Source organism: Rutidosis leptorrhynchoides, chromosome 5 (genome assembly GCF_046630445.1).
Source record: "Rutidosis leptorrhynchoides isolate AG116_Rl617_1_P2 chromosome 5, CSIRO_AGI_Rlap_v1, whole genome shotgun sequence".
Classification (NCBI taxonomy): Eukaryota; Viridiplantae; Streptophyta; class Magnoliopsida; order Asterales; family Asteraceae; genus Rutidosis; species Rutidosis leptorrhynchoides.
In genome coordinates this window covers 382,936,935-383,009,023 of record NC_092337.1, presented here as the reverse complement: position 1 = coordinate 383,009,023, position 72,089 = coordinate 382,936,935, and the positions used below count along the sequence as shown (strand labels likewise).

Below are 72,089 nucleotides of genomic sequence, written 5' to 3'. Positions count from 1 at the left end.
TTTTTCAATCCTTTGTCCTAAAACGGCTCCCATTGCAAAATCACTTGCATCGCACATAAGTTCAAACGGTAGATTCCAATTTGGAGTTATCATGATCGACGCATTAGTGAGTTTTTCTTTAAGAATATTAAAAGATTTGATGCATTCATCCGAAAAGATGAATGGAGCATCCTTTTCTAGGAGTTTATTCATAGGAGTGGCAATTTTAGAAAAATCTTTTATGAAACGTCGGTAAAAATCGGCATACCCTAGAAAACTCCTAACTCCTCTAGCATTGGTGGGATGTGGAAATTTAGCAATTACATCTACTTTAGCTCTATCCACTTCAATTCTTTCCTTTGAAATTTTGTGACCAAGAACGATGCCTTCTTTAACCATGAAATGGCATTTCTCCCAATTAAGTACAAGATTTGATTGTTCGCATCTAATAAGTATTCGTTCAAGATTAACTAGACATGATTCAAATGTATCACCGAAGACTGAAAAGTCATCCATGAAAACTTCCATGCATTCTTCTATCATGTCGTGAAAAATCGCCATCACGCACCTTTGAAAGGTTGCAATGGCGTTGCAAAGTCCAAATGGCATGCGTTTGTACGCAAAAGTACCATAAGGGCACATGAACGTGGTTTTTTCTTGGTCCTCAGGTGCGATTGGAATTTGAAAATATCCGAAGAAACCGTCAAGAAAACAATAGTAACTATTCTCGACTAATCTTTCCAACATTTGATCAATAAAAGGTAAGGGAAAGTGATCTTTTCTGGTGGCATCATTTAATTTTCTATAATCAATACAAACATGCCATCCTGTTACAGTCCTTGTAGGAATAAGCTCATTTTTTTCATTTGTGATGACAGTCATGCCACCCTTCTTAGGTACACATTGAACTGGGCTTACCCATGGACTATCAGAGATTGGATAAATTAAACCTGCATCTAGTAGTTTAATCATTTCTTTCTTAACAACATCTTGCATATTAGGATTTAGTTTTTGTTGGCGTTGCACATATGTTTTATGACCTTCTTCCATAAGGATTTTATGTGTGCAATACGAAGGACTTATGCCTTTAATGTCATGAATCTTCCATGCAATAGCTGGTTTATAAGCTTTTAACACAGAAATGAGTTGAGATTTTTCATTTTTCGTAAGAGAAGACGATATTATTACAGGTAATTCAGATTCACCATGTAAATAAGCATATTCCAAATGGTTTGGAAGTGGTTTTAACTCTAATGTCGGTGGTTCTTCTATCGATGATTTGTATCGATATATGTCTTCCTCTTTTAACATTTGAAGTTCTTCTGTTGTTTGTTTGTATTCATTAGCCATGAGTGTAGCTAACATTTCAGGTTCATCAATTGGTTCAGTTCCTTCTCCTAAAGAACATTCTCCTGTTCCTTGTAATTCTGGAAATTCTTCTAACAATTCTGCATGTGAATCTATAGTTTGAATGTAATAACATGTATCATCTGCATATTGCGGTTGTTGCATGGCTCTATCAACAGAAAAGGTAACACTCTCGTCCTCTATACTTAGGGTCATTTTCTTACCAAACACGTCTATTATTGCTTTAGCCGTATTTAAGAATGGTCTTCCTAATATGAGAGGAACTCGAGAATCTTCTTCCATGTCCAGAATAACAAAATCTACTGGAAATACTAAAGTACCAACTTTAACTAGCATGTTCTCCATTATCCCTCTAGGATATTTTACTGGTCGATCGGCTAGTTGTATGCTTATTCGTGTTGGTTTCAATTCTCCAAGGTCTAGTTTAGTGTATAATGAATACGACATTAAATTTATACTAGCACCTAAGTCTGCCAATGCTTCTATTGAACTAAGACTACCCAGAAAACATGGAATTGTGAAACTTCCTGGATCTGAAAGTTTTTCTGGTAGTTTATTCAACAGCACTGCAGAACAATTTGCATTCATAGTAACAACCGAGAGTTCTTCCATTTTCTTTCTATTTGTGATTAGATCTTTCAAGGAAGATTAACATTTATTTGTTTAAACATATCCAAGAATTTGGATTGCTTGGCTTCAAGTCTTTCTTTTCTCATTTTACTTGGGTAAAGAAGTGGTGGTTGGTATGGTTTAACATAAGGTTTTGCTTTAACTGTGTTATCTTCATTAACCTTTTCAACTACCGGTTCTGATTCTTTATCTTGCTCAGGTTTTGGTGCTTGTGTAGTAGGAATAGAGTCATCAGAAATTACAGGTATTTCAGATGGTTTAAGTGTAATACCACTTCTCGTGGTAATGGCTTTAGCTGTTTCATTCCGGGGGTTAGCATTTGTATCGCTAGGTAGACTTCCCGGTTTTCTTTCACCTATCAACCTTGCTAGGTTGCTCACATCTTGTTCCACATTTTGAATTAAAGCTTGTTGATTTCTAAATGCTTGAGCATTTTGTTCATTGGTTTGTTTATGAGATGTGAAAAATTGAGTTTGAGATTCAACTAGCTTCGACATCATGTCTTCTAAATTTGTCTTTTTATCATCGGTTTGTGGTGGTTTATTTTGAAAAATAGGTCTTTGTTGATTGCAAGTATTGTTGGATACTTGTTGATTGCTAGGACCTTGTTGATTGTTGTATGGAACATTTCGGTTATAATTCTGATTTTGATTGTAGATTGGTCTTGGCGGTTGATAATTACTTTGATAATTATTTCTAGGCCTTTGGTTCATATATGAAACATTCTCTCTTTGTTCCATTGTTTATTCAATACTGAGACAATCGTTTGTCAAATGTGGTCCTCCACACTGCTCACAACTAATTCGAATAGCATGAATATCTTTAGTCATCTTTTTCATTCGTCTCTCGAAAGCATCTATCTTTGCGGACATGGAATCAAAGTCATGGCTAGAACCGACTCTAGCCGCTTTAGATGACCTAACGATATCTTTTTCTTGATACCGCTCATGTGAGTGGGAAGCAGTTTTATCAATACTTTTGTAAGCTTCAGTTGCGGTTTTCTTCATAATGGAACCACCAGTTGCTATATCTATGTCTTTTCGTGTAGTGATGTCGCATCCTTGATAGAATATTTGTACTATTTGATAAGTGTCTAAACCATGTTGAGGACATCCTCTCAATAACTTTCCAAATCTTGTCCATGCTTCATATAAGGTTTCATTTGGCTTTTGTGTGACCTGAACTATATCTCCTTGAAGCCTCACGGCTTTAGATCCCGGAAAGAATTGTTTAAGAAAATTTTCAACTAAGACATCCCATGTATCAATCGCCCCTTCAGGTAACGATTCTAACCAATCTTTGGCTTCTCCCTTTAATGTCCAGGGAAATAACATGAGATAGATCTGTTCATCCTCAACTTCTCTTATTTTAAATAGAGTACAAATCCTATTAAAGGTGCGAAGATGTTCGTTTGGATCTTCCTTCGGCGCACCACTAAATTGGCATTGATTAGTTACCATGTGTAGGATTTGTCCTTTGATTTCATAATCTGGAGCATTAATGTCTGGTTGAGTAATGGCATGACCTTGGCCAGTGCATTTAGCTCTCATTCGGTCCTCCATACTTAGAGGTTCCAAATTTTCCATGATTGAAATTGTTAAATCTGAATCACTAGAGGATTCTGACTTAATGGTTTCTTCCTCGACAATCTCTGGATGAGTAATTTGTGGTTCAGGAGGAATGATTAGTGGTTCAGGATCTCTGAATTGTTCTTGAATATCTTCCGGATTCTCAATTGTGAGGTCGGGTTCAAAAATGGATTATCGGAAATTTGAATTGGAGTACTTGGTCGACTAGATGACGATTCTAAAGAAAAATCAACGGCGACAATATTGGCTAAATGTCTTGATCTGGTTACAGGTGGTGAACGTATGAAAGGTGGTGAACGTTTTGCTCGGTGCATTCACTGAATATCCTATTAGTTATAAAAGATAAAAATTATATAATTTATCAAAATTAATAGACTTTTCTGATTTTGCCCACGTTTCGAATAGCCAATAGATGCAGCAGGTAGCCAGGACCCTTTAAATCAGAAGCCCACAACTCGCCACTAACAAATCCAACTATTACTACGAACCAGAAAATTTTGGATGTCTATCAATTTAACCGCTTAAAATAATTTTTCGTTTTGAAATTTTAGAGAAGAAATAGAAAATTCTATGTCCTAAAAACTAGAGCATTGAGAAATAAGAAAGAAAAAGAGTGGGTCGAAAAACGTCAAAAAATAAAAGGTCGAAAATTAAAAGGTTGAAAAATAAAAAGAAATTAGCATGTCGAAACTTAAAAGGTACTAAATACTAAATATTAAAAATTGCGTCTAAAGGTATTAAAGCTTAAAGGAATTCTATATCCAAAACAGCAATAACTTAAAAAAGTATTAAAATCTTAAAACGGCGTCGCAAAATTCTAAAGCACCAAAATCTTAGTCTAAAGAAAAACCACTTAAGGGATTTTACAGCAAAGCCTATAAATCTAGAGCTACTATGGCAAAATACTAAGTTTAAAACTAGTTACGAACGATAAAAATACAAATATTACGAATAAACGATTAAAAATATACAAAATATAAAAATAGGCTTAAAGTTATAAAAATACAATTTTACAAAAATATTATTTTTATATTATTATTTTATAAAAGTTTTAATTTATATAATTAATAATAATAAAAACACTTAATATTAAAATAAAATTAAAACTAAACTAAATATATTAATTACTAAAACCCTAATTAGGTTAAATATTAATAATAATAAAATTATTAACCCTAATCTGTAATTAATGCGTACTAGGTTTGCTGCCAAAGCAGGCTCCACGAGTGCGGATGTCTGATGCCCAATAATTCCGCGAGTGCAGAGTATGTAGATTCAAACGAGTATCAGGCTCAAATTCGTGCAGCTTTAACGTTTAATATATTTTTTTTTACTTTTTTACTTTTAATTTTTTTATGTTTTTAGTTTTTATAAAATATAACTTAAATAAAACTTATATTTTAACAATTATTTATTAGATTTTTATAATTCTAAAAAAAATAAAAAATAAACTTTTTAATTAAAACACCTTAATAGATATATATATTTTTTTTGTTTTTATATTTTTGTTTTTAATATTTAAAACTTACATTTTTACAAAAATAGATTAAAACTTAATAAAAATCTTTTTTTTATAGCGTTTCGCTTCGGTGTTGAATTGTCCCCGGCAGCGGCGCCAAAAATACTTGATGTGTGCAACAGCGTATACGAAATAGTTATATTTTTATTGCGAAATACTATTAAATACGATAAAATTTTACACAAGTTATTTATTTATTTATAGAGTGGATATACCTAAACCTTGCTACAACACTATAGGCAGTGTACCTAATCGTACAGTAGTGTAGTTTTTAGTAAGTCCGGTTCGTCCACAGGGAACTAGCCAAGTTTAATGCTATATTTTAGAACTATATTTGAATATATATATATATATATATATATATATATATATATATATATATATATATATATATATATATATATATATATATATAAGTAATATTTTTATTATTATAAAAAGGGGGTTTTACCGTTTAATGACCGATTTGTCGATTTTAAAACTTTAGTCACAATTAAAACCTAATGTAAAATATTAAATATACAAATAACTTAATTTAAAGCGTAAAGTAAATAACGATAATAAAAGTGCGATAATTTAAAGTGCGATAAATAAAATGACGATAAATAAAAATGCGATAAGATATAAAATAAAGGAATTATCCTTATTTGAACTTCCGTAATCATGATGTTTGACGTGTTGATTTTAGTTTATTGCCATGGGTTAATTATCCTTTGTCCTGGATTATTCGATATGTCCATACGGTTTTGTCCATAATAGTCCATCAGTCATAATTATAAAGTGCGTGAGTCTTCGTCAAATTATCCTTATACCCGAAGTCAAATATTCCAACTAATTGGGGATTCGAACTGTAACAAGGTCTTAATACTTTGTTTAATGAATACACCAGGTTATCGACTGCGTGTAGTCCAAGGTTTCAATACTTTGTTAACAATTACACCAATTACCCTTGAATGTAATCTACCCCTGTTTCAACGAGTCCATTGACTATTAATCCATTCCCGTGTCCGGTAAAATGAATAATTATTGGTATTTATAGATATCCCGCCCACCATACCCGATTAAGCGTATGTGGTTATTTATAGATACGTCGAATTGTAAACTTTAATATTAAATTAACGAGGTATCGTTTAGTTAATATAAAACCCATTAATAGCCCATAGTCTAATTTCCACAAGTGTCATTCTTTTGTCCAAACCCCAATTATGGTACAAAGCCCAATAACCCCGTCTTTAATATTTAGCCCAACATCACGATTACTTTGGCTTAAATAATCATAATAATAACTTAGCTACGAGACATTAATTTAAAAAGGTTGAACATAACTTACAATGATTATTAATAGCGTAGCGTTACACGGACAGAGTTTCGACTTACAAACTTAAAACATTCGCCACTATAACCTTATTATTATTAAATTTAAATTAAAATTAAAATTATAAAATATAAATATATAGTAGATAGATAGATAGAAAAAGGTGTTGAAATCGATCAGAATGCACGGCCTTTTATAGGCCCACGTTTCACGGAACAGCTCCGCGAGTGCGGAGTTTTTGTGCTTCACAGCTCCGCGAGTGCGGAGGTTCCATTTCCAGCTCACATACTTTGGATCCTAGCTTGCCGACGGTTTTTAATATATAAATATAATATATATATAATTTTATAGAATTAATTATATATTATATTATATTTATGTGCATAGTTAATTTGTAATTTTAGGTCCGTTGCGTCATGCGTTGATAGTTGACTCAGGTCCCGGTTCCGGATTTCGAACGCATTTTCGTATAATTTAATATCTTGTACTTTGCATTTTGCGGCTTGTACTCTTGCCATTTTTAGACGTTTCTTATCAATAATTTGAACCACTTGGATTGTACTTTGTACTTTTTAGCTTTTTGGTCATTTGCGTCTTTAATTCGTCGAATCTGTCTTTTGTCTTCACCTTTTATTATTTAAACGAATATAACTTGTAAATAGAACAATTGCAACCAAAATCTTGTCTTTCTTGAAGGATAATGCTATGAAATATATGTTCGTTTAAGCATTATCAGTGAGTGACCTCAACATTCCCTTCAATAGCTTCTTAACCTTGGATTGTTTCTTTGTGCTCTTGATTTAATTTTTGTAAATATGATCAAGTTTTCCATAAACATCCAGGTTGCTTATAGGATCAGCTGTTGCTTCCTAATCACTGTCCGAGATTTTGATTGCCCGTCTGCTCGACTCACTCGGACATACTTCATCATCATTTTTCCTCTTTTTCGAAGATTGAGTTTTTGAGAGTCCTCCCCTTTTAATGGGATCATAAGTGGGTCGATGAGAATTAGGCTGAGTGATTTCAAGGTGCTCGAACATTCTGTTGAGGTGCATTCCATAGAGAAGTCCTCGAGTGGTTTCAGTGAATAGATTGCTCATTCTTGAGGCCATGAGAAATGCCATGTTGACAGGTTTCTTCTTTTCTAGACACCATCGTAAGGCAAGCTGAGTGGCATGAATGTTGGCATGATTTCCACCTATACAGTACATGTTGAAACTGATCACACTGCTCCACAGATCATACTTGGGCTTTAGATGTCTTCCCAATACACCTTTTTATGGCAATCTCTTCTCGTGGAGCATCTTCTTTACACAATAGATCAAGAACTTCCTCTTTATTTGAAAGAAAGTATGGAAGATTACTTAGGTCGTGATAACAGCTGTAGAATTCTTCACCCACTGATGGAACTCTCATTATTTCACCGAAGTCCTTGAGGGACTATGTGTAACTTTTGTTGAGAAGATAGAAGGAGATTACCCCATTCTCGAAGGTAAAATTGGCGTAAAATTTTCGGACGAGAGTTGGATAGATTGGTCTATCAATAGTAAGAAAAGATTCCCACATGAGTGCGGAGAAAGTAGTCATAAGCTCAGGTAGTTGACCATAGGCAACTTTTCTTCCTTCAGCAATCTTCCTATCGCTAAGGAATTGTATGTTGTATTTGAGTTTGGCATTTAACGTTTTTGGAGGATCGTAAGCTTTCTTTCCTCTTTAGTTCTTGCCATTTTCTGTACAAAAACACTTCAATTTAAATCAAAGTGAACGTACAAATGACTCAAGTGTGTAATCAAAGTTTTGCAAACTTAGCTAACATAAGCACAAGTATGTTTTAGTGTTAACTTTCTTCACATTCTTTCTCTCTTTTGGTAAGAATGTGTTTGCAAATATGATAATGCTAAAAACGAATATATATTTCATAGCATTATTCCTCAAGAAAGACAAGCTTTTATTTGCAATTGTTCTATTTACAAGTGATATTCGTTTAAATAATAAAAGGTGAAGACAAAAGACAGATTCGACGAATTGAAGACGCAAACGACCAAAAAGCTAAAAAGTACAAAAGACAATCAAAAAGGTTCCAATTATTGATAAGAAACGTCTCGAAATTACAAAAGTACAAGATTCAAAACGCAAAGTACAAGATATTAAATTGTACGCGAGGACGTTCGAAAATCCGGAACCGGGACCAGAGTCAACTCTTAACGCTCGACGCAACGGACTAAAAATTACAAGTTAACTATGTATATAAATATAATATAATATATAATTAATTATATTAATTATATATATATTATATTTATAAATAAAAAACCGTCGGCAGAGAAAAACTCCAAGGACTGAGCTGTAAAAGTAACCTCCGCGACTCGCGGAGTTTGAAGGCCAAAATCACCGCGAGTCGCGGAGCCCCAAATTTCGACTCTGGCTATAAAGCAAACCGAATTCTGATCAAAATTCATCATCTTTTTCTCCCTCATTCATACGTAAAATTTATGTTTATATTTATAATTTATATTTTAATTTTAATTATAATTCTAATAATAAGGGTATGTTAGCGAATATTGTAAGGGTGTAAGTCGAAATTCTGTCCGTGTAACGCTACGCTATTTTTAATCATTGTAAGTTATGTTCAACCTTTTTACATTAATGTCTCGTAGCTAAGTTATTATTATGCTTATTTAAAACGAAGTAATCATGATGTTGGGCTAATTACTAAAATTGGGTAATTGGGCTTTGTACCATAATTGGGGTTTGGACAAAAGAACGACACTTGTGGAAATTAGACTATGGGCTATTAATGGGCTTTATATTTGTTTAACTAAATGATAGTTTGTTAACGTTAATATAAAGATTTACAATTGGGCGTCCCTATAAATTACCATATACACTCGATCGGACACGATGGGCGGGGTATTTATATGTACGAATAATCGTTCATTTAACCGGACACGGGAATGGATTAATAGCCACTAGAATAATTAAAACAGGGGTGAAATTACATTCAAGGGTAATTGGTGTAATTGTTAACAAAGTAGTAAAACCTTGGTTTACACGCAGTCGATAACCTGGTGTATTCATTAAACAAAGTATTAAAACCTTGTTACAATTCGAATCCCCAATTAGTTGGAATATTTAACTTCGGGTATAAGAATAATTTGATGAGGACACTCGCACTTTATATTTATGACTGATGGACTGTTATGGACAAAAACCAGACGGACATATTAAATAATCCAGGACAAAGGACAATTAACCCATGGGCATAAAACTAAAATCAACACGTCAAACATCATGATTACGGAAGTTTAAATAAGCATAATTCTTTTATTTCATATTTAATTTCCTTTATTTTATATTTAATTGCACTTCTAATTATCGCACTTTTATTTATTGTTATTTAATCGCACTTTTAATTATCGTACTTTTTAATTATCGTAAGTTTATTTTATCGCACTTTTATTATTCGCAATTTCATTATCGTTATTTACTTTACGCTTTAATTTAAGTCTTGTATTTATTTTATATTTTACATTAGGTTTTAACTGCGACTAAAGTCTTAAAATCGACAAACCGGTCATTAAACGGTAAAAACCCCCCTTTATAATAATAATATTACTTATATATATATTTGTATTTTTAATAAAAGTAAACTAATATAGCGTTGAGCTTTGTTTAAAGATTTCCCTGTGGAACGAACCGGACTTACTAAAAACTACACTACTGTACGATTAGGTACACTGCCTATAAGTGTTGTAGCAAGGTTTAAGTATATCCATTCTATAAATAAATAAATATCTTGTGTAAAATTGTATCGTATTTAATAGTATTTCCTGCTAAAATTAATAACTATTTTATATACACCTCGCATAACATCAAGTATTTTTGGCGCCGCTGCCGGGGAACACTCTTAAACGCCGAAAGCGGAACGCTAATATAAAAAAAGAAAAAAAAAAGATTTTTTTAGCTTACTTCTATTAAAAATTCGTTTTTGTAAAAATACGTTTTAAAAATTCGAAAATATAAAAAGAAAAACAAAAATATAAGTATTTTTTTTAAGATTTTGTTAAATATTTAAGTTTTATAAGTTTCTTTATTTTTATTTTAGTTTATAAAAATATAAGTTTTATTTTAATATTTTTTATTTATTTAAAAACAGAAAACAGAAAATAAAAAAAAATAAAGAAAAAAAACGCGTCGATTTAAAACTGTGCCAGAGTTGAAATTTGGATCCCCGCGACTCGCGGGGTTTGATGCAATAATTGCCGCGACTCGCGGAGCTTCTCTGACACACGGACAGAAGCCCTAATTCAGCATTAATTACGGGTTTTAATTAATTATTATTATTATTATTTAAACCTAATTATTATTATTATTATTAGTTTTATTTTAAGATTTACTTTTTATTTAATTTGTTTTATTTAGTATTAATTAGTTTACTTAAATTGTAAAATTAGTAGTTTTATTAAATAAAATAATATAAAAATAATATTTTTATAAAAATTGTACTTTTTACAACTTTTTATTTATTTTTATATTTTGTCCCTTTTTAATCATTGTAGCGTAATATTTATATTTTTAGCTCATATTTAATTTTAAACTTAGTTTTTGCTATAGTTATTTTTACTCCTAGATTTTTAGGCTTTGCCGTAGAATTCCTTAAGTGCTTTTTCTTTAGACTAAGATCTAGGTACTTTAGAATTTTGCGACGCCTTTTTAAGTTTTAGTTTCTTTTTAAGTTATTTCCATTTGGGATTTAGTTTTTCCTGTAAGCTTTAATATTTTTAGACACCTTTTACTATGTATCAATTATCATTTCAATTAGTAATTTCAATTTGCGATTATAATTTTAAGTTAGTTGTAGTAATAAGGTTAGGTTAGTCAAGTATTTTTAAGTTTTTATAAGTTTCTTTTATTTTTCCGTCACCTTTTATTTTTCAACCATTTTTTCTTTTTCGACCTTTTTCGACGAACTCTTTTTCTCTCTTATTTCTCGCTATTCTAGTTTTTAGGACTTAGAATTTTTTCTACTTCTTATCTAAATTTCTTAAAATTACGAAAATTTATTTTGAGTGGTTAAATTGATAGACATCAAAATTTTCTGGTTCGTAGTAATAGTTGGATTTGTACGTGGACCGGGTTATTGGAGCCAAACAGTACTCAATTATATTGAGACCAAACGAATCCTGCCCCTCTGCTGCATCTTTTGGCTATTCGAAACGTGGGCAAAATCAGAAAAGTCTATTGATTGGATAACTTATTATAATTTTTCTTTCCTTTTAAAAACTAATAGGATATTCAGTGAATGCACCGAGCAAGACGTTCACCACCTTTTGTACGTTCACCACCTGTAACTAGATCAAGACATTTAGCAAATATTGTCGCCGTTGATTTTTCTTTAGAATCGTCATCTAGTCGAACAAGAACTCCAACTCAAATTTCCGATAATCCATCTTTTGAACCCGACTTCACAATTAAGAACCCGGAGCATATTCAAGGACAATTCCAAGATCTTGAACCACTAATTATTCCTCCTGAGCCACAAACCATTAAATCAGAATCCTCTAGTGATTCGTATTCAACAAATTCAATTATGGAAGTAACGGAACCTCTAAGTATGGAAGATCGAATGAGAGCCACACGCACGGGCCAAGGTCACGCCATTATTAAGCCAGAAGTTAATGCGCCAGATTATGAAATCAAAGGACAAATTCTACACATGGTAACTAACCAATGCCAATTCAGTGGTGCACCGAATGAAGATCCTAACGAACACCTTCGTACATTTAAAAGAATTTGTACACTATTCAAAATCCGAGAAGTGGAAGATGAGCAGATCTATCTCATGTTGTTTCCTTGGACTTTAAAAGGAGAAGCCAAAGATTGGTTAGAATCGTTACCTGAAGGGGCGATTGACACATGGGATGTCTTAGTTGAAAATTTTCTTCAAAGATTCTTTCCGGCATCTAAAGCCGTGAGACTTCAAGGAGAAATTGTTACGTTCACACAAAAGCCAAATGAAACATTATATGAGGCGTGGACAAGATTCGGAAGGATGTTGAGAGGATGTCCTCAACACGGTTTAGACACTTATCAAATAGTACAAATATTCTACCAAGGTGTCAACGTTGCTACACGAAAAGACATCGACATAACAGCTGGTGGTTCCATTATGAAGAAAACCGCAACTGAAGCTTACAAAATTATTGATAACACAGCCTCCCACTCGCATGAGTGGCACCAAGAAAAAGATATTTTTCGTTCATCTAAAGTGGCTAGAGCCGATTCTATCCATGACTTTGATTCCGTTTCAGCAAAAATAGATGCTTTCGAAAGACGAATGGAAAAGATGAATAAAGATATTCACGCAATACGAATCAGTTGTGAGCTATGCGGTGGACCACACTTATTGAAAGATTGTCACATTGAACCAACATTGGAACAACGAGAGAATGTTTCCTATATGAACCAAAGGCCTGGAAATAATTATCAAAATAATTATCAACCGCCAAAGCTAAACTTCAATCGAAATCAAAACATTCTTTACAATCCAAAAGGACCCGAAAATAACTGGTATAACCAACAAGGTCCGAATAACCAACCAACTCAAAACAACACTTTCAATCAACAAAGACCTGGCTTATATAAACCACAACAACAAACCGAAGATAAAAAGTCAAATATGGAAGACGTGGTATTCAAGCTAGTTGAATCTCAAACACAATTTATTGAAACTCAAACCCAAACGAACGAGAGATTTGATCAGTCATTAAGAACTCAACAAGCTTCCATTTTGAATCTAGAAAAACACGTAGGTACTCTTGCTAGCATGATGAGTGAGAGGGAACAAGGAAAGCTACCGAGTAATACTGAAGTAAATCCTCGGAATGAGAATGTTAATATGGTTTCAACGAATTCTGAAAAACCAGCACCAGAAGATGGGAAGGTTTTAGATGAGAGTAACAATGAAGAAGTTACACCACCACCACCCGAGTATGTAAAGCCAGTGGTGGCACCATACAAACCACCCATCCCGTTTCTAAGAAAAGGAGTTGAGTATGAGCAAGTAATAAGTAATAAAGATTGTGATACTTCTGGAAAAAAGAAGAAGAAAAAGAATAAGAAAGTACAAGAAACAAAAGCCGTAGAAGTAAACCCGGTGAAGACAGTTCCACCAAAACCTCCACCTAGGGTAGGTGATCCGGGTGAATTTATTGTTCCCTGTCTACTTAGTGATTGTGTCATGTATGATGCACTAGCAGATTTAGGTGCAAGTGTAAGTGTTATGCCTCTTTCATTATATAAGAGATTAGGAGTAGGTAAGTTAAGTCCAACGGATATGAGTGTTCGACTCTTTGATCAAACCATTAAGCACCCAGTTGGAATTGCTGACAACCTACCCGTTCAAGTAGGCAATTTAACCTTTCTAGTCGAATTTATTGTCATTGACATAGAAGAGGACCCAAACATTCCTCTAATTTTAGGTCGGCCATTCTTAGCGTCCACCAAGGCGTTATTTGATGTAGGAAATGGAAGAATGACACTTAAAAGTGGTGACAAATCGATCACCTTTATGATTCGAAAGTCTAAATCTCCACCAGCCAAAACCGTTGAACCAGTAAAAACAATTGGTAAGAACCATGTGTTTTTACCAACTCCAACGGTAATACTTAGCAATAATGAAACGCCTAAGTGTGGGGAAAATGAAGTAACACCTAATGATGACATGATAACAAAGAACCCCGTTGTTGATACGAAATTAAATGATCCCGTTATTAATAGTTCAATGAAGAAACTTATTAAACGGATTCGCGATGCTAGAACCAAGGGGAACTTTAAGTTATGTAACCGGTTAGTATCCAATCTATCACCTAAAGAAAAGGAGAAACTAGTTGAAATTGTGGAAATTACACAGGAATCCGACCAATGGCTTAAAGAAAAAGTCACGGATATGCAAGTTGATTATGGACCAAGAGAAATTAACGATGAAGTTAATCACAATTTTGACACCACGGCTACCTAAGTGTGGGGAGATTCAAATGTTCTAAAAAGAAAATGCTATCTAGAGTTAGTTGTTCTGTTCTCGTGTAGTTCCGAGAATGGAACCCGATTGGTCTTTCCCTAGCAGACCCTAAAGAACTAGTCTTCTCCCCCCATTCTGAATTTTTATTTTTTTTAGGTTTTTACAAAATGAAGACTGCCTGTGAACTAAACCATGGTCTAATGCTACACGCTTTGATCACTAAAAGAAATAATGACATACTACCGAGTGAAATAGTATCAGTAATCAGAGAAAGAATGGACGGAGTTAGAAAAGAATCCAGATGCGAAGATAATAAGTTACAATTTGGTAAAGGAAAATCAAAATCCGCAGCGAAAAGAAGAGCACGACACCTAGAAAGATGTCACAAATGCGGAAAATGGTCACATGGAGGTAAATGTTCAAATAATCAAACCTATTCAAATACCGAATTTGTTACTTTATGCAGAGACGGACCGTTCATATGTTTAGAAGAAAAGATACTGAATGCTTGAGGTTACGCCTATGTTGCCATGGAAAACCAATTAAACCGACTATCTTATGAATGGGATAGATCATATAACTAAGAAATCTATTTCACAGGTATGTCTGTACAGTTTTTATTTTTATTTTTATTTTTAACCTTTTGATAATAAACGCTAATTTGTTCGCTAAAAAGTATTAAATTGGTATTGAATAAAATTAGGTTTGGTGACCGAAATTATTGATATCATTCAAAAATTTATTACATCACTGCGAAATTTAACGTTTATTCTTAAGGTATAAATATCTTTAAACAATCAACCCAAAATATTTCAAAAATTCGTCATGAGTTAAATTAGGTCTTGGAACCGAAATTACTTTACCGAAAAGAGGGGCGCATATTTTTGATAATATTTGATTGATTAAAGTGGGATAAAAAGACAAAAAGATTTTTAATTTTATTTTTACCATGTTTTTAAAATTAATATTTAAATCTTAAATTAATATTGTAAACTTTGTAAAAACAATATTTTTAAAATTATAAATATTTGAAAAATTAATATAAGTTTGGTATGAATTTATAAATTTTTAAATTAAGTTTGGTGTGAATTTTTAATTTTTAAAATATAAATTTTTAATTTTATGCATTTTAAATTTTAAGTTTGGTGTGAATTTTTAATATTAATTTTGAATTTTATATTTAAGTTGTGTGAATTTAAAAACAAAAACTTACTTTATCTCATTAAGTTAAGAATATGATTTTTAAAATTCGTCGTAAGTTGAAGACTAGGTCTTTGAACCGAAATTGCTTTACCCAAGGGAGGGACGAGAACTTTTATTATCATTATTTTTAATCTTTTTGATTTAAAGTATGCCAAAAACATTAAAAAAACCCAAAAATCTTAGCTTTTAAAACAATCGCTACAAAAAGACAAATTTTAAAATTTTGTCGAGAGACGGACTAGGACATCGATCCGAAACGACCTCGTCCTAAATAACAAGGGAAACAAAATTTTAAAATTAATTTCTTAATTGTTTTCAAAAGTTAATGATTATAAAAAAAAAAAAAAAAAAAAAAAAAAAAAAAAAAAAAACTAAAATGTTAAAATTCATTTAAAATGGAATAGAGGACGATAAAAAGGAAAATAAAAGCCAAGTGTGGGAAAATTTACCAAGTTATTTTAAACATATGTCACATATATCTGTAACAAATAACTGAAAATACTTTTGCTTTGAACTAAACTAAACTGTTTTACCCAATGAAAGAAAAGAAGAGATGGATCTACACGATGAATCAATTCCATCATTAAAAGGAAGTAAAGTCTTCCGAAAAAGAAACGCGCTTCTTGATTTAGGTCATGAAGTTGTCGTCCAGACCAGCTGTAGGTTGACGAAAAATCTAGAAAAGTCATCACTAAAATCAGCAGGAAATCCACGGACCTCAGCATTAAACAGGGTCGCCAAGTGGTCAGATTTATCCTAACCATGAGAAGGATTTATCTCGTACGATGGGGGGGCACCATGCAAATTAGCTGGATAAGACTAATGAATCAGATCCCCAGAAAGGATAATCTCCTTAAAGATTAAAAATCAGCTTTTAAGACTGATATTACTCAATCCTAGAGATTGACCTTAAAGATTGAGAATTCAAACTCATGGAATTCAATGATATCTAAACTCGAGCTTGAACGAGAAAATATTTTGATCAAAATTATAAACCGATTTGTTTTCTGAAAACCCTATTTTCAATGCGTTCATTACCATTGAACGTAAAATCCTAGGAATTCACCTGGAATTCATTAGGTCACCTGAACTAAATCGGGTGTCAACCGTAAGAACGGTGGTTGCATAGCATGGTCAAAGACAGGACCTTGTGCCAGGCCAAAAAATTATAAGGGTGAGCTTTACTATTGCTCCTACCAAGGATAGTAATTGCGTCCGACACGTTATAGACCATAATCAAAAGCATGTCACGGGACATTGCCTTAACAGTTGCTTGTTCAACACTTTCCTTTACAACCGGACGGTAGTTTGCCGAAAGGTAATATACGGAACAAGTAAACTGGATGTGTTGCTTTCCTAATACAAGGTTAGCAAGTGGGTGACACAAAACCATAAGTTTTGATCTAAAATTTTCAAATCTGAAACCTACCAAACCCACAAAAATATTTTGCAAACACCGGTAAAGGGTTATCCCGAAAAACTTATCTAGGGTAAAAACTAGATTTAATTTTCAAAAGATCAAATGTTTTCATAAAGATCCAATTTCCTTAATGGATCTAAATTTTTATAGTCATGTGGGACTGTAAACCATATCGTTACTACCATTGTTTATACCGCCGTATAGAAATCACTGATGTACAAAGTGTGAAGAATAATGAAGTGATTCTAATATTTCAAGACGATATTGCTTGAGGACAAGCAACGCTCAAGTGTGGGAATATTTGATAATGCTAAAAACGAATATATATTTCATAGCATTATTCCTCAAGAAAGACAAGCTTTTATTTGCAATTGTTCTATTTACAAGTGATATTCGTTTAAATAATAAAAGGTGAAGACAAAAGACAGATTCGACGAATTGAAGACGCAAACGACCAAAAAGCTAAAAAGTACAAAAGACAATCAAAAAGGTTCCAATTATTGATAAGAAACGTCTCGAAATTACAAAAGTACAAGATTCAAAACGCAAAGTACAAGATATTAAATTGTACGCGAGGACGTTCGAAAATCCGGAACCGGGACCAGAGTCAACTCTTAACGCTCGACGCAACGGACTAAAAATTACAAGTTAACTATGTATATAAATATAATATAATATATAATTAATTATATTAATTATATATATATTATATTTATAAATAAAAAACCGTCGGCAGAGAAAAACTCCAAGGACTGAGCTGTAAAAGTAACCTCCGCGACTCGCGGAGTTTGAAGGCCAAAATCACCGCGAGTCGCGGAGCCCCAAATTTCGACTCTGGCTATAAAGCAAACCGAATTCTGATCAAAATTCATCATCTTTTTCTCCCTCATTCATACGTAAAATTTATATTTATATTTATAATTTATATTTTAATTTTAATTATAATTCTAATAATAAGGGTATGTTAGCGAATATTGTAAGGGTGTAAGTCGAAATTCTGTCCGTGTAACGCTACGCTATTTTTAATCATTGTAAGTTATGTTCAACCTTTTTACATTAATGTCTCGTAGCTAAGTTATTATTATGCTTATTTAAAATGAAGTAATCATGATGTTGGGCTAATTACTAAAATTGGGTAATTGGGCTTTGTACCATAATTGGGGTTTGGACAAAAGAACGACACTTGTGGAAATTAGACTATGGGCTATTAATGGGCTTTATATTTGTTTAACTAAATGATAGTTTGTTAACGTTAATATAAAGATTTACAATTGGGCGTCCCTATAAATTACCATATACACTCGATCGGACACGATGGGCGGGGTATTTATATGTACGAATAATCGTTCATTTAACCGGACACGGGAATGGATTAATAGCCACTAGAATAATTAAAACAGGGGTGAAATTACATTCAAGGGTAATTGGTGTAATTGTTAACAAAGTAGTAAAACCTTGGTTTACACGCAGTCGATAACCTGGTGTATTCATTAAACAAAGTATTAAAACCTTGTTACAATTCGAATCCCCAATTAGTTGGAATATTTAACTTCGGGTATAAGAATAATTTGATGAGGACACTCGCACTTTATATTTATGACTGATGGACTGTTATGGACAAAAACCAGACGGACATATTAAATAATCCAGGACAAAGGACAATTAACCCATGGGCATAAAACTAAAATCAACACGTCAAACATCATGATTACGGAAGTTTAAATAAGCATAATTCTTTTATTTCATATTTAATTTCCTTTATTTTATATTTAATTGCACTTCTAATTATCGCACTTTTATTTATTGTTATTTAATCGCACTTTTAATTATCGTACTTTTTAATTATCGTAAGTTTATTTTATCGCACTTTTATTATTCGCAATTTCATTATCGTTATTTACTTTACGCTTTAATTTAAGTCTTGTATTTATTTTATATTTTACATTAGGTTTTAACTGCGACTAAAGTCTTAAAATCGACAAACCGGTCATTAAACGGTAAAAACCCCCCTTTATAATAATAATATTACTTATATATATATATTTGTATTTTTAATAAAAGTAAACTAATATAGCGTTGAGCTTTGTTTAAAGATTTTCCTGTGGAACGAACCGGACTTACTAAAAACTACACTACTGTACGATTAGGTACACTGCCTATAAGTGTTGTAGCAAGGTTTAAGTATATCCATTCTATAAATAAATAAATATCTTGTGTAAAATTGTATCGTATTTAATAGTATTTCCTGCTAAAATTAATAACTATTTTATATACACCTCGCATAACATCAAAATATATGAACATATGTTCTCACAATATTCATATACCAATGATTTGTAAACTTAGATATCATCAATACCTAGTGTTTTGATGCTAACATTCTTCACATTCTCACCCTCTTTTGGTGACAATGCGTTTGCACTTTAGATTATTAGTGGTTTTCATAATGTTTACATGGATTCATGTTTTGCAAATTTTAGTTTCATCAATACACCATTGTAAACTTGATTTACATCAACATAAATGTTTTGATGTTACCAATTTCTACATTATTACCCTTCATTAGTGACAATGTGTTTGAATCGTTTGAACAATGAACTTATGAAAACCTAATCTAGTTGTATGATAAACCTTAGAATTCAAAGTCTTAAATTGATGCAATGTTAATCGTGATTTCAAAGATTTTAGAGGTTTTCATGAACACAATTGATTATTAGCATCAATTTGAGTAGGATTTTCGAATTATGGTTTCTTCAAGCAATGTTTGAAGATTTAATCATACCAATACAATTGAATGAAAGCGATTCAAAGATTAATCTTACCAAGATTGAAGATTAAGGATGAGAAGGAGCAGATTCGTTGGAGTGCGGTTGGAGATCTTGAACCGTGGAAGAGAGGAATATAAAAGCAATTTTGAATAAAATACGGAATGAGGAAAGAACAGGGTTAAAAGGCCCGTCAGTACCCGTACGGTCGAACTGCGGTCTACTGTAGAGTTGGCCATGGAGAATTTCTGCGGTTGATCCTACAGTCTGCCGCGGTTTGACCGTGCAGCTTGGAATAGTGGACTTCTTGTTCGATTCTTCACGTCGAGCGCGTTTTGGTGATTTTGTCGATTCTATACAATGCTTGAGGACAAGTTTTCTTTGCTTACATTGTATGATCACATCCAACCGATGTTTCTGTAAGTAACTAGATGGGGTGAATAGTTACTTAACATGTTTTTAAAACTTTTTCAATTGATCACTAAACTTGATTAAATATGATCAACCAATTCAACTCAAACTTGATGTTGTGATGTTTATGTTCAAAATGATAAGTAAAGTAATGTAAAGAACATAGACACAAGGATATATAGTGGTTCGGGTGGATGTTAAGTAATCCACCTTAATCCACTCCCCGATTACACTAATCGGGATTTTTTGCTTCACTAAGCACTTTTCTCCAAACCCGGTGGAGATCCGATTTACAAGTCTTCAACTTCTTTGGTAGACACCAAACCTAATCTTTCTAACTGTTTGAAAGACCAACTCCAACCTATCTCAACTTGTCTTCAACTTGGACAAGTATTAATCTCCAACTAAGATTAATCAACTTCCTAAGTCCCTTTAAGGAAGTAGATAACTAAGCTAGCCTATGCTTCTACTAATTGAAGTTACAAGACTCACACAATTAGTGATGATAATCCTAAGACAATTCTAGGACATACATCACAGTAAGTAAACTCACAAGATAAACAAATTTGATTAGTAAGTTTACAACAATCAAATTCTATATCTATAAGATCATAGAATCTTCTCTTGCTTGATCACATTTGAATAGTAATTAAAGCCCTGTGATCTCTGGAAATATGCCTTTGAAATGTGCAAGAGGGTCAGCTTCAAATGCTCTCCAATGTTTGCTATTTATGGTGGAATTCAAAAACTAGTCGTTGCCAGACGGTCACTGTCACGGTCGACCGAGGTTCGACAGTGCGCGCATGTGTTCAAGATTTGTATCCGTTGTTTAGCTATTTGACTCATATTTGAAAATCATATTTAGGAATCTTTACTTTATTTAGCACCTGCAAAACAAACCCAATATCATATACAAGTACTACATGCATTAAGTGTGTGTAATTTGGTCTTATTGTATGAAAATGACATAACACTCCAAATGTGGTAAACCCAACATTCTTGGAGAAGTGTCTTGATTGTCATTTTGGGTAATCTCAGTTTGGTCAAGACTTAGTTAGGTTCGTTAATGCATTTGGTTCAATCCTAAAGACTATTCAACATGTCATTAACTTCCTATTTTCAATTAATCACAAATCATATTCATTTTAAGATTAAGTAGAAATTAATTGAATAATGTTTTTCTAAGTTAAACATTAAGTGTAAGTTGTACTTGGACATGTTACACAATGTGTGTTACTAGACAAGATCAAATAGATTATTTTCCATTATTATTTGTGAACCATGTTACACTTAATTCCTTGAAGTAAACTAGTTATTTGAGTCCTATGTTCTAACTTATAACACATAGCAAGTTTAAGAGCATGTTAACAAGTTGGCAAATTAATGAGTATCAAACATATTAGCAAGTAGCAAGTAATACTCACATATAGCAAGAGATAGTTATTCTAATATCAATCATATAGATTTTTGCACAACAATATGGTTTAAGCTTTAGCAAGCTTACTTGCAATATAACACATTGCATGATTAATGTGTAAGAACACATTAATGTCCAACACATGTACAACGGAAGAGCAATCTCTAGTTGGGACTTGGTGACCATCCTAAATGTATCTAAGTGTATTTTATGATTATAAGTCTTTACTAGTTACACTTTAAAATATTGTTCTTCATTTAGCCTTAATTTGTCACTAATTAATCCTTAATTGTAATTAGTGTTCTAGTGACATTAGCTTATGTGTGTTGGTACTTGGTGATCATCCTAAGAATGTCTAAACAAGTTTTAAGATCACAAGTTATTGATTAACACTTATGTGTTATGCTTAATCATGGTTAAATTGTCATTAAGGTGTAATTAAGCGTGATTAACCAAGATTAGCATTTTATGACCAAAACTCAATTAAGTAAGGAGGGGGCATATATTCTAAGCGTGTTGAGAAATGTTTCATGAAGTATAGATGTCAGGAAGTGGTCAAACCAAATTTGGTCAAAAATGGTGACAGTGAAATCTACGGTCGCACTGCGGCTGACCATGGTGATGACCTTGCAACTTGTTTTCACAAAACTGCATTGCAGATTCAGTCTGGGCTTCTACGGTCAGGTGTACGGTCGACCGTCCCTTTGACCGTGTAACTTTAATGATCTTTATTTTCATTCTATGTTTTTTTGTTTGATTTGGTCATTTGCAAGGTCAAGTATGGATTAGTGAACTTGCGTGTTTTATGTTAAGATATCGATCATCACTTATGCATATGTATGTGTCATCATCAAAACATATTCTTTGGTTAAGCATCATACTTAAATTTGTAGGTTAGTCCACTAACCAACATTCAACCAACTTTCTCCCCCTTTTTGATGATGACAAACATACACGTGATGAGGGACATTTTGCTATAAATACGTAAGTGTTAACATTACTTGTATCCATATTTCTCCCCCTTTTGTCGAAGCAAAAAGGTTAGCTTCCCCTAGAACTATGCTCGCCCTTAGAGCAAAGCTCCCCATTAAATTGTGCATGGTGGAAAGTAATAATTAAAAGCATAACAAGCACACATTTTATTCTTTAAAGTAGGGTTACACAACATAGATATGCATACATGGAATTATGCATGGAGAATACAACAAGTCACCCCTAGATTAGTTCTACATGGGGAGAGAAGTGCTTGGTTGAGAGGAGCACCTTCCACAAATAAGGTTGTTCAGAAATCATCGTAAGAGCTTGTGGGTTCGACGATTCCGACGTTGAAGAATTTCCCTTTGGGTGGAGGATAATAGTGCAACGAACTGGTCATCTTTAACACTATCATCGGATCCTGTAGCATGTGTTTTCAACTTCCGTTTCTCCAATAAAAGGTCTAACCGAATCGTAATTGATTGGGAATGTGGTTAGACCAACAGGATGAAGATCTTGAACACCCAGCTGCTTGAAGAGTTTCGTTTGGTGTGCTCCATATGGAAGTGAGAGAGATTCATTATACACCAGCCCACTCATCCTCTTTGCCATGAAAAGTGCCATGTTGACCTGAATTCAGTGTTGGAGACACCAGAGTAAGGAGGCTTCACACGCATGGACTTTTGTTAAGAGATCTTCCACCTTGCAGTAGATATTTAGGTTTATGACCTTGAGCCAACGGTCAAACTTAGGTGCAAGATGATTTGCCTTAAGGCCATCATTCTGGATTTCAATGTGATTGATGGGCCTTTGACAAAAAGGTGTTGATAATGTCATCTTTTGTGACAAACTCTGGAAGACATTAGAGGTATGGACTATAGATGAAGAATTCCACACCTTCATCAGGTACATGCATGAATTTTCCAAAGTCTTTAAGACATGGAAAACCCTTTATCAAACAACCGAAATTTGATGTTGTTTGAAGGAGTGAACTCATAGTTCGCATAGAATTCTCGAACTAGAGTTGAGTGAATGGGACCTCTTAAGGTTAAGAATGTGTCCCATTTCATGTAAGTATAATTCTCAAGAAGGTTCTCGAGAAAGTGCTCAACTGTGACCTCACAACCTTCGGCGATTGGTCGAGTGCTAACCATTTGCCAGTTGTGATTGATCATATCACTTTCATCTTTGGAGTTAGGAAAGTGACTATCAAAGGAGTCAGAAGCAGAAGAAGTCAAATCGATCAAGAAAGGATTGTTGGGGACTTGTTTGTTTGACTTATTTTGAGTGAAGGAGCTGTAGTGAATCTTGCATCATGATCTTCTCCATTTAAAGGGATGAAGATGAGTCTTCATTTAATCTTTCATTCCCTTTTGGAGTAATTGAATCTTTTGAGGAATTAGATCATATTTAAGTATGATGAATTGTGCTAAATTGTGAAAGACATTCTGAAATCAGATCCATTTAGGATTGAAGGATTTAATGTGCATTAATTTTTCAAGGAAAGAGAAAAAGCAGATTGTCAGACTGTTGCACGGTCGATCCTACGGTCGACCGTGTAGTTTACCGTACGTGTTCTCTGAATATTTTTTTATTTAATTTAATAGTATTGTGCAGATTAAGTCATTCAAGCAAATATTATTCAAGAAACATTCAAATAGTCATAAAAACAAACATCCAATCACATATTGTATTAAAGAAAGTTAACAAACATTCAAGCAACATGCACATTCATCTTCGTCTATTACTCCCTTCACCTCTACTTCTCACATCGCTGCTTCTTTGGCATGAGAAGGCTCTTTTCGCTTTCTTTAATAGCAGTTGTATCTTGGATTGATACTTCTTGATCTTAGCTTGATTCAGTTATATTCGTTCCACTTTTGACTCATGATCCAAACCATAAAAAGGATCATCAAGTTTGTTTGGTAACACTTCTTCATCACTGTCGGATATTTCTTCTAGCTTAATTTGTGAGTTGGTCATTAGTGATACGCATATCCGCATGACTATGCGGATTACACATCCAAAGCCCTGAACCGCACACAAATTGCCATGTAAGACATATGGCACTGGTATAGTCGCACTCTATGCGCCTATACCATCCGATACGAGTTTCGTATACTTGCGTAAGGGTCCAGTATATTCTAGAAGAATGTACGGTATAATCAATTCGGATTCTTTTCCTTAAATAACGAGAGTTAGTTAGGGATAAGATTACATTTAATTAGGGAAGAGATTCTATCGAAACCCTAATTCGTGAGCCTATAAATACATAGCTCATAAACCCTAAAAACATATTCGGTTACTCATATGTAACAAATAGACAAATAGCATACATATCATCGTACGAACAAGCTTCACACGATCTAAAACGCGAAGACTTTCAGGTATGTCTCAAACTATAAAACCTTCACGTCTTTGGGTTGGTGGACTCTCAAAACGGCCATCCTGTCGGAATCGAATCGATACCAATGTGGGTTATCCACGACTAAGCGTCGGAGGTCCGAATGTTGTTAGTCCTTAAACCCTATTATGCACTCAAGCGTAGGTTCACATTGACCTCGTGAAAATATGCTTGATCATTTGGCGCCATCCGTGGGACCGGCTATATGAAACAAATAAGATAGGAATTTATGTTGTGTATAATTTATTATATGTATCTTCTTTTTGTAAAACTTTTTTGTTTAATTAATCAGTCACTTTCAGGTTTTCAAAATTGTCAGCAAGAATGGGTGGAGGAAGTAAGAATGCCAAAAATCAGGGGCGATCGGATTCTCCAGTAAGTCCAGTGTTTCAAACACCTACAGCGACTGTTACGAATGCACCATCGACGCCGCCTGCACCAGTCAAAGGCACATCAAAGCCTCCATCGACTTCAAATGTTGAAACAGGACCAGCTGAATCGAAAATAGTCCTAAAAGAATCATCTAAGAGTTGGTGGTACTCTCTCGATGGAAGCTTATTGGAAACAGGAACTAGCTTCAAACCATTCGAGGATCTACCTCCAAAAAATCTGAGCTTCGGTTCTCCAAGCGAAACCGTTCCACCAGGTTTCAAAGTTAAAACTACCTGTGTGGGTACCATACCAATCATCACCTCGGTTGAACCCGAAACTCCCATTGAAAGGGTTACTACCGAAAATGCTCAGGAAAGATTCAGGCAGATGGGTCTGAGAAATCCAGATGGTTCATATATTACGCTGACACCGCAACGAGGGTCAACGAAGTATGCGTCTTCGCAACCAATCTCTACTATTGCAAGCAACCAATATAGCGAGACGCACTATGTCGCGACTCAGTCAAACAACTTTATATCTTAGTTGCAGCAGGTCCCGCCACCGCACTTGGCACCAGCTTTTAATGAGCCAGTGCGAGTACAAGAATTTATGAGCAATTGGTTCGCGGTGATGCAAGGAGAAAAAGCTAAGCAAAGTCTTGAGCTAGCTCCTACCACAAAAACGTTTGTGCCACACATTACAAATCATCCATTCATAGTAGCACCCGTGTTACCTTTAACACTGGGAAGTTACGATGGATTATCAGATCCAGATGATTTTTTGCAAAAATTTGAAGGAACTGCAAGAACACACAGCTGGGGCGACGCAGTAGCATGCCATAAGCTACCAATAGTGCTGCAAGGAGTAGCAAGGGAGTGGTTCAATAACTTACCAGCCCGAAGTGTTACAGGTTTTGCGGACTTGCGCTCAAGATTTTTGTTAAATTTTCATAACCTGCGTGCCCGCAAAAGAACACATGTTAAATGCCACAACATTAAGCAGAAACCAAAAGAAAGCTTGGGAGGAGTAATAGACATGTACACCAAGGAGGTGGCCAAAATACAAGACTTACCAGAAAGCCAGGAGGTGTCCGGCTTTATACATTGTATAGATACGATCATACATCTATCTTTATGGCAGAGATTACGCAGAAGAGTGCCGGATACTTTCGCATAAGCTATAAAAGAAACGCATGATTACATGCGTGCACAAGAAGACATAAAGCAAAATTGCGAAAATACCTCTTCAAGCATGGATATTGATGACGATTATTATCGAATGCAGGGAAGAGGATCAGAATCTGGCAAGTGCTATGGTAGTAGTGGACCACCCCGAAATGGTAATTACAATAGCTATAAATATCGCAAGTTTAATAACAACAAGGGGGAGGAAGTCAGCGGTTTAAAAGCAACCACGCCGATAATGTTGCATTAATAAAAGACCTCACAAAAACACCAAAAGAAATTTTAGCTACAGAGGCAGTATGCACAAGCTTCGACCCCCCGGTACCTTTGTCAAAATATGGGAACAGAGATAAAATCAAATTTTGCGATTTTCATGATGATTATGGTCATGAAACAAACGAATGTCGGCATCTAATTGAAAAGGTAGTTGCTGAACTTAAAAGAGGAAGATTGCAACACTTGAAGAAAAGTGGAAAAACATCAAGTGAGAAGCCGAAAGGAGAAAAAGAATATCCATGGCAAAGGAAGAATGATGGAAGGGAAACGGATAAAACCATTAATATGGTAACCAGCGGACGAGCAAATCAGAGACGTAAGCTAGAATTGTCAGAAGAGTGGGAAAACACTCCCATCATGTTCCCGGCCATAGCGCAGGAACCCTAGGATGCGCACATCACAATTAAGGGGCGCGTTAAAGGCTGCGGGTACATCATAAAGCGATTACATGTAGACACTGGTTGCGGTGTAGATATAATGTACGAACATTGTTTCCGCTTGTTGCCAGGAGTGGTACGAGCCAAGCTAGTAGCTCCTAGCACCGCATTATCAGTATTTTCTGGGGAGTCCGCATGGCCAATTGGGATCATCGAGTTAGAATTAGAGCTAGTAGATGATGATAATAAGGAGTTAGTAAGAAGTACAACAGTAGAATTTGCTGTAGTAAGGTCTTACTCGAAATATAACGCACTTTTAGGGCGCACAACCTTGCAAAAGTTAGCATCTATCCCTTCCACAGTGCATGGCCTTATCAATTTCCCAACACCATTAGGAATTGCGATGATAAGGTCGGAAAAACAAGACGTAAGTGTTGCAGCTGTAGAACAAGCTGAGAAACAGCCAAGTGAAGAAGAACAGCTTCGAAGCTGCATGATTATCGCAAACCCGCGATATCCAGAGCAAAAAAATTAAAATCAGCGGAGGATTGTCTGATGAAATAAAGTTTAAGCTTCGTAACATATTAGCTTCTAATACGGATATCTTTGCATGGAAAGAAGCAGACATGACTGGCGTGCCAAGAGAAATTGCTGAGCATAAACTTAATGCAAATCCAAGTCTGACGCCGGTACGACAAAAGAAACGTGGTCTGGCACCGGAAAGAAGCGAATGGTTGAAGGCGGAAGTTGACAAGTTGGTCAAAGCAAACATATTACGAGAAGTAAGGTACCAAACGTGGGTGGCAAACCTGGTATTGGTAAAAAAGCCTGATGGGTCTTGGCGCATGTGTGTCGACTTCACGGACATCAACAAAGCCTGTCCCAAAATAATTATCCTCTACCAGAAATAGACTAGAAAGTTGAGTCGCTAACCGGCTTCCGATATAAATGTTTTCTGGATACGTATAAAGGATACCATCAGATACAGATGGCAGCAGATGATGACGATAAAATTGCCTTTCACACAAGCCAGGGCATATATTGTTATACCAAGATACCATTTGGTTTAAAGAATGCCGGAGCAACATACCAACGCGTAATAGACGAGGCTTTTAAAAGTCAGATTGGCAGAAATTTAGAAGCATATGTTGATGATTTGGTGATAAAAAGTACAACAGATCAAGGTTTGTTGGAAGATATATTAGAAACGTTTGCATCATTGAGAAAGATAAATATGAAGCTCAATCCATCGAAGTGCAGTTTTGGAGAAGAGGAAGGAAAGTTTCTTGGTCATATAATAACTGAGCGTTGGATACGCGCAAATCCAAAGAAAATAGAGGCAATCGAAAATATGTCGTCGCCCAGAAATAAAAAAAAGGTGCAAAGTTTAACGTGTAAATTGGCGGCGTTAACAAGGTTTTTATCAAAATCTGCAGAGCGATCGCTCCCCTTTTTCGGGACGTTAAAGAATTGCTTAAAGAAAACGGATTTCAAGTGAACAGAGGAAGCAGAAGTGGCATTTCAAGAAATGAAAAAATTGTTAAAAGAGTTGCCGATAATGACTGTGCCGATTGCGGGAGAAACGTTGATACTTTACTTAGCAGCATCAAAAGAAGCGATAAGTTCAGTATTGATAGCAGACAGGGGACAGGTACGCGCTATAAACTTAAATATAGTCACTTTTTAATCAATAAATATTTAACATTATATGATTATGTTGTGCGGACAGGTACAAATGCCTGTATATTTTGTTAGCAAAGCTTTAACAGGAAGTGATTTAAACTACCCTGCAATTGAAAAACTGGTTTATGCACTCGTACATACGGCTAGACGCTTAAGAAGATATTTCCAAGCGCATCCAATAATGGTCCTAACAGACCAACGAATAAAGCAGGTATGACAAGAAACAAAGTATTGTCAAAAAACTTAAAATTGCTTGAAAATTCTAGCAAATTTATATTCGCTGATACTTGTTGAGCAGGTGCTATACAAACCAGAAAATTCTGGTCGCATGGCCAAATGGGCTATTGAATTAGGTGAGCATGAGATAAGCTTCTCACCAAGAAGTGTGGTAAAAGCGCAAGTCCTAGCAGATTATTTGGCTGAAACAGCCGGAGATATCGAAGTCTTGCATGAATCAAAAGAAATACCACCTCCGCCCGAGCAGCTGTGGGAAATGCACACAGATGGGGCTTGTGGTCCAGAAGGCCCAGGGGCAGGAATAGTCCTGAAAAGTCCAGAAGGAGAAGAATATACCTTCGCGCTGCGTTTTAGCTTCCCTGTAACAAACAATGAAGCTGAGTATGAAGCGTTGTTATCTGAAATGCGGGTAGCAAAATATTTGGAGGTAAAAGAGCTGTTAGTATATGTTGATTCACATCTAGTTGCAAACCAATTCAATGGGATATTTGAAGCACATGATGAATCGATGCAAAAGTATCTGAAACTTGTGCAAGAGCTTGTGGTAGACTTTGATTTATTCCAGATAACTCAGGTTTCAAGAACATTAAATAAAAAGGCAGATGTTTAACGACCCGTCAAAGTACACTTGACGACCATCGTTATCTTGGTCCCACAGCTTGATCATAACTCTAAATGAATTTGATAAATAACCTTATATTCTTTATTTAAAAATGATTTCCTATAAAGGAAACCTACCAAAATATGTAAGTTTAGAAAAACCTTACATAAATACTTATTCAAAAGTTGACCAAAACAAAGTAAGCAACACCCACAATTTAATGTATCAAAATAGAATGCAAGTTAATGTTTAACAAAAACTGCCATCATAAATATGCAGACTCTATAAGCACAGCGGAAGCAATCAATCATGAACCTGAGAATAAAACATGCGAGTATCTGTCAATAAAAATGTTGAGTGAATTATAGGTTTAATATTGCAAACAATATTTAATTTAAACCGTAAAAAATTTATGTTTGAAAACATAAAGCCTTATTTTGGACCACAAAAATTATATGCTCGAAAACATATAAAACATTATTCCATTAACCCGTGAGCCACCTGGTAACCACTTAACCAATTCCACCCTTACCAAACACAATATACACTGAACGTGTGTATCTTCAAATAATTACGAAGTACTAATACATTCCGTCTACAAAAATTGCTAGCGCGACTAGCACGAAATGGGGTTGTCAAACCCGATAGATCTATCCATAGGATTCACGTTCACCAGTAGAAAACAGCGATTACAGTTACTAGACTAGGAAATATTTTCGTTCAACTCACAATGAATAACTTAAACCAACTTCCACTTGTGTCCAATAAAAATAAAATAAAATGCATGTATTCTCATCCCAAAAGATATAAAATAGAAAAATGGGACTATAACTCACCTTAACGTAAACGAAGTAACCACACGAAAACGTGAACCGCAAATGATAAAGTGATCAAGAATGATCACAACGCCGACCTATAAATAAGCAGGTCGATATAAATAACTATCTTAGGTCAAGTCTTAGTATGATAGCTATAGTATTTGTTGCAAATAAGCATAGAACAACACTCGGTATGTTTCGGTATGATCAGAACAGCGTATAATGATAATGCTAAAAACGAACATATATTTCATAGCATTATTCCTCAAGAAAAACAAGCTTTTAGTTGCAATTGTCCTATTTACAAGTGATATTCGTTTAAATAAAAAAGGTGAAGACAAAAGACAGATTCGACGAATTGAAGACGCAAACGACCAAAAAGCTCAAAAGTACAAAATACAATCAATGAGGTTCCAATTATTGATAAGAAACTTCTCAAAATTACAAGAGTACAAGATTCAAAACGAAAAGTACAAGATATTAAATTGTACGCAAGGACGTTCAAAAATCCGAAACCGGGACCAGAGTCAACTCTCAACGCTCGATGCAACGGACTAAAAATTACAAGTCAACTATGCATATGAATATAATATAATATATAATTAATTCTTAAAATTAATATATATATTATATTATATTTAAATAATCGTCGGCAGAAGAAAACAACTAAAAGTGGCTCTCCCCAGCTGGCCATGCGATCGCATGGCCTGGAAGGCATAAATCCATGCGATCGCATGAGCCCCTTTTCCAGATCACAGGCCTATAAAAATCGAGCTTTGGTGCACCATTTTTCCATCCATAATATCAATCTCTCTATCTATATACGTAGTATATATTTATATTTATATTTTAATTTTAATTTTAATTCTAATAATAAGGGTATGTTAGCGAATGTTGTAAGGGTGTAAGTCGAAATTCTGTCCGTGTAACGCTACGCTATTTTTAATCATTGTAAGTTATGTTCAACCTTTTTAATTTAATGTCTCGTAGCTAAGTTATTATTATGCTTATTTAATCCGAAGTAATCATGATGTTGGGCTAAAAATATTAAAATTGGGTAATTGGGCTTTGTACCATAATTGGGGTTTGGACAAAAGAACGACACTTGTGGAAATTAGACTATGGGCTATTAATAGGGCTTTATATTTGTTTAACTAAATGATAGTTTGTTAATGTTAATATAAAGATTTACAATTGGACGTCCCTATAAATAACCATATACACTCGATCGGACACGATGGGCGGGGTATTTATATGTACGAATAATCGTTCATTTAACCGGACACGGGAATGGATTAATAGCCACTAGAATTATTAAAACAGGGGTGAAATTATGTACAAGGACACTTGGCATAATTGATAACAAAGAATTAAAACCTTGGGTTACACTCAGTCGACATCCTGGTGTAATTATTAAACAAAGTATTAAAATCTTGTTACAGTTGAAGTCCCCAATTAGTTGGAATATTTAAACTTCGGGTATAAGGATAATTTGACGAGGACACTCGCACTTTATATTTATGACTGATGGACTGTTATGGACAAAAACCAGACGGACATATTAAATAATCCAGGACAAAGGACAATTAACCCATGGGCATAAAACTAAAATCAACACGTCAAACATCATGATTACGGAAAGTTTAAATAAGCATAATTCTTTTATTTCATATTTAATTTCCTTTATTTTATATTTAATTGCACTTCTAATTATCGTACTTTTATTTATTGTTATTATATTTAATTGAAACTTTAATTATCGTACTTTTTAATTATCGCAAGTTTATTTTATCGCACTTTTATTTATCGCAATTTCATTATCGTTATTTACTTTATGCTTTAAATTAAGTCTTTTATTTATTTACTATTTTACATTTTGTTTTAACTGCGACTAAAGTTTTAAAATCGACAAACCGGTCATTATACGGTAAAAACCCCCTTTAAAATAATAATATTACTTATATATATATATATATATATATATATATATATATATATATATATATATATATATATATATATATATATATATATATATATTCGTATTTTTATAAATTAAACTAATATAGCGTTAAGCTTTGATTAAAAGATTTTCCCTGTGGAACGAACCGGACTTACTAAAAACTACACTACTGTACGATTAGGTACACTGCCTATAAGTGTTGTAGCAAGGTTTAAGTATATCCATTCTATAAATAAATAAATATCTTGTGTAAAATTGTATCGTATTTAATAGTATTTCCTGCTAAAATTTAATAGTATTTTATACCCCTTAGCTTTAACCATCAAGTATTTTTGGCGCCGCTGCCGGGGAACCATCTAGCTTAAAAGCCGGAAGCGCAACGCTAATATAAAAAAAATTTACGCTTTTGTAAAAATACGTTTTAATATATTCGAAAATATAAAAAGAAAACAATAATATAAATATTTTTAAGAGTTTGTTAAATATTTAAGTTCTATAAAAGTTTATTTATCTTTATTTTATAAAAATATAAGTTTTATTTAATTTATATAAATATATTACATAGATATATAAAACAGAAAATTCAACACATCAAAAAAAAAAAACACTCGAGTCCGGTACTGTAGCAGCCCACTCTGTGGCCCGAAACCCTAGCCCATGCGATCGCATGGCTGGATAACTTAGGACTCATACGATCGCATGAGCCCGTCTGACACGCCACAGTTGACTGAGTACTGCATTAATTATGGTTTATAATAATTATTATTATATTTAAACCCTAATTAGGTTAGATTAGTTAAATATTTAATTTAGTTATTTATTTAATTTGTATTTTTAAGTTTAATTAGTTTTATAAAATATAAAATTAATAGTTTTATAAAATAAATAATATAAAAATAATATTTTTATAAAAATTGTACTTTTTACAACTTTTAGTATATTTTTATATTTTATCCCTTTTTAATTGTTTTAGCGTAACTTTTGTAATTTTTGCTCGTATTTATTTTTAATTCATAGTTTTTGCCATAGTTATTTTTATTTCTAGATTTTTAGGCTTTGCCGTAAAATCCCTTAAGTGCTTTTTCTTTAGACTAAGATTTAAGTGCTTTAGAATTCTGCGATGTTTTTTTTAAGTTTTAATACCTTTTTTGAGATATTGTCATTTGGGATATAGTTTTTCCTGTAAGCTTTAATATTTTTAGACACCATTTACCTATGTATCAATTATCATTCCAATTAGTAATCTCAATTTGCGATTATAATTTTATGTTAGTGATAGTAATAAGGTTGGGTTAGTCGAGTTTTTTTTAAGTTTTATAGTCATTTTTTTTTCTTTCTTATTTTTCGACGCCTTTTATTTTTCGATCTTTTCTTTTTCGACCTTTTTCGACGCGCTCTTTTTCTTTCTTATTTCTCGTCATTCTAGTTTTCAGGACTTAGAATTTTTTCTACTTCTTATCTATACTTCTTAAAATTACGAAAATTTATTTTAAGTGGTTAAATTGATAGACATCAAAATTTTCTGGTTCGTAGTAATAGTTGGATTTGTACGTGGACCGGGTTATTGGAGCCAAACAGTCCTCAATTATATTGAGACCAAACGAATCCTGCCCCTCTGCTGCATCTTTTGGCTATTCGAAACGTGGGCAAAATCAGAAAAGTCTATTAATTGGATAACTTATATAATTTTTTCTTTCCTATTAAAAACTAATAGGATATTCAGTGAATACACCGAGCAAGACGTTCATCACCTTTTGTACGTTCACCACCTGTAACTAGATCAAGACATCTAGCAAATATTATCGCCGTTGATTTTCCTTTAGAATCATCATCCAGTCGACCAAGTACTCCAATTCAAATTTCCGATAATCCATTTTTGAACTCGACCTCACAATTGAGAATCCGGATAATATTCAGGGACAATTCATAGATCCTGAACCATTAAATTTTCCTCCGGAACCACCAATCATTCAAACAGAGATTGTTGAGGAACGAACCATTAAATCAGAATCCTCTAGTGATTCGGATTCAACAAATTCAATCATGGAAAATCTGGAACCTTTAAGTATGGAAGACCGAATGAGAGCTAAACGCACTGGCCAAGGTCATGCAATTACTCATCCAGACATTAATGCGCCAGATTATGAAATCAAAGGACAAATTCTACATATGGTGACTAATCAATGCCAATTTAGTGGTGCGCCGAAGGAAGATCCAAATGAACATCTTCGTACCTTTAATAGGTTCTGCACACTATTTAAAATAAGAGAAGTTGAGGATGAACAGATATATCTCATGTTATTTTCCTGGACTTTAAAGGGAGAAGCCAAAGATTGGTTGGAATCGTTACCTGAAGGGGCGATCGATACATGGGACGTTTTAGTTGAAAATTTTCTTAAACAATTCTTTCCGACATCTAAAGTCGTAAGACTTCAAGGAAAAATTGTTACGTTCACACAGAAGCCAAATGAAACTCTATATGAGGCGTGGACAAGATTTGGAAAGTTATTAAGAGGATGTCCGCAACATGGTTTAGATACCTGTCAAATAGTACAAATATTCTACCAAGGATGCGACATCACGACAAGGAAAGACATAGATATTGCAGCTGGTGGTTCCATTATGAAGAAAACCGAAACTGATGCTTACAAAATTATTGATAACACTACTTTCCACTCACATGAGTGGCACCAAGAAAAAGATATCATTAGATCATCTAAAGCAGCTAGAGCCGATTCTAGCCATGACTTAGATTCCATTTCTGCAAAGATAGATGCTGTCGAGAGACGAATGAAAAAGATGACTAAAGATATCCACTCAATACGAATTAGTTGTGAGCAGTGTGGAGGACCACATTTGACAAAAGATTGTCTTAGTATTGAATTAACAATGGAACAAAGAGAGAATATTTCATACATAAACCAAAGGCCTGGAAATAATTATCAGAATAATTATCAACCGCCAAGACCGATTTACAATCAAAATCAGAATTATAACCGAAATATTCCATACAACAACCAACAAGGTCCTAACAATCAACAAGTATCCAATAATACTTACAATCAGCAAAGACCTAATTTTTAAAACAAACCACCACAAACCGATGATAAAAAGCCGAATTTAGAAGATATGATGACGAAGCTAGTTAAAACTCAAACGCAGTTTTTCACATCTCAAAAACAAACCAATGAACAAAATGCTCAAGCATTTAGAAATCAACAAGCTTCTATTCAATATTTGGAACAAGAAGTAAGTAACCTAGCAAGGTTAATAGGTGAAAGAAAACCGGGAAGTCTACCTAGTGATACAAATGCTAACCCCTGGAATGAAACAGGTAAAGCCATTACCACAAGAAGTGGTACAACACTTAAACCACCTGAAAAACCTGTAACTTCTGATGAAGCTATTCCTACTCCACAAGAACCACAACCTGAACAAGATAAGGAAAAAGAACCGGTAGTTGAAAAGGTTAATGAAGATAACACAGCTAAGGATAAACCTTATGTTAAACCATACCAACCACCACTTCCTTACCCAAGTAAAATGAAAAAAGAGAAACTTGAAGCCGAGCAATCCAAATTCTTGGATATGTTTAAACAGATAAATGTAAATCTTCCTTTCATTGATGTGATTTCAGGAATGCCTAGATATGCTAAATTTTTGAAAGATCTAATCTCGAATAGAAAGAAAATGGAAGAACTCTCGGCTGTTACTATGAATGCTAATTGTTCAGCAGTGCTGTTGAATAAGATACCAGAAAAACTATCTGATCCAGGAAGTTTCACAATTCCATATTTTCTGGGTAGTCTTAGTTCAATAGAAGCATTGGCAGACTTAGGTGCTAGTATAAATTTAATGCCGTTTTCACTATACACTAAAGTAGACCTTGGAGAATTGAAACCAACAAGAATAAGCATACAACTAGCCGATCGATCAATAAAATATCCTAGAGGGATAATGGATAATATGCTAGTTAAAGTTGGTACTTTAGTATTTCCAGTAGATTTTGTTGTTCTGGACATGGAAGAAGATTCTCAAGTTCCTCTCATATTAGGAAGACCATTCTTAAACACGGCTAAAGCAATGATAGACGTGTTCAGTAAGAAATTGACCCTAAGTATAGAGGACGAGAGTGTTACCTTTTCAGTTGATAGAGCAATGCAACAACCGCAATCTGCAGATGATACATGTTATTATATTCAAACTATAGATTCACATGCAGAATTGTTAGAAGAATTTCCAGAATTACAAGGAATAGGAGAATGTTCTTTAGGAGAAGGAACTAAACAAATTGATGAAGTTGAAATGTTAGCTACACTTATAGCTAATGGATATGAACCAACAACAGAAGAAATTCAAATGCTAAAAGAAGAAGACAGATATCGATATAAATCATCGATAGAAGAACCTCCGAAATTAGAGTTAAAGCTACTTCCAAACCATTGGGAATACGCTTATTTACATGGTGAATCTGAATTACCTGTAATAATATTGTCTTCTCTTACTGAAAATGAGAAATCACAACTCATTTCTGTGTTGAAAGCTCATAAACCAGCCATTGCATGGAAGATTCATGATATTAAAGGAATAAGTCCTTCGTATTGCACACATAAAATCCTTATGGAAGAAGGTCATAAAATGTATGTGCAACGCCAATGAAGACTAAATCCGAATATGCAAGATGTAGTTAAAAAAGAAATTATTAAACTGCTAGATGCAGGTTTAATTTATCCAATCTCTGATAGTCCATGGGTAAGCCCAGTTCAATGCGTGCCTAAGAAGGGTGGCATGACTGTCATTACAAATGAAAAAATGAGCTTATTCCTACAAGGACTGTAACAGGATGGCGTGTATGTATTGATTATAGAAAATTAAATGACGCCACCAGAAAAGATCACTTTCCTTTACCTTTCATTGATCAAATGTTGGAAAGATTAGCCGGAAATAGTTATTATTGTTTTCTTGATGGATTTTCCGGATACTTTCAAATTCCAATAGCACCCGAAGATCAAGAGAAAACCACATTCACGTGCCCTTATGGTACTTTTGCTTACAAACGCATGCCATTTGGACTTTGCAACGCCCCTGCAACCTTTCAAAGGTGCATGATGGCGATTTTTCACGACATGATAGAAGAATGCATGGAAGTTTTCATGGATGACTTTTTAGTCTTCAGTGATACATTTGAATCATGTCTAGTTAATCTGGAACGAATGCTTATTAGATGCGAACAATCAAATCTAGTACTTAATTGGGAGAAATGCCATTTCATGGTTAAAGAAGGCATCGTTCTTGGACATAAAATTTCAAAAGAAGGAATTAAAGTGGATAGAGCTAAAGTAGATGTAATTGCTAAACTTCCACATCCCACCAATGTTAGAGGAGTTAGGAGTTTTCTAGGGCATGCCGGTTTTTACCGACGTTTCATAAAAGATTTTTCTAAAATTGCCACTCCTATGAATAAACTCCTAGAAAAGGATGCTCCATTCATCTTTTCAGATGAATGTATCAAATCTTTTAATATTCTTAAAGAGAAACTCACTAATGCGCCGATCATGATAACACCAAATTGGAATCTACCGTTTGAACTAATGTGCGATGCAAGTGATTTTGCAATGGGAGCCGTTTTAGGACAAAGGATTGAAAAACGATTTCAACCTATATATTATGCTAGTAAGACGTTACAAGGAGCACAAACAAATTATACAACTACTGAAAAAGAACTCCTTGCTATTGTCTTTTCTTTTGACAAATTTCGTTCATATCTCGTTCTAGCAAAAACGGTGGTCTATACCGACCATTATGCTCTTAGATACCTATTTTCGAAACAAGATGCCAAACCAAGATTAATCCGTTGGATCTTACTCTTACAAGAATTTGATATTGAAATCCGAGATAAAAGAGGAGCAGAAAATCTCGCCGCTAATCATCTTTCTCGTCTTGAAAATCCTGAATTAGAAGTTCTAAATGAATCAGCCATACAAGACAACTTTCCTAATGAATATCTATTGAAGATAGATTATAATGAAATACCATGGTTTGCAGACTATGCAAACTACTTAGTATGTGGATTCCTTGAAAAAGGATTATCGTACCAAAAATGAAAGAAATTCTTCAGTGATATAAAACACTATTTTTGGGAAGATCCACATCTGTTTAAAAGTTGTCCCGATGGAATAATACGCCGATGTGTATTCGGAGATGAAGCTAGTAAAATTTTAAACCATTGTCACATAGGACCAACAGGAGGGCACTATTGGGCCTCAACTAACAGCAAGAAAAGTTTATGATGCTGGATTCTATTGGCCTACAATTTACAAAGACGCACACCTTCTTTGCAAATCCTGTGATGCTTGTCAAAGGGCCGGAAAAATAAGTCAACGTGATGAAATGCCACAAAATGTCATCCAAGTATGTGAAGTATTTGACATTTGGGGTATTAACTTTATGGGTCCATATCCAAAATCTCATAATAATCTCTATATTCTCGTAGCCATTGATTATGTATCTAAATGGGCGGAAGCACAAGCTCTCCCAACTAACGATGCACGAGTTGTAGTCAACTTTTTAAAACGTCTTTTTGCAAGGTTTGGAACACCGAAAGCTTTAATAAGTGATCGGGGTACTCATTTCTGTAATAATCAACTTGAGATAGTTCTCAAAAGATATGGAGTAACTCATAAAATCTCCACCGCATATCATCCACAAACAAGTGGACAAGTTGAAAATACCAACCGAGCTTTAAAACGTATTCTAGAGAAAACCGTAGGATCAAATCCGAAGGAATGGTCCATTAAATTGGAGGATGCACTCTGGGCTTTTAGAACAGCCTACAAAACTCCAATTGGAACCACACCTTTTAAACTCGTCTACGGAAAAGCATGTCATCTTCCAGTAGAAATTGAACACAAAGCATTTTGGGCTTTGAAGACATGTAATCTTGATTTATATGAAGCTGGACGTCTACGATTAAGTCAACTAAACGAATTAGAAGAATTAAGACATGAAGCATACGAAAATTCGTTAGTCTATAAAGAAAGAACGAAGAAATGGCATGATAAAAGAATCAGAAGTTCAAAAGAATTTAAAGAAGGAGACAGAGTTCTTCTTTTCAATTCACGATTCAAGCTATTTCCTGGAAAATTGAAATCAAGATGGTCTGAACCATTCATAGTCAAAAGAGTTTTCCCATACGGAACGATAAAATTAATAAATTCAAATGGAATTGAATTTAAAGTTAATGGTCACAGAGTTAAACATTACATAGATAGTCCGATGGAAGTCGACAACGAAGTTAATCACAATTTCGATACCACAGCTAACTAAGTGTGAGGAGAATCAAGTCTTTTAAGGATTTTATGTATTTCTGTTAGAGTTAGATTATCTGTTTTCGTGTAGTTCTCGAAAATGGAACCCGAATGGTCTTTCCCTAGCAGACCCTAAAGAACTAGTCTTCTCCCCCCATTCTGAATTTTTATTTTTTTTAGAAAATGAAGACTGCCTGTTAACTAAACCATGGTCTAATGCTACACGCTTTGATCACTAAACGTAATAATGACACACTTCCGAGTGAAATAGTATCAGTAATCAGAGAAAGATTGGACGGAGTAAGAAAAGAATCTAGATGCGAAGATAATAAGTTACAATTTGGTAAAGGAAAATCAAAATCCGCAGCGAAAAGAAGAGCACGACACCTTGAAAGATGTCACAAATGCGGAAAATGGTCACATGGAGGTAAATGTTCAAATAATCAAACCTATTCAAATACCGAATTTGTTACTTTATGCAGAGACGGACCGTTCATATGTTTAGAAAAAAACACTGAATGCTCGAGGTTACGCCTATGTAGCTATGGAAAACCAATTAAACCGACTATCTTATGAATGAGATAGATCATATAACTAAGAATACTATCTCACAGGTAAGTCTGTACAGTTTTTATTTTTTTTATTTTTATTTTTAACCTTTTGATAATAAACGCTAATTTGTTCGCTATAAAGTATTAAATTGGTATTGAATAAAATTAGGTTTGGCGACCGAAATTATTGATATCATACAAAAATTTATTACATCACTGCGAAATTTAACGTTTATTCTTAAGGTATAAATATCTTTAATCAATCAACCCAAAATATTTCAAAAATTCGTCATGAGTTAAATTAGGTCATGGAACTGAAATTACTTTACCAAAAAGAGGGGCGCATATTTTTGATAATATTTGATTGATTAAAGTGGGATAAAAACCAAAAAGATTTTTAATTTTATTTTTTTTACCATGTTTTTAAAATTAATATATAAATATTAAATTAATATTTTGAACTTTGTAAAATCAATATATTTAAAATTGTAAATATTTGAAAAATTAATCTTTTTAATATAATTTTGTATGTATAAAAACAAAAATATAATATAAGTTTGGTGTGAATTTTTAATTTTATGCATATTTTAAATTTAAGTTTGGTGTGAATTTAAAAACAAAAATTTACTTTATTTCGCTAAGTTAAAAATATGATTTTTAAAATTCGTCGTGAGTTGAAGACTAGGTCGTTGAACCGAAATTGCTTTACCCGAGGGAGGGACGAGAACTTTTATTATCATTATTTTTAATCTTATTGAATTAAAGTATGCCAAAAATATTAAAAAATCCAAAAATCTTTACTTTTAAAACCGCGCTTTGATTTGACAAATTTTAAAAATTTTGTTGAGGGACAGACTAGGACATCGATCCGAAACGCCCTCATCCTAAAAAGAAACAAATTTCTAAAATTTTATTAATTTTATGTTTTATAAAGTATAAGGTTTTATTTATTAAAAAAAAAGGGGCAAAACACTGTAGCCGGCACCCCATGCGATCGCATGGGGTTTGTACTTGGAACCCATGCGATCGCATGGGGACCAAATGCAGGTCAGACTCAAAACTCCCAGCGGGTCTGTCTTCTCCACACAACACACACACAAACTCGAACCAACCCCAAAATCACCTCAAAAATTCGCAATTTTCCACCGTAATTCGTCATTTTTCTTGCTCTAATCATGCCTAGATTCTCATTCTTCAGCAAAATGGTAAAAATTACACTCATAAACTCATAAATTTGCTAGTTTTTGTGATAAATTCCAATTTTTTACCTAATGCAATTTTGTTAATTTCTAGTGTAATTAGTTTTAAATTGTTAGTATTTTATGCATGTATAACCTAGATTGATGCTATTTAACATGATTTGAAGCCAAAAACTTCAAAAATTTTAGAAATCTAGGGTTTGTGTTCTTGAGCAATTTGGGGCTTTTTGATATAAACAGGTTATGGCCAATTTTTGTCATGAATTATTGCTAAATTGAGTAGTGTAACATGTTTAGATAGTTAAATGATCCAAACATTGATCCTAAACATGATTTTTGGAGATTAAAGTGGACTTTTTAAGTCCAAAATTCATGAACTTGATTAATTTGATTTATTTGCCATTTGAGACTTGTTTAATTATTAGTAATGAATATGTTGACATGTTATTTGAGTTAAAAGCTTATGAACTTTGTATACATTCTCATATTTGCTTATTTGAAAAGTGTAGAATTGTGAAAAATTGTGAAAATGTGTATAAGTTTAATTTTGATTTAACATGTTATAGTGATTGTTTTAAGTTGTTATTTTGCTAACACTAATGCATATTTGGATGCACAAATTTTGTGTTTAATGTGTTTTGCAGAAAGCCGATACTGGAGGTTCAGGAGCATCATCATCTAGACGACCAGCACCAGAACCAGAACCAGAAATGCAACACGAACAAGAACCACAACAGGAACAACAACAACAGCCTGATCAGCACGTACCTTATTATGATCTAGTACAGTTTGTTGATGAATTCATAGTATTCCTAATGAGGCCGCCAGTAAAATTCCCAACGATTCCTGAGCACACTCTGCATCCTAATCTGAGATTTGATAGGAGATGGAGAGATTACGAGACATATCAAAGGAACAAATTCAAATTGGTAACAAAAAATGTAGAGGTGCCAAGGGTAATCGATTGGGCCCCTTTGGAAACGGTCCATCTAGCTGACCGTGTTAGACAGCTTTTAGTTCAAAGGTATGGCAGTTCTTCTTTTACAGATTGGGAACGTCTTTTCACCATTCGTAGACCTGTATATAAGGAATGGTGTGTTGAGTTGATGAGTACTGTATCACTTGATACAAATATAGTTAGAATAGAAGATAGAAGATTTCTTAGGTTTATCCTTGGCGGTAGGATGTACAGAATGTCCATGCTGGACATGGCCAGGGCCTTACAGATATATACTCCTGGTGAGTTGCTATTACCCGATTGTACAAATTTGATTCATTATGGTGAAAGGGTAGATAGTAACTTTGACGCTGACGCCATTTGGAGGCGTATGTCACATTTTGATGTTTTTACACGAGCAGGAGGACACTCCTATACACATATTGACAGAGCCGTGCTTCGTATTATTCATAGATTTTTGGCTAACTCGATTACACAGAGAGGTCATAATAAAGAAAAAATTACCTTACATGATTTATTCTACCTAAAGTGTATTCGGGATCCTAGAAGCTTTGTCAATATCCCTTACTGTATTGCTTTTTATTTATCTAAAATGGTAGAGGGAATGCAGGACGGGAGTATAATAGGAGGAGGTATTTTCGTTACTCTCATTGGAGAGTATTTAGGTGTTGATAGGAACCAAGGGGGTCCATTATAGCTTTGTAGAGAACAGGTTGAGCCCTTAGGATTGAAAGTTTATGTGGGTGCTAAGGTATTGAAAAGTAGACGTAACCAGGCAGTACCCTATGAGGGATCTCATCCTCAGGTAGAGAGAGGCTCAGACGAGGAAATGGAGGAGGCGGAAGACATTAGGGATGTCTTTCGAGATGCTATTCTTGACATCCACGTTCGTATAGATGAGGAAGCAATGACGAACGCGGCCAGACATAGTATGTATGAGCAGTGGAACTCCGAGCGAGTATACGAGGATTATAGGCGACGCCAACACGATAGCTGGTTAGTTCATCAGCACCAAATCATGAGCCAGCTATCATATCAGGTACCAAATAATTACGTACCTACTCGACCTGCTCATTTTCCGCCACACAGCCCCGATATCCAACCACCCTTTAACCGGTATGACTATAATCAAGCCTATCAAAACACCTATAACCAACAATGGAACCCACCTGACGATATGAACTGGAACCCATATCCAGACTGATTTAGTTCCATTTGGTTATTTATATGATTTTTATGTTTTTATCTTTTTACTTATTCATGTTTAAACTTATGTTATTGAATATACTTATGTAATCTTTATCATTTTTATTATTATTGTGTACTAATATTTCACATTTAGGATTTGAAAGTGGGATATTAAGTCCCATTTCAAATTGCCATGCATGTTTATATTTGTATGTATGTATATGGTAAATTGTACAAAACAGGGTAAAACAGCGCATTTTCAAAGACTGGCATTAAGTTCAGCAAAAGCTACTAATTTTGACGACAAGATAAATGTGATGTAACAACAGACGGAATGGACAAATGATATGTACCATTTATCATTCAGCAAACAAACGCCAATATGTTTGGAAACTTTAGTAAAATTTAATCATTTCTACGCTAATCACCCTCAATAATTTAAATTGTTACTGATTTCTTGCAAATGAGGGCATTGCACGATCTTAAGTGTGGGAAGGGGTTAAATTCTTTCGGATTTTTTAAATTTGTTTACTTTAAACACTTGGTTACCATTAGAAATACTAGTAAAATAGTAGTTGTATTAGAAATCTAGTGCTCTCTGATAATAAAGAACAGCCCTAGTCTTATATACTGAATACCCAATTCTAGTAAAATTTTTCAAAATTTTCAATTAAATGAACTTAAAATCATGTTTATACATATTTATGAACGATAAAACTAGGTGTTAACACCGAAATTATTGTTACCTCGGAAAGGACATAAATTAAGAAACAAACCAAAATGTTAAAATTCATTTAAAATGGAATAGAGGACAATAAAAAGGAAAATAAAAGCCAAGTGTGGGAAATTTTCACCGAGTTATTCAAAATACATATCACATATTTTTGTACAAATAATTGAAAATACTTTTGTTTTGGACGATAATTAACTGTTTTACCCGATGAAAGAAAAGAAGAGATGGTTCTACACGATGAATCAATTCCATCGTTAAAAGGAACTAAAGTCTTTCGAAAAAGACACGCGCTTCTTGATTTAGGTCATGAAGTTTTCGTCCAGACCAGCTGTAGGTTGATGAAAAATCTAGAAAAGTCATCTCTAAAATCAGCAGGAAATCCACGGACCTCAGCATAAAACAGAGTCGCCAAGTGGTCAGATTTATCCTAACCATGAGAAGGATTTATCTCGTACAATAGGGGGCACCGTGCATATTAGCTTGATAAGACTAATAAATCAGATCCTCAGAAAGGATAATCTCCTTAAAAGATCAAAAATCAGCTTTTAAGCCTGATATTACTCAATCCTAGAGATTGACCTTAAAGATTGAGAATTCAAACTCATGGAATTCAATGATATCTAAACTCGAGCTTGAACGAGAAAATATTTTGATCAAATTATAAACGGATTTATTTTCTGAAAACCCATTTTTAATGCGTTCGTTACCATTGAACATAAAATCCTAGGAATTCACCTGGAATTCATTAGGTCATCTGAACCAAATCGGGTGTCAACCGTAAGAACGGTGGTTGCATAGCATGGTCGAAGACAGGACCTTGTGCCAGACCGAAAAATCATAAGGGTGAGCTTTACTATTACTCCTACAAAGGATAGTAATTGCGTCCGACACGTTATAGACCATAATTAAAAGCATGTCAGGGGACATTACCTTAACAGTTGCTTGTTCAACGCTTTCCTTTATAACCGGACGGTAGTTTACCGAAAGGTAATATACGGAGCAAGTATACTGGATGTGTTGCTTTCCTAATACAAGGTTAGCAAGTTGGTGACACAAAACCACAAGTTTTGAGCTAAAATTTTCAAATCTGAAACCCACCAAGCCCACAAAAATATTTTACAAACACCGGTGAAGGGTTATTCCGAAAAACTTATCTAGGGTAAAAACTAGATTTAATTTTCAAAAGATCAAATGTTTTCATAAAGATCCAATTTCCTTAATAGATCTAAATTTTATAGTCATGTGGGACTGTAAACCACATCGTTACTACCATTGTTTATACCGCCGTAAAGAAATCACTGATGTACAAAGTGTGAAGAATAAAGAAGTGATTCTAGTATTTCAAGACTATATTGCTTGAGGACAAGCAACGCTCAAGTGTGGGAATATTTGATAATGCTAAAAACGAACATATATTTCATAGCATTATTCCTCAAGAAAGACAAGCTTTTAGTTGCAATTGTCCTATTTACAAGTGATATTCGTTTAAATAATAAAAGGTGAAGACAAAAGACAGATTCGACGAATTGAAGACGCAAACGACCAAAAAGCTCAAAAGTACAAAATACAATCAATGAGGTTCCAATTATTGATAAGAAACGTCTCAAAATTACAAGAGTACAAGATTCAAAACGAAAAGTACAAGATATTAAATTGTACGCAAGGACGTTCGAAAATCCGGAACCGGGACTAGAGTCAACTCTCAACGCTCGACGCAACGGACTAAAATTTACAAGTCAACTATGCTTATGAATATAATATAATATATAATTAATTCTTAAAATTAATATATATATTATATTATATTTAAATAAACGTCGGCAGAAGAAAACAACCAAAAGTGGCTCTCCCCAGCTGGCCATGCGATCGCATGGCCTGGAAGGCATAAATCCATGCGATCGCATGAGCCCCTTTTCCAGATCACGGGCCTATAAAAATCGAGCTTTGGTGAACCATTTTTCCATCCATAATATCAATCTCTCTATCTATATACGTAGTATATATTTATATTTTAATTTTAATTTTAATTTTAATTCTAATAATAAGGGTATGTTAGCGAATGTTGTAAGGGTGTAAGTCGAAATTATGTCCGTGTAACGCTACGCTATTTTTAATCATTGTAAGTTATGTTCAACCTTTTTAATTTAATGTCTCGTAGCTAAGTTATTATTATGCTTATTTAATCCGAAGTAATCATGATGTTGGGCTAAAAATATTAAAATTGGGTAATTGGGCTTTGTACCATAATTGGGGTTTGGACAAAAGAACGACACTTGTGAAAATTAGACTATGGGCTATTAATAGGGCTTTATATTTGTTTAACTAAATGATAGTTTGTTAATGTTAATATAAAGATTTACAATTGGACGTCCCTATAAATAACCATATACACTCGATCGGACACGATGGGCGGGGTATTTATATGTACGAATAATCGTTCATTTAACCGGACACGGGAATGGATTAATAGCCACTAGAATTATTAAAACAGGGGTGAAATTATGTACAAGGACACTTGGCATAATTGATAACAAAGTATTAAAACCTTGGGTTACACTCAGTCGACATCCTGGTGTAATTATTAAACAAAGTATTAAAATCTTGTTACAGTTTAAGTCCCCAATTAGTTGGAATATTTAAACTTCGGGTATAAGGATAATTTGACGAGGACACTCGCACTTTATATTTATGACTGATGGACTGTTATGGACAAAAACCAGACGGACATATTAAATAATCCAGGACAAAGGACAATTAACCCATGGGCATAAAACTAAAATCAACACGTCAAACATCATGATTACGGAAAGTTTAAATAAGCATAATTCTTTTATTTCATATTTAATTTCCTTTATTTTATATTTAATTACACTTCTAATTATCGCACTTTTATTTATTGTTATTATATTTAATTGCAATTTTAATTATCGTACTTTTTAATTATCGCAAGTTTATTTTATCGCACTTTTATTTATCGCAATTTCATTATCGTTATTTACTTTACGCTTTAAATTAAGTCTTTTATTTATTTACTATTTTACATTTTGTTTTAACTGCGACTAAAGTTTTAAAATCGACAAACCGGTCATTAAACGGTAAAAACCCCCCTTTAAAATAATAATATTACTTATATATATATATATATATATATATATATATATATATATATATATATATATATATATATATATATATATATATATATATATATATATATATTCGTATTTTTATAAATTAAACTAATATAGCGTTAAGCTTTGATTAAAAGATTTTTCCTGTGGAACGAACCGGACTTACTAAAAACTACACTACTGTACGATTAGGTACACTGCCTATAAGTGTTGTAGCAAGGTTTAAGTATATCCATTCTATAAATAAATAAATATCTTGTGTAAAATTGTATCGTATTTAATAGTATTTCCTGCTAAAATTTAATAGTATTTTATACCCCTTAGCTTTAACCATCATATAACACGTACTTTCTATTTTTAGAAAGTTTCTATTTTTAGCAGGTTTCCATTTTTGAAAAGTTTCTATTTTGGGAAAGTTTCTATTGTATTCTCATCCCAAAAGATATAAAATAGAAAAATGAAACTATAACTCACCTTAACGTAAACGAAGTAACCACACGAAAACGTGAACCGCAAATGATAAAGTGATCAAGAATGATCACAACGCCCACCTATAAATAAGCAGGTCGATATAAATAACTATCTTAGGTCAAGTCTTAGTATGATAGCTATAGTATTTGTTGCAAATAAGCATAGAACAACACTCGGTATGTTTCGGTATGATCAGGACAGCGTATAACACGTACTTTCTATTTTTAGAAAGTTTCTATTTTTAGCAGGTTTCCATTTTTGAAAAGTTTCTATTTTTGGAAAGTTTCTATTTTTAGAAAGTTTCTACTTTTGGAAAGTTTCTATTTTTGAAAAGTTTTTAACTTAGGAAAGTTTCCTTAATTAGAAAGTCAACAAAAGTCAACCGAAAGTCAAAGTCAACCGAAAGTCAACTCAAAAGTCAACCTTGGTCAAACTTAGTCAACATTAGATTTTAAAGTATAAATTATGTTAATAATATAAGTTATAATGTTATTTAAAGTCATATATGTATAATCATGTCATATCATAAGTTTAATTAAATTAAATTGAATTTATAAAGTTAACATAAGTTTAAATGATATAATTAATATCACATAAGTATTTAATTAATTAATTAAATATTATTCATAACATAAAGTACTAATAATTAATAATGAACTATAAATTATATCATAAGTATTATTAATCAATAATTAATTATTAATCGTATTATAAGTTTTTAATTATAATTATTAAACCATAAATATTTAATAATTAAATTACAATCAAATAATAACTAAGCCTTATAATAATTAAATAATTTTATTAATCCTTATTATAAGTCCTGATATAATAATCTCATAACATGAGTTTAATACTTATCATAAGTATTTTTCATTAATAATAAAAGTATTATTAATCATAAGTTTAATTAAAAGTATAATTAAATCATAAGTAATTAATAAATGATATTATATATATATATCATAAGTCTTAATTAAAAATACTTACTTTTATATCATAAGTAATTTAATAATAATGAAATTCATTATTTATATCATAAGTTCAAATTTTATAACCATAAGTTTAATTAAAAGTTCGTCGGGTCATAACTTGAGCCCCGAGTGTCGGTTTTCGACGAATTTTATATATATATCCTCGTCTAACCAACCATCCCGACACCTTAGAACACTCAAGAACACCCTAATATCAGTTCATGGGGTCGTGAAGAACAGCCATGAACCAAACTTTTCTTTAATCCGTTTCAAAACTTGTTTTAGCCATTCCGGGTGATCCGTAGCTCGGATTTCGATGACCCGAACATGAATGTTCATCCAATCATCAACCCTAATCAAATGATACACCCTAAAGACTCCAATTATAGCCACAAAGTAGGACCAAACCTGGTCTTACAAGATATCACATTTCAATCTCATCAAAACCCTAAATCATGCATATTTTATGATCCGTAACTCGAACTGCCATGAATCCAAAGCCTAAAATTATTCTCTTGATGAGGGGAACTCATTTATATACTTTAATTAACCAAAATCATGAGTTAAATATACTAATTTTAACAATATAGCTGCTGTCCACAATTTGATCAACTGAAAACATGCGTAATCGGGTATTTCTAAGCATAATAACAACAATACAACAACATACAAGTACTATAGAATTAATATAAGATCAAAATCAATAAAAAAATAGATAAAAATGAAAAATCTAGGGTTCATGTTTATACCCAACGAGAAATCAAGAAGAAGAAGCTTATAGATCGCGAAATTGAGAATCCGATTATGTCACTAGTCTTGCAAAATGATGAAGAATTGTGTGAGGATTGATGGTGGCTGACTTTTGAAGATGGGAGGCTATAAATTTCGTTCAACAAGAAGGGAGGAAAGGAATTTTATTAGGTTTTGGGAAAATGAAAAGGTTAAAGACCTAATCTCATCCAAAAGTATAAAAATTTACGCTTTAACCCCTCTAATGAGAATGGCCGGTTTTTTAGAGTTGAAATCAGCTATTTAACAATATTAAATTGTAGCCCATCAAATTATGAAAGTCTAGGCTTTTGAACCAACTCATTTTGAGTCCGAATGAGCGAAATATGTTAAAAACAGTGAAGCGGTTAATTTTCTTAACAGTGTACTAGGAATAGCACATAAATACATAAATTATTACAAATAATAATTATGAACATAGTATGCTATAGAAATGTAATTAGATAGGTCGAGATACATAAAAGTCATAGCTAACGTTTCTCGATTCGCAACCCAAGGCGGAAAACACCGCTGAGCGATTTAAATTTCCGGAGGAATAACGTACTCGCGAAAAATAAAATATATAGAAATACTAGATATAATCATATGATATAAAAATATCATAATTAAAATAATTTGGATTCAAAAGTCTCAAAATTCTGACCGTTGGTATGAAAATCGAAATGATTCGCCGGATAGAAATCCACGACACGTAGAAACGTACAACTTTAAATACGAATACAAATATTCATATAACACATAATAAATAATATATTATTACTAAAATAATAATATAAGTCATAGAAATGACGTGGCACGAATAACTATTAACGGACGTTAAATAATAAACGGTAAAAGATAACGGAAAAAGTAGGGTCGTGAGACGCTCAGTAAGCTTGTCGCCTTAACATTCAACCATTTTAAGAAAGAAATTTGGGTTGAGGAAGTGAAAGTAAAATCCATTGATACAGACAGTGTATCCGCTGCAGTTGAAGAAGGCAAGCAGAGTTGGATGACACCGATAATGGAATTTCTGAATAAAGGTACATTGCCAATAGATTTAACAGAAGCAAGAAAGATTAAAATGAAAGCATTGATGTATTTATTAGACAAAGGAATTCTATACAAAAAGTATTTCTTGGGACCCCATTTGCGGTGTCTTAATCCAACTCAAGCAGAGTCAATCATACGGGAAGTGCATGAGGGAATGTGCGCTTTGCACTCAGGGCACAAAACAGTTGCATCCAAAATAATGCGGCTCAGATACTATTGGCCGTCAATGTACAGAGATTCCGCGAAGGTAATACGCAAATGTTAGTCGTGTTAGCTGCACGCACCGGTAAGTAAAGCTCCACGACATCTAATGATACCGGTCGCATCTCCATGGCCATTCTATAAATGAGCCATTGATATAGTGGGGCCATTCCCCGCAGGACCAGGAGGTGTTAAGTTCTTGGTAGTGGCCATTGATTATTTTACAAAGTGGGTAGAAGCCAAACCGTTGAAAACAATTTCGGGCAAACAAATCCGAAATTTTGTGTGGGAAAACATCGTCTGTCAGTTTGGAATACCAAACGAATTAGTAAGTGACAATGGTACACAATTTGAAGGTAACCCATTCAGTGATTGGTGCCAAGAGCTAAATATAAAGCAAACATTCACGTCAGTTGTTCATCCCCAGGCAAACGGCCAGTGCGAAGTAACAAATCGGGATATCGTGTTAGGTATCAAAGCAAGACTTAGATTGTGTCGGAAGGGTTGGATAGATGAACTGCCAAATGTACTGTGGGCACGCCGCACAACCCCAAAAGGCACGACTAATGAAACACCTTTCAGTTTGGTGTGCGGGTCCGAGGCTATAATACCAGCGGAAATAAACGTGCCAACTATGCGCATAGCTTCCTTCGATGAAAGTAGCAATAGCGAAGACTGGGTGAAAATCTAAATTTAGTTGAAGAGCGCAGGGAAATGGCGGCTATAAAAGAAGCAATCAACAAGCAAAGAATCGCAAGCTACTATAATAAACGCGTACAACCATTATCTTTCTAGCTGGATGATTTGGTATGGCGAAAGAATGAAGCAAGCAGAGCTGAGGATACGGGTAAACTCGGACCAAAATGGGAAGGACCATATAAGGTTATTGGCGTAAGTGATACAGGGGCGTATCGGTTAGCAAGTTTAGATGGAAAAGCAATAAAACGCACCTAGCATGCATAAACACTTAAACGGTGCTACATATGAAAAACAACAGAGGGATTGATCACCCCAAACAACTGTTTAAAGTTTCTATTATGTAATTTTTATTTTCCATTGTTGTTCAAAATAAGATGTTTGAAATAAATTGAATCATGCAATTTAAGCCAATAACTTGTGTATTTTTACAATTGTTGATTGCATGCCCCTTAGCTACACAGGGACACCCTCCGAGTCTCAAATGCCATAGTTTAGTTTGGTTACTAATACTATTTTTAATGGTGACAGTAGTAAAACATTGGATTATTTCAAACGCTTGTACACCGCGCAAGACGGAGACTTGCACAGTCTAGACTATAAAATACAAGTTTGGTTTACTTGTTTAAATAACCCAGACATTGGCGTGGCCGGAAGACTCTTGAGTATAGATATTGGTTTGTCAATAGTACGGGTAAATTACATTGGGTTGTATACGCGTACACACTTATAAAATTTTTATAAAAGTCTTGAGTATAAACTTATAAGCATTGGTTTGCTTACTTTTGTGTATAACATTGGATTGTTAACGCAAGAATAATAAGATCATGAAACGATTGAAGGGTCGCTCCCTTCATGAAGTCATGGAATTTATTCTAAATAAGAGTTATTGCATGCATAAAATTGTAATGAATCATTATAACCGCCATAGTGACTTCATAAAAACACAATAATTGCACTTTAACCAAAAGAGATATCCGATTACATTCAATCGAACCTAGCAAATTACAGTTAGGATAAAAATATAAGGTCAGACACTTAGCATAAAAGCGTGACATGTATAAAATTTGACCTAATATATGCTAATATAAAAAAAGGGAGGGGGGAGTGGCGTTGGCTGGAATGATTGCCCTACACTAAGGAGAATATGCCATCCTCGCACGCAGCGATCAGACACATACCCTTCTTTAAACATAAAAGAAAAATATAATATATGGATGCGAAACCTCCAAGGTTGCAAGACCCATCCCTCACTAGCAAAAAATGCTACCCAAGCACGGATAAACAATATCCATCCTGGGTAGCCTAACAAACTCAGTCGAGTTTGTCATTGACAATCTCCTGCGCGGAGACGGTGGGATCATTGATTAGAAATTGTAGACAGGAGATCGGGATTTGTTCAAGTCGGGCACAAGCTTCTTTTCACCTTTCCTTGGCTCCATCAGATAGCAGCTCAGCAACGTTCTGTGGAATCGCGAAGGGTACATACATCTCCTGGCAGATGATATTCCAGAATAGGGTACTCTCATAAGCGCGTGCAGCAACCATAGCTGCTCAAATTACTGCTCTACCACTTTGCAGTCAAGAGCATATTGGATTATTGTTTGAAGACCCTTCCGGAGAATGTCGTACTCCACCTTTACAGCATCATGCTTCGTGCCCCACGATTCTTGGGCTGAAATCCAATCGCTAAAGCTTTCGTTCAAAAACACGACATGACTCTCTGCTTCTTTCAGTTTTACAGATAACGATGCAATCTCAAACTCCATAAACCTTTTTTCAGCAACATGCTGGTCCTCCTCTTGCTGCCTTTTAACATCAGGACATTTATCCGCTCCTCTGCCTGCACATGCACAGTCACAGCAATCGCAAGTTGGGCTGTCAGCTTTGCGTTGTCCTCTTACAAGGCATTTATTTTAGTTGTTTCTGTTGTTGAGGGCGGTGGTGGACGAGCAAGCGCAGCAAATATCTGTTGCATACGGTTTAGATCTTTGGCAAAGTTGAAAAGCGTCGACTGTGCGTCCATATAAAGTTCTTCGGAAGGAAAAAGTGAGGAGAACTTCTGCACTAACTGCTGAGGGGCACAAGATTGTAAAAATGACAGTTGTTCTACAAATACCGGAAGTGGAACCTTCATTAACTCATTCACATTGGGAATCAGTAAAGATGAATCATCAGAATTCGGGCATACTTGCTTAGAATGATGGGATACACCACTTGGACCTGCAAATAAGATAAAAATGGCGTGTAGAAACTTAAAGTCGAGTTTCAATAAAAGGTCAGACGGTCAAAATTAATACCTTCATCAAGTAACCTCCTGTGGTTACCCAAGCTTCTGGCATCAGAAGTTCGATATAATGAAGGTATCGTATCGGAACGACTAACCGGTGACGAACTAGTAAGGTTACCGGAATCGGTGGCAAGAATGGGTGCATATGATTCCATCTTCATCTATAAAATAAAAATCAGAACAACATATGAGTAATACGTAAAATATGTAACTAAGGTTACATAGTATAACAAAGTACAAGAGTATGATACATACATTTTCTACAATCAGGTACAAGGTTTGGCAGAGAAGATGAAAAGGGTTGAATGACTTTAAATGGAAAAGATTGTGAGATACGAAAAAGCCAAAATCCTATTTATAGAGAAAATACGGGAGTCAAAAAGTAACAAGGGTATAATCATAGCCGTACACGTGTATATATCTTAGGCTAAACACTTTGTTAAGATGTCCAGTGCACGTTAGCATCAACAGGCGATTGCATAAATACAATGATTACCTTTTCGGTAAACAGTGACAGTTGTCACCTCGGGTGCAGGAAATGCAGCCGAAAAGACAGTTTAGTGACTGCACGCATACATTGCATTTAATGCTAATACAGTATCCGGTTACGAATATATATTTAAATAATCTTATGCACTGTCCGATTACATTTAGAATCCAACTAGGATTTTTAGCGGAAATATTAAGCGTGCTAATTTGGTTCAAGGGTATTGTTGTGGTTCATTATGTGTACGTTTTCTTACTAGTTCACTGTCATACACTAATTTTCATTGTATATAACATCAAACTGGGGGACTTAATGATACGCATATCCGCATGACTATGCTGATTACGCATCTAAAGCCCTGAACTGCACACAAATTGCCATGTAAGACATATGGCACGGGTATAGTCGCACTCTATGCGCCTATACCATCTGATACGAGTTTCATATACTTGCATAAGGGTCCAGTATATTCTAGAAGAATGTACGGTATAATCAATTCGGATTCTTTTCCTTAAATAACGAGAGTTAGTTGGGGATAAGATTACATTTAATTAGGGAAGAGATTCTATCGAAACCCTAATTCGTGAGCCTATAAATACATAGCTCATAAACCCTAAAAACATATTCGATTACTCATACGTAACAAATATCATACATATCATCATCGTACGAACAAGCTTCATACGATCTAAAAAGCAAAGACTTTCAGGTATGTCTCGAACTATAAAACCTTCATGTCTTTGGGCCACTCAACCCCGTATGCTGGGTTGTTGGTGGACTCTCAAAACGGCCACCCTGTCGGACTCGAAACGATACCGATGTGGGTTATCCACGACTAAGAGTCGGAGGTCCGAATGTTGTTAGTCCTTAAACCCTATTATACACTCAAGCGTAGGTTCACCTTGACCTCGTGAAAATATGCTTGATCAGTCATTGCTTCCTAGACCCTTTTGATCTCTTCAGAGTCATCTTCATCTTCATATCCCATCATGGTCAACGTATGACGATTGAATATTTGATTAGTTGGATTGATGTGAATGTCATCCATTACTTTTAGTACATTGCTCATTCTTATAGCCATAGTCAAACAACCTAGTGAGATGCATTCCATAAGGAAGAGCTCTTGTTGAGTTCTTTGGTACATTGCTCATTCTTATAGCCATAAATAAGCCATGTCAACCAGTTCTTCCATTTCCAGACACCAAAGGAGAGCCATTTGAACAGCATGAACATGTGAGTGATTTCCCATTTTACAATAAATATTATAATCGATCACTTTGTTCCATAAACGGAACTTTTTTTGCAAATGTTTGCCTAGTACACCCCGATTGATGATCTCTTCTCTTAGAGCATCATCTTCACATAGTGTTTAAATTGCCACATCTCTATTAATGAAGCCTGGAAGATTGGTAAGACTATGTCCTGTGTTGAAGAACCTTTGTCCACTTGTCAGAACGCCCAATAATTTTCTGAATTTGTGAAGGAGTATGGTTGTTCTTGTTTCTCTTAATCTAAAAGTGACTGATCCATCAACATAGATAAAACTCGATAAAAGCTTCGAACAAGTGATGGATATATGGGACCATTTAGGTCAAGGAATACATTCTAGTTTAAATCTGAAAAGCTACAACCATTTCAGGAAAGTCTTCCACATTGACTCTTCTTCCTTCTGCTATTCTTTATTTACTCACTCTTTCTCTATTTAGTGTTGATCGATGTGGAGGGATATTGGATGGGCTTTCACCCTGGTTAGCCATTTTATGCATAATGACACTTTCAGTTAATTCAAAGTGTACATGTACTTCAATTGTAGGCTACGTGTTTTACAAACTTAATTATCATCAGCACTTAAGTGTTTTGATGTTAATGCTCTTCATATTTTCACTCTCAGTTAGTTTCAATGAGCCAACTAGATTATGATTTTCACAAAGTTCGTATGTGTTCTAGATTCTTAAGATCATCATTAACACAAGCATAATTTGATATCTAACATTATCATACTCAATTTACAACAATGTAGTTTATATCACATGAACAATGATTCGATGAAAATCTAACCTTGATGTATAATGAACCCAAGAATTGTCCAAAGATAAATCAATGCATAGATAGACATCACTACAATCGTTTCTAAGTTGTTTTTAAGAACAATTTTGATTGTTTGCATCAATTTAGGTTTAGAGACATTCTAGTTAGGGTTTCTTCACAAGATTAGTGAAGAGTTTATTATACAAACACAATTGAATGATAGGAAATCAATGATTAATCATATCTAAAGTAGGAATTGAAGTGGAGGGAATGCGTGTTCTTTAATGTGCGGTCGATCTTCTCACCCGTGCAGAGAGTTTTTGTTTTGAATTGATTTTGAATGGAATGAAAAGTGAAAGTTTTATTCAATTAAAAACAGTGTCAGGTCGCGCACGATTGAAGTACGGTCGACCGTGGAATTAGCCGTGGAGGAAAACCTTCTAGAAGGTTGGAACAGGTGTCAGCGGTTTAGTCTGCGGTCAGTCGTGCTTTAGCTGTGGATCTCCTGATGCAGAATTTCTTTACTTCTTCTTCTTTTGAGCGCGTTTTGACGATTCTTAGGTTCTATAGAATACTTGAGGACAAGTTTTCTTTTCCTAACATTGATTGATCACATCCACCCGATGTTTCATCATCAATGACAAGTAATATACTATATTTATATATATCTATATACAATTACACATATAGTATACACAAAACACATTAACTTGTATTTAGCATGCAATTTATAGTTTCATTTAAACATACACTCCTAATACAAGTAGACTTCCTACAACATTCATTTTGAAATCATTTTCAAAAACAATTTTGCATTTTTATGAAAAACCTTTTATTATTTTAGAGTCTTTTGAAAAAGTTATTCTAATTAGCATTTTGATCATTGGTTTTGATTGATTTTAAGGTTACACAATCCTTGACTTATCCCTTCCATTGAATTGCTAGTTTGACTCATTCTTCCCATGTTTTTAATTCTCTTAATAATAGACAATGGACTTTGATTACGTGATTTGTATTTGCTAGAGAGTCGTGACACAAATTTATTTCAAATTTATCTTTTGATGAATTATAAATAGTTGTCTCTTTAAGTTTTCTTTTCAAAGAATTGTTTTCCTTAATTAGAACTTTGTTAAGTTGATTAACCTTGTGTAATTCTTTTTCTAAAAGTTTTACTTTGTCATGACTACTATCGTATACCAATTTGATAGTTTGTTAATCATCTAGCAATTCTTCATAATTAGAACGATAAAATACATGTACCTCATTGCATTCCATGCTTGAGACATCATCTTCTTTATAGGGAGATTCAACCTCTTCTTCAATTTGACCATCTTAATTGAGATGATTCCAAAAATCCATGAGGCAAAAATCTTCATCTCCATCCAAACCCTTTTCTTGAGCATCTTCCCAATCTCTATCAAGATCCCTAAGCTTCTTCAATTTCTCTCATACCCTTTTACCCTTAAAATCCCTAGAGTTTTCTTCTTCATCTTGAGAGCATAGTGAATTCCAACATTCTTTTGCATTTTCACATGAACTTATCATCATTCTTTCTTCATTAGGAAGAACTCCATGAAGTAGTGAAATGTCATCAAATTGTTTCGAAACTTCATTGTTTTGAAATATTGACTTCACTAGTCTTGAACTAGCTTGTGGAACAAAGTCTCCTACTTTGATGATTCTCCACAAGCAGTAATCCTTAGATTTGAGATAATCTTCAAATCTTAATTTCAACACATCAATATTTTCTTTATCAAAGATTGGTGCTTCTTTCACCAATTCTTCTAAGTATCTCATAGTTTGAGTTGATCCGAGAATCGTTGACTCGAGTTTTTGCACAAAAAGAATTTTGACGCAACCAAAAATGTTTATAGAGCAATCATTTGAGCAACCACTCTAATACCAATTGTAATTAACTAGAGGGGTGTGAATAGCTACTTAATACATTTTTAAAACTTTTTCGATTGATCACTAAACTTGATTAAGTATGATCAACCAATTCAACTCAAACTTGATGTGTGTGATATTTATGTTCAAAATGATAAGTAAAGTAATGTAAAGAACATAGACATAAGGATTGATAGTGGTTCGAGTGGATGTTAACTAATCTACCTTAATCCACTCCCCGATTACACTAATCGGGATTTCTTGCTTCACTAAGCACTTTTCTCAAAACCCGGTGGAGGTTCGATTTACAAGTCTTCAACTTCTTTGGTAGACAACAACCCTAATCTTTATAACTCTTTGAAAGACCAACTCCAACCTAGCTCAACATGTCTTCAACTTGGACAAGTATTAATCTCCAACTAAAGATTAATCAACTTCCTAAGTCCCTTTAAGGAAGTAGATAACTAAGCTTGCCTATGCTTCTACTAATTGAAGTTACAAGACTCACACAATTAGTGATGATAATCCTAAGACAATTCTAGGACATACATCACACTAAGTAAACTCACAAGATAAACAAATTTGATTAGTAAGTTTACAACAACCAAATTCTACATCTATAAGATCATATAATCTTCTCTTGCTTGATCACATTTAAATAGTAATTAAAGCCCTTGTGATCTCTGAAAATATGCCTTTGAAATGTGCAAGAGGGTCAGCTTTAAATGCTCTCTAATGCTTGCTATTTATGGTGGAATTCAAAAAATAGTCGTTGCCAGATGGTCACTGTCACGGTCGACTGTGGTTCAACAGTGCAAGCCGGTGTCAAAAATTTGTATCCATTGTATAACCTTTTAACTCAGATTTGAACATCATATTTTAGAATCTTTACTTCATTTAGCACCTGCAAAAGAAACTCAATATCCTATACAAGTACTACATGCATTAAATGTGTGGGATTTGGTCTTATTGTGTGAAAATGACATAACACTCCAAATGTGGTAAACCCGACATTCTTGGAGAAGTGTCTTGATTGTCATTTTGGGTAATCTCAGTTTGGTCAAGACTTAGTTAGGTTCATTAATGCATTTGGTTTAATCCTAAAGTCTAGTCAACATGTCATTAACTTTCTAGTTTCAATTAATCACAAATCACATTCATTTTAAGATTAAGAAGAGATTAATTGAATAATGTTTTTCTAAGTTAAACATTAAGAGTAAGTTGTACTTGAACATGTTACAAAATGTGTGTTACTAGATAAGACCAAATAGATTATTGACCATTATTATTTGTGAACCATGTTACACTTAATTCCTTGAAGTAAACTAGTTATTTGAATCCTAGTGTTCGAACTTATAACACATAGCAATTTTAAGATCATGTTAACAAGTTAGAAATTTAATGAGTATCAAACATATTAGCAAGTAGCAAGTAATACTCACATATAGAAAGAAATAGTTATTCTAATATCAATCATATAGATATTTGCACAACAATATGGTTTAAGCTTTAGCAAGCTTACTTGCAATATAACACATTGCATGATTAATGTGTAAGCACACATTAATGTCCAACACATGTACAAGGGAAGAGCAATCTCTAGTTGGGACTTGATATTGCTCAAATACATCATATATATATCTCGCAATATCGTGTAAAATACTCTCGAATCAAGGATAGTTAAGGCGGTTTCTATAAGTAATACATAAAGGTATGAAAACTGTATCGGAAAGTGGTTTATAAAGAGTTTTGGTGAATTATGACCATTCTATAAGTTGTGATTTCATCATAGTTGATCCCGATACAAGTTATGGTCAAATTAGCTCTCTAAAACGATAAAACAAGGCTGCAGATATGTTGGACGCCGTCCAAAATGATTGGGACTCCGTCCAAATGAAGGGAGGTTTGGAAAAAATGAGACAGTACAATTCAGCACAACTGGACGCCGTCCAGGCCTTTACAACTGGACGCCGTCCAGTATCTTGGATGTCGTCCAGAAGTAGGTTTTAGCCTACTTTTGCTTTTTGACCAACTTTAACTGCTTTAAAAGTGTATTATTGAGAGAGATACGAGCAGATACGAACCAGAGGAGTTCTGAGACGATTTTAGGAGCAAAATTGGAGAATTCCAAGCTCTTTGAAGAGGCTTAACATCCAAGAATCAAGATTCAACACTTTCTCCATTCAAGATTCATTCTCTATTAGGTTAATTTCTTGTTCTTACAATGAATTCTACTTATCAATTAATTGCTATTTTGTTTGTTAATATGATTGTTGGCTAAACTCTATAATGTTTGTCTAGATTAATAACTGAGGTATTGGATGTAATCTTATGGATTGAATGTATTATGTGTGATAGATTAGAGCTTGAATTAAAGAACCATGCTTATTGATGTCAAATCATTTGTATCTAATTAATTGATATGTTGTTGATAAAGAGAACTCTTGTTAATGTATCATATTGATTTACAATCAACTTATCTTAGATTGATTGTTTACTAAACCGGACCAAGGGGGTAAATTAGATCAAAACGATTAGACAATATAGGGATGAATTGTGTAGAGCGAATGCAAAAGACAATTGGTATTTAAGTCTTTGATCTAGCTAATCAACTAGTCACAAATGAAAAGGTCTAGGTGATAGGGAACCCTCCACTTAGTAATTCTAGTTTGAGTACTTGCTAAAGAGAACTCTTGGCAAGTCGATTTGGGTGATTAGCATATATATCGTAGTTATTTGGTTACAAACACGAGAACTATAGAGAAAAGGGAACTCTTGATCTTGTAATCAAGTTTGCGTGTTTACTAAAGAGGACTCTTGGTAAATCTATTAGGTAACTTGCACACATATTCATTCAATCGGGTCTTAACAATATAACTTACATCCAATACCGAGGGTAAAATATCTAGATGAACATTTCGTATCTTTGATCTTAATCAAACTATCTTATTTGCTTTCTTTGCACTTGTTTTCATTATATAAACTTAAAAGACCAAAAATATTGTTTTTACTTTTAATCTTCTCTGATTTGGCTAAATCGTTAAATAGCCACAAAAACATTATTTCGTGTACCTTTAAGTTTCATTTACTTAGTTAATCACAATATAGTTTCTAATTCTAGTTTGACTAATACAACTGTCCTTGGAACGATACACGGAACTAAACCATTATTTATACTACTACACGATCGGGTACACTGCCCGTTAGTGTGTAACAATCTTTAATCGGTATTTTTTCATACTATTTCATATAACAATTCATATACCACGTTTCGCACATCAAGTTTTTGGCGCCGCTGCCGGGGACAGTTTTGTGTCAAAATAGAATTGTTAACTAATTTGTGATTAAGTAGTTTCTTAATTATTTTAAATTATTAATAGTCTTTGATTTTAATTTTGTAGAATCGGTGCATTTAATAGTTTTGTTAGTTGTGTGATTGACAGATTTTAGGTTGCATATGCCACATACCCGAAGTTCATATTCTCCATTACTTACACCGCTCACAGAACCTGATAGGAAGCTTGGTAGAATCCCAAAAGAAGTACTTGAACTTTTTGAATCTTCATCAAAGCAAGAAACTTTTGATTCAGAATCAAGTACAACCATGCCAAGATATTCTGAATTTGAACCAGTTCATCCGCCAAATTTTGAAATGGAAGGAGAAGCAAGACAAGTGGTACCAAGACAATCAATGGCGGCCAAGATGAAGGCAACCTGAACCGGACAAAGAAGTGCAATTACTCCGCCCACAGGTGAAGAAAAATTTGAAATAAAAGGACCTATTCTCCAAATGATTAACAACCGATGTCAATTTGGTGGTGGTCCGAATGAAGATGCAAACGAACATATTCGTCTTTTTTAAGAGATATGTCTTCTTTTCAAACTAAAACCAGACACTGACCAGGCCATATTTTTAAGACTTTTCCCATGGACACTCCACGTGGAAGCACGAAGTTGGTTAGATTCATTGGCCGAGGCTACGATAGAAACTTGGGATGGTATGTTGGAAAAATTTCTTAAGAAATATTTTCCAGCTTCTAAGTCCGCGAGACTCCAACAAGAAATTACCCAATTTTGTCAAAAGCCGATGGAAACCTTGTACGAAGCATGGAATCGATTTTCCAAAATGCTAAGAGGTTGTCCGAACCATGGTTTGGATACCTTTCAAAAAGTCCAAATCTTTTACAAGGGTTGTGATGTTGCAACCCGAATTTCCATTGATCAAGCGGCCGGAGGTTCACTCATGGATAAAACCGAGCAAGAGGCTTATGAGATAATCGAGAAACTAGCCGATTATTCTCATGAGTGACATTAAGAATGACCAATTACTCGTAATGCTCAAGTCCAAAGCGCCGGTGCTTATGATGACCTTAGTATCCTAAGTGTGAAAATAGACGGTGTTGCTCGAACCATGGACAAAATCACCAAGGAAATTCATAGTATGAAAGTAGGTTGTGAATACTGTGGTGGTCTCCATTTAGGAAAAGTTTGTGATGCCGGTTTAACAATGGCTCAAAAAGAAGAAGTGGCTTTCATAAGCCAAAGAAATAATAATCAATTTCAAGGAAGAGCCCAATTTAACCGAAACTTCAACAACCCTTACAACCCTCAAGGTCAAAATTCCAATTACCAACAAGGGTCAAGTAGTGGGTTCCAACAACAAACTCCGAGTTTTTATCAAAAACCCCAACAGGAAGAGAAAAAGTCGAATTTGGAGAGTATGTTGAAAAAGTTGATTGCATCACAAACTCAGCTTGTTACAAACATAAACCAAACGAACGAGAAAAACGAACACCAATTTAGAAACCAACAAGCCTCAATTCAGAATTTGGAGAAGCAAATGAGTGGTTTAGCTAGTTTACTGAGTGAAAGAAAACCATGGAGTTTACCGAGCGATACCAATAAGATCTCCCGAAATGAGCACGCCAATGTTATCACCACAAGGAGTGGTTTAGCATATGAAGCTCCAAGAATGCCCAAAAATTCTGATTTCAGTGTTCCATTGAACAAAAATGATGAACCGGTTAAGGAGCCGGAACAAGTGGTTGAAAAGGAAGAACGGGAGAAACCCGTAGTGAAGCCATATCAACCACCGCTCCCATACCCACGGAAGCAACAACAAGAAAGGCTAGAAGCCGAAAGGTCAAAATTTCTAGATATGTTTAAACAAATTAACATAAATATGCCTTTCATTGATGTAATCTCAGGTATGCCCAAGTATGCTAAGTTCTTAAAAGACTTACTTACTAATCGAAAGAAAATGGAGGAACTTTCATCAGTCACCATGAATGCTAATTGTTCCGCAATCTTAATGAACAAAATACCAAAGAAGTTAGCAGATCCTGGGAGTTTTACCATACCATATCTCCTAGGAGATTTGGAATGCATTAAAGCATTAGCGGATTTAGGGGCTAGCATAAATTTAATGCCTTATTAATTATATGTTAAGCTAGACCCCGGGGTACTAAAACCAACCCAAATGGCAATTCAACTAGCAGACCGCTTTGTTAAATTCCCTCGTGGAATTTTAGAGAATATGTTAGTAAAAGTAGGTACCCTAGTATTTTCGGCCGATTTTGTAATTTTGGACATGGAAGAGGACACACGTGTGCCTCTTATATTGGGTCGACCTTTCCTCAATACCGCTAGGGCTATGATAGATGTTTATGGGCAGAAATTGACCCTTAGTATTGAGGATGTCAAGGTAACTTTTTCCATTGACCATGCCATGCAATATCCCGAGTCTACTGATGATAAATGTTATTATGTGCAAACCATAGACACATATTCAGAGTTGTTGCAGGAATTTCCAGAATTGCAAGGTTCAGGAGAATGCATTTTGGCAGAAGGTGATGAAGAGAACATGGTGGAAGAAGTGGAGATGTTGACCACCTTGATGGCTAACGGTTATGAGCCAAATGATGAAGAATACAGAAATTTGGATTTAAAAAATGAGTACCGATGTAAAACATCGATTGAAGAACCTCCCGTTTTGGAACTAAAGCCACTTCCAAGTCACTTGGAATATGCTTACCTTCAAGAGAATTCTACTCTCCCGGTTATCATTTCATCCGAACTCTCTGTAAGTGAGAAGTCTAAACTTGTTTCCATGTTAAAAGCCCATAAACCGGCTCTAGCATGGAAAATTCATGACATCAAGGGTATAAGTCCCTCTTATTGTACACATAAGATATTAATGGAAGATAACTATAAGCCATGTGTACAAAGACAAAGGCGACTGAACCCTAATATGCAAGAGATCGTTAAAAAGGAGATTGTCAAACTCCTAGATGCGGGTCTTATTTACCCAATTTCGGATAGTCCTTGGGTGAGTCCGGTCTAATGTGTACCCAAAAAGGGTGGCATGACCGTTATCATCAATGAAAGCGATCAATTAATTTCTACTAGGACTATCACGGGTTGGAGGGTATGTATTGATTATAGAAAATTAAATGATGCTACCCGAAAAGACCACTTTCCCCTTCCTTAGATTGATCAAATGTTGGAAAGGTTAGCAGGAAAGAACTTTTATTATTTTCTTGACGGTTTCTCGGGATATTTCCAAATCCCTATACCACTCGAGGACCAAGAGAAAACCACCTTTACATGCCCTTATGGTACTTTCTCTTATCGACGTATGCCCTTTGGCTTATGCAATGCTCCTGCTACCTTTCAAAGGTGTATGGTAGCTATTTTTCATGATATGATTGAAGACTTTATGGAAGTATTCATGGATGACTTTTCAGTCTTCGGTGATTCTTTTGACTCATGTCTTAATAATCTTGAGCGTATGTTGATAAGGTGTGAAGAATCTAATCTTGTGCTTAACTGGGAAAAATGCCATTTCATGGTAAGAGAGGGCATTGTTTTAGGTCATAAAATTTCTTGTGCGGGATTGGAGGTGGATAGAGCTAAAGTGGAAGTCATAGCCAAATTACCACCACCGACAAATGTGAAAGGTGTAAGAAGTTTTCTGGGGCACGCCGGTTTTTACCGTCGGTTCATTAAAGATTTTTCTAAAATTTCGACCCCGATGAACAAACTTCTTAAGAAAGATGCTCCATTTATCTTCACGGATGAGTGTCTTAATGCCTTTAACCTCCTTAAAGCAAAACTCACGCAATCACCCATTCTCATATCGCCGAATTGGTCAATTCCATTCGAACTTATGTGTGATGCTAGTGACTTTGCTATTGGTGCCGTCTTGGGGCAAAGAATTGAAAAACATTTCAAGCCCATTTATTATGCTAGTAAGACATTGCAAGGAGCCCAACTTAATTACACTACCACTGAGAAGAAACTCCTGGTAATTGTCTTTTCGTTTGATAAATTATGATCCTATTTGGTACTAGCAAAGACGGTTGTCTATACAGACCATTCAGCATTAAAGTACTTGCTTGCTAAGCAAGATCCTAAACCCCGGTTAATACGTTGGGTCTTGCTTTTGCAAGAATTCGACATTGATATTAAAGACAAAAAGGGGGCCGAAAATCTAGCTGCCGATCACCTTTCTCGCCTTGAGAACCTGAATCTTGAGGTTCTCCATGAGACTGTTATCCAAGATAACTTTCCGGACGAAAATCTCATGAAAATTGAGAAAATTGATAATCCTTGGTTTGTTGACATAACCAACTATCTTGTTGGAGGGTACATAGAAACCGGTTGGTCACATCAGAAAAGAAAGAAATTCTTTAGTGACCTAAAATACTACTTCTGGGAAGACCCTTATCTTTTTAGGTGTTGTGTGGATGGTATGATTCGGAGGTGCATTTCGGGAAAGGAATGCACTCAAATTCTTCTTGATTGTCACCGTGGTCTAACGGGTGGGCACTTTGGTCCCCAAATTACGGGGAGGAAAGTTTACGAGGCCAGTTTTTATTGTCCTACAATATTCAAAGATACCTATGCCGTTTGTAAGGCTTATAACGCGTGCCAACGGGCCGGTCAAATCACTAAACGGGATGAAATGCCTCAACAAAGCATCCAAGTATGCGAGGTGTTCGATGTTTGGGGAATTGACTTTATGGGGCCCTTTCCAAAATCTCATTCTTATCTCTACATACTCGTAGCCATTGATTATGTTTCCAAATGGGTTGAGGCAAAACCTCTCCCCACAAATGATGACCGAGTTGTAGTAACCTTTTTAATGGAACTTTTCTCAAGGTTTGGCACACCTAAAGCCCTTATCAGTGACCGAGGCACCCACTTTTGCAATAAGCAATTAGAAAATGTGTTGAAAAGATATGGAGTGATCCATAAAATTTTAACATCTTATCATCCTCAAACAAGTGGGCAGGTAGAGAATACCAATCGATCTCTAAAACGCATACTTAAAAAGACCGTTGGTGCAAATCCAAAAGAGTGGTTTGTTAAGTTAAACGATGCATTGTGGGCCTTTCGCACGGCCTACAAAACACCTATTGGAACCACTCCTTTCCGAATGGTATACGGAAAAGCATGTTATCTCCCTTTGGAGATTGAACACAAAGCGCATTAGGCGCTAAGAGCATGCAATTTGGATTACAAGGAAGCGGGTCAGTTACGTTTGACCCAATTGAATGAATTAGACGAGTTGAGGCTTGAAGCCTATGACAACTCTCTAATTTATAAGGAAAAGACCAAACAATGGCACGATAAGAGATTGAAAAATCCAAAGAAATTCATGGAAGGAGATCGTGTCCTTGTTTACAATGCCTGTTTCAAGTTACCACCAGAAAAACTTAAGTCCCGATGGTCGGAACCATTTGTTGTTAAAAGGGTGTACCCTTATGGTACAATTGAAGTGGTGAACTGGAAGGGCGATATTTTTAAAGTGAATGGCCACCAGGTCAAAAACTATGTCGATGGCCCCCTGGAAATTGAAGACGAGGTTAGCCTCAACTTCGAGAACAAAGCCTAAATCAAAATGGGGACGAGTTGGGTGAACGACTCGTTAAAGAAAGTTCACGCGTGTAAATAGTGTGAATTGAGTCTTTTATGATTGGTTTGATTGTTTTTAATATACAAAATGATCTATGATGATGATATGAGCTTTTGTGTGTTGAAAATGGGAATTTTTATGAGTTTTTGAGCCACCAGACCAGTGGGACGCCGTCCAAAAACCCTTGGACGCCGTCCAATTTCAAAGGATTTTCTCAAAAAGAAGTTAGTACGTTTTAGTGTAACTGGACGCCGTCCAGATTTTTGGACGCCGTCCATCTTTTCATTATTGGACGCCGTCCAGATTTCTGGACGCCGTCCAGCTCTTCAATACTGGACGCCGTCCAGAATTTTGGACGCCGTCCAGATGTCTGACCCAGAAAAAAAAAACGCGTTTTATACACATTCTAACCCAATTTTCAACCACAAATCACACTTCTCTCTTATTTCTTATCCCACAAACGAACCTACTCTCTAAAAACTCTAATTTCTTCCTTCAAATTCGCGATTTCTTCCTTCAATTCCAAGCTTGAATCATGTTTTCTAGGGTATTGCTAATCTCTTTTCATACTTTTCTTTCTTAATTACTAAATTTGTATGTCTATATGTATAATTTGGTGAAAGATAAGTGTGAGGTGTTTGATTTGCATGATTCTTGTTTAGATTAACATGCCTTAGTTGTTTAATTACCCATTATGTCTTGATTTTGAAATAATTACATGTTTAAGGGGTATGCTCATGATTCTAGGGTTTGTGATGATTAAATCCGAAATTAGGGTAGTTAATTCAAGATATTGAGTTTGTTTGTGATGTTTATGAAGCTTGTGAAGTGTTTAATTGTTGTTGATGATGTAGATGTTATTTGGCCGGGTCATAATTTGAATGTTCTTGAATTTTTAGCATGCTTTGAATTGTAATGATCTTATGAAAGATGTATGCTTAATTTTCATTTGTTTAAGCCTATTGAAGTGGATTGATGGTATGGAATGCTATAATGTAGTGGCGTTATAATGGTCATTTTGAACTAAATTGTGATGACTTGTGCTATGATTGTAATGAATATCATTAGAATGCAAGTTTAAATGTTATGACCTATGAACGCAACATGCTTGAGTCCTAAGTTGATGCCTAATTGTGAATGTTGTGATCCACATTTTTGAAAGTGTATTTGCAAGTTTATGTTGACTTTGTTTGACTATGATCAATTATTCTGAATATACGCTTTTGCTTATATGAATCACATTGCTTATGAACTTTGAATGGAATGACAAATTCCCCTTGCTACTCGATTATGTTTTTAGCTAACATTAACACAACGGTTTCTATGTTCTTTGGTTTGGTGTTATTATGTTTTGCAGGGACAATCTAGCAGAGGTGGACAACCGAAAAGAGGCAGAACATCAAGAAACGTTCCACCACCACCACCGGTTCAACAACATTCATCATCATCATCTGGCGAAGAAGAAGACGCTCAAAATAATCCAATAGTTTGGTTAGAACATCTTCGGGACAATGATGATTACGGGGAAACTTATGCTCGAATTACCCATAGGCCAATTAACGCTACATGGTATTTAGACTGGGCTCCTTTGATTGAGGCGGGTAGGCATGCCCATGTCACTTGTTTGTTAGCTATACCATATAATAACATGTTGACCTACGCATGGGAACAAATTTTCAGTCTACACGATCAAGTGTTTCCCGTGCTATGTAAAGAATTCTATTCAACTTTCCGATTCAATAATGTTCGCGGTCCACTCTCGGATGCTTTCTTTAGATTCCAATTAGGGGGTGATGAAAGAAGTTTGAGTAGTTTTGGGTTATGTAGAGTTTTGGGTATTTTTCACGAGTTTACTGACGCACAATTAAGGCAATATTTGATAAGCTCAGAATATCATGGGAGAGTGGGTTTTAATGAACAATCCTTTTGGAGAAGGATTAGGGGGCCAAATTCATCTAGCCCGTTCAAATCAAGTAGACACAGGTATACTGAAATAGCAACCCCTGACGATAAGCTACTCCATCGACTTATCGCATGTACCTTTAATGCGAGGGTCGAAGGACATGAAAAGGTAAAATCTCTGGATCTATGGATAATGGATCAAATAAAACGGGGTTGTCACACGGATATAACGGGGTTAATTGGGAACTATTTGCTGGGTATCGCTACGGATGCACGAAGAGACAAACCGCTTCTAGGGGGCCACTACATTACGCGGATTGCTCATCACTTTAATATTGATCTTAATCGCCTGATAGAATGTGACCATGCAATGAAACCCTTAAAAAAGGTTTCTTATGTTAACGCTGAAATTTTGATGTACGACGCAAATAGGCGTTTGGTACCTTTTGTGGCAGGTGGCACGAGTGGTAGTGGAGCGAATGTTCAACAGGAACAACAAGAGGAAGAGGAAGCAGAAATGGAAGCCCAGAAAAATGTTCAAGGTCAAGGTCCTTGGTATCCGTCTCAATCTGGTTGGGATGATTTGGTCAATAGTATGAACAACATGAGGGTGAGTCAGCAAGGAATAGAGCAACGCCAGATTGCTCAAGTACATAATCAGGGATGGAACAGTTATGGTATTGATTGGAATAACCATAACACCGAGTTAAATTATTCCAACCCCAATCAGTACTATGGAACAACACGTCTGACACCCCAATACTACACTAATCCTCAGAACCCACCTCTGCCTTACCCAATTTATAATACTAACAATGCGATGCAGGATACCAGGAACCGATTTGAGCAGGAATACTCGCAAGGATGCCGTAGCAGAGATGGCTCAGAAAACTACTTTTGGCCTTACGATAACTGAAGGCCTGCGAGCCTATGATCATCTTGTTACATTTTCAAACAATCTAGTTATTTTTTATGGTGTGTATTAAAACAATATTGGTTTGTATTTTTAAACTAATTGTGTGGTTTGATAATGGATGTGATTGTAAAAACACCGTTATTTTTATTATTATTTGTGTGGTTTGTTAATTTGTGCAGCGTGGTTGAATTTCAAAGACTAGCATTAAGTTCACTAACATTTGATATTATGATGTATGTATGCTGATAATCGAGGAATGGACGATGCTCTTATGCTGGCAGTAAGTTCAGCGGCATTCGTCTACATGTTCCACGATTTACAGGTTAAAAATTTGAAAATTTCTACAATCACCCTATCACTTTGCCCTCTAAATTTAATCCTTTTTCTGATTTCATTCAATGAGGGCCTTGCATGATCTCAAGTGTGGGGTGGGAGATAGAAATTTATCGGGAATTCGTTCTACAAAAATTAAGGTGTTTATGATCAAAATTTTAAAATTTTCAGGTAGCCTTAGAAACGAAAATTGTCCAAAAATCATTTTACATACATTGTGTTCTAAAACTAGAAAAGAAATGTTGAGTTGTGTTTTAAATTATTAATAGTCTTTGAAGTTGTACTATCATTCAATTATTTGAATGAAAATCCTACTATTTTAGTAAAGCTAACTTGTAGGTCACTTGTACCAAAATGAGTGTAAACCGTGAGAGAGCGGTGATTGCATAGCGTGGTCGGAAACCGGACCTCGCGCCAGATCGAAAACTAAAACAGGACGATCCTCATTGTTTCTCCTAACAAGGACAATGTTGCGTCCAACCACTTTATTATTACCCATAGGATGTGTTCATTCCATCCTCAAGGAAGTAAAGTCTTCCGAACGACACACTTGCTGATTTGTTTAAGAAGTTGTAGTCCAGACCAGTTGTAGGGTGACGAAAAATCTTGAAAAGTCAATGCTAAAATCGACTGGAAATCTACCAGGCCTCAATGTTAAACAGGGAAAACTGGTAGTCAAAGCTTATCTCAATGAGGGAGATTTGCTGGCCAAATGGGAAGCGCACCATGATACACAAAATGTCAGTGATTGATCAGATTCCCAGTGGATAACCTCCGGAAAGGTAAGATATCAGCTTTTAAGCCTGATGAACCTCAATCTTTATGGTTGACTTAACGGATTAGATGATTACCTCATGATTATCGATGATATCTGGACGTAATGTGTATCCTCCTAAACGCATTATTTTCTTACCAACATCTAGCGATGTTAGGTACTGTAGGAGGGATTGGCTTGACCAATAGCGGGAAACACGCACTCATTTTCCAAAAATTCAGAAAATCCAACTAAATCGGAAAACGTGCCTAGTGTAAAAACTAGCATTATATTTTCAAAACCATAAAACGTTTTTCATAAGGTCCTGATTTCCGTAGGATCAAATTTTTCGGATACTTGGCTCTAAACTCCCAAAAATGTGTGCGTGTGTTCTCATTGTGTATATAGCGTGAGTGTGATTACAATAAAGGTGTGTTATACTTAAAGCGTGTGTTTCATATAGCGTGAATTTGCGTTTTAAATAAACGTGTGTGTTTCATGTGTTTCGCGTGACTTGTGTGATGTGTGTAATCTATATTGTGTAAGTATGTTTGATAGTTTTCTACTTTGTAAGAATGAATTGCTTGAGGACAAGCAAGGTTTAAGTGTGGGGTGTTTTGATATTGCTCAAATACATCATATATATATCTCGCAATATCGTGTAAAATACTCTCGAATCAAGGATAGTTAAGGCGGTTTCTACAAGTAACACACAAAGGTATGAAAAGTGTATCGAAAAGTGGTTTATAAAGAGTTTTGGTGAATTATGACCATTCTATAAGTTGTGATTTCATCATAGTGGATCCCGATACAAGT

The 72,089-nt window shown here is 34.6% G+C and overlaps 2 protein-coding genes and 1 non-coding gene across 3 annotated transcripts; 2 read left to right on the top strand and 1 right to left on the bottom strand.

Moving 5' to 3' along the window:
* Positions 1–12,374: 12,374 nt before the first annotated feature.
* LOC139850885 (small nucleolar RNA R71) lies at positions 12,375–12,481 on the bottom strand. Its single transcript, XR_011760261.1, has one exon. It is a non-coding gene; the product is annotated as a small nucleolar RNA R71 (small nucleolar RNA).
* A 14,106-nt stretch (positions 12,482–26,587) lies between these two features.
* Positions 26,588–28,722, top strand: LOC139849787 (uncharacterized). The gene is made up of 5 exons (XM_071839411.1): positions 26,588–26,726; positions 26,828–27,163; positions 27,356–27,715; positions 27,813–28,036; positions 28,207–28,722. The coding sequence occupies exons 1-5, from the start codon at positions 26,588–26,590 to the stop codon at positions 28,720–28,722; spliced, it is 1,575 nt and encodes a 524-aa protein (XP_071695512.1).
* Positions 28,723–29,235: 513 nt separating this feature from the next.
* On the top strand, positions 29,236–52,014 carry LOC139849786 (uncharacterized). The gene is made up of 3 exons (XM_071839410.1): positions 29,236–29,718; positions 50,681–51,106; positions 51,856–52,014. Exons 1-3 carry the CDS (start codon positions 29,236–29,238, stop codon positions 52,012–52,014), a joined length of 1,068 nt encoding a protein of 355 aa, XP_071695511.1.
* Positions 52,015–72,089: the final 20,075 nt, after the last annotated feature.

Bases quoted from the DNA above. Each gene is read 5' to 3' on its own strand.
- LOC139849787 (XM_071839411.1), top strand. From the start codon at position 26,588: ATGCGTGCACAAGAAGACATAAAGCAAAATTGCGAAAATACCTCTTCA. The intron at 27,716-27,812 runs GCATGATTATCG...GTAACATATTAG, and splicing joins AGAAGAACAGCTTCGAAGCT to CTTCTAATACGGATATCTTT. The intron at 28,037-28,206 runs GTATTGGTAAAA...GGATACCATCAG, and splicing joins AAACGTGGGTGGCAAACCTG to ATACAGATGGCAGCAGATGA.
- LOC139849786 (XM_071839410.1), top strand. From the start codon at position 29,236: ATGGCCAAATGGGCTATTGAATTAGGTGAGCATGAGATAAGCTTCTCA. The intron at 29,719-50,680 runs GTTTCAAGAACA...CGGAAAAAGTAG, and splicing joins ATTTATTCCAGATAACTCAG to GGTCGTGAGACGCTCAGTAA. The intron at 51,107-51,855 runs GTAATACGCAAA...TTATCTTTCTAG, and splicing joins TGTACAGAGATTCCGCGAAG to CTGGATGATTTGGTATGGCG.